The sequence below is a fragment of the Cucumis melo genome, chromosome 1 (genome assembly GCF_025177605.1).
Source record: "Cucumis melo cultivar AY chromosome 1, USDA_Cmelo_AY_1.0, whole genome shotgun sequence".
Classification (NCBI taxonomy): Eukaryota; Viridiplantae; Streptophyta; class Magnoliopsida; order Cucurbitales; family Cucurbitaceae; genus Cucumis; species Cucumis melo.
In genome coordinates this window covers 21,659,967-21,715,052 of record NC_066857.1, presented here as the reverse complement: position 1 = coordinate 21,715,052, position 55,086 = coordinate 21,659,967, and the positions used below count along the sequence as shown (strand labels likewise).

General features: G+C 35.0%; 1 protein-coding gene across 5 annotated transcripts; it reads right to left on the bottom strand.

Annotated features, from left to right (window-relative positions):
• Nucleotides 1–19,172: 19,172 nt before the first annotated feature.
• On the bottom strand, nt 19,173–42,808 carry LOC103489686 (uncharacterized). 5 transcript variants are annotated; one of them, XM_051079234.1, is made up of 3 exons: nt 41,007–42,774; nt 40,642–40,711; nt 19,173–19,437 (listed from the first exon to the last, which is right to left on the bottom strand). In XM_051079234.1, exons 1-3 carry the CDS (start codon nt 42,575–42,577, stop codon nt 19,375–19,377), a joined length of 1,704 nt encoding a protein of 567 aa, XP_050935191.1. In that variant the 5' UTR covers nt 42,578–42,774; the 3' UTR covers nt 19,173–19,374. The 5 variants fall into 5 exon arrangements, with proteins under 5 accessions (XP_050935191.1, XP_050935182.1, XP_050935187.1 ...); XM_051079225.1 differs by lacking the exon at nt 40,642–40,711 and adding an exon at nt 26,601–26,776; XM_051079230.1 differs by lacking the exon at nt 40,642–40,711 and adding an exon at nt 26,622–26,776.
• Between the last annotated feature and the right edge of the window lie 12,278 nt (nt 42,809–55,086).

The window sequence follows — 55,086 nt, the reverse complement described above, 5'->3', positions numbered from 1 at the left end:
GTGTTGATGCAAAAACTTTTATCAGTGGTGCTTAGAGGCTTGCTCCCAAAAGGTATAAGACATGCAATATACAGGTTGTGCTCATATTTCAATAGACTTTGCCAACACACAATTGATAGAGAGGTTATGTTAGATCTTGAAAAAGAAGAGGTGGACATTTTATGTCTTTTTAAAAGGTACTTTCTTCCGTCATTTTTTGATATAATGACTCATTTGGTAATTCATTTGGGTCGTGAAACCTACAGATGTGGACCGATTCAATTTCGTTGGATGTATCCATTTGAAGGTACATGTCTTTGGTACATTGATAATTATTGTTTTTTATGTACTAATAACATTTATTTTGATACATGAAAGTATTGAAAGGTTATGTACGAAACAAAGCGTGGCCACAAGGGTGCATTGCAACATGTTACGTAGCTGATGAATGTATAGACTTTTCAAACAAGTATTTTAAACAATCAGTTGACATAGTGAATAGTCAACAACGTAGTGAAGAATACCAAAACGATGTCATCTTAGAGGGTCATCCTATATCTTCTGAAACTTCAATTGAACTATTCGATGATGTACTTGAAAATGCACATCGATATATCTTATTCAACACATTGAAGGTGGAACCATTTATAGAGTGAGATATAACCCTAAACAATATTACTTAATAATGTAATCTAAGTTTATTATTTAATGATAGTTTATTTAGACCGGATTATATGAATGAACTCATGGTCTTAGATAGGAGACTAGAAAAAGATTCCAATCTACTTTAGAAGATTCATATAGAACAATTTCCATTGTGATTGAAGTTTAAGGTGATACTAACTAATTTGTAAACATCTTATCAAACACTGGATATATAAAACTGTAAGATACTTTAACTAACAGGTAAATATGTTTATTCTTATCAGATTGAATTTGATTCATCCATTGAAGTTTACTCTGACTTGTTAAAATGGCCTGCGAATGGACCAAGAAAGAATGCAATATCCTACGCTGGATACATCATAAATGGGAAAAGATTTCACACAAAGAGTGTTGAAAAATCAACTCAGAACAATGGTGTTGCTGTAGATGCTATAACATTATGTAGATCTAGTGCCAAGATAAATCTCAAGTTATGGATGTAGTTGCTTATTACAGAGTGTTACAAGAAATCATATTGTTAGACTATTATGTCTACCAGCTTCCAATCTTCAAATGTGATTGGGCAAATGTTCGCAATGGAGTAAAAGTTGAGGAAGGATTCACTCTTGTTAACTTACACCAAAACCAAAGCAAGTTTGTACGAGAATCTTTCATACTCGCCTCCCAAGCCAAACAAGTATTCTACAATATAGAAAATGACACTTCAAATTCGTATGTCGTATTAAAAGCACCACCGAGAGGATTTCACGACTTGAAAATGGATGATGAGAATTATGATGATACTTTGGTTAGTAATGAAAACATACGTAATGCAGTTGAAGATGTTGATGAAAGTGATGATCTTAGTTATGCAAGACAATATTGTGAAGGTGTTTTCATTTGAGAAGTAGTTTGATGCACTGTATAAGTGTTTGTCTATATGATTATTTTCTACTAAAAACTTTTATTTTGTAAACGATTGCCCTTCATATCATACATACGAGTCAGCACCTTCATTCTTCCCTTACACACTCATACAACATCTTTTAATTATATGCTATTTTTTAAGTTGTTTCAGCTATGTCAAAGATAAATACTAACCCAAATGCTAACTATTCAACTTCTTCTGAGAAGCAATGGACTCCTTGGTTAGTTCCTATGTTTGTTTTGGCTAATATTGCTATGTTCATTATGGTCATGTACGTCAATAATTGCTCTAATTCTAATATGGGTTTTGGAGATAAGTGTGTGGCTAGTTTTCTTGGACGATTTTTGTTTCATCCTATCAAGGAGAACCCCCTCTTGGAGCCTTCTTCCAATATGTATGTCTCTTCTTTTGCTCTATTTTTCTCTTTATTTCAATTACTGTTTTGTATTTTGTGTTTTATGTTTCGTTGCTTTGAGTGTGCTTCTCTATGGGTTTTATTTTGTATGCTCCAAAATTTTTAATACGTAAATTTTTTATGGAGAGTGTTTCTTCAATCTCCATGGGATTGATCTTGCTCTGTTTCTTCTTTGTTTCATCTCAGTTTTTTGTTTGAATTCGAGAGTGATTCTTGGTGGTTTGATTCTTGGTGGTTTGTCTTGCCCTTTTAAGAAGAGGTCTAGAATTTGTGAAACCATATTCCTCTTTTCTATTTTCAAGTTTCAACACGAGGCTTCTAAGTTTGTTATTATCAGTTTAAGAAATTTTGTCAAGTTTAAATTTAAGTGTTACAATTATGAAAAACTTCAAATCGAACCACAAATGGAATAAGAACTTTCACTAGAACAAATATAGGCTTTAATGTCGCTTGGGAAAAATGAAAAAAGACCATTGGTGTCGGTTTTGAAAAAGCGGATCTTTAATGTCGGTTTTCCACCGACATTAAAGACAAAGCTTTAATGTCGGTTTTAAAACGACATTAAAGGTCCGCCATTTTGAGAACCGACATTAAAGGTCCATTTAAATTTTAATTTTTAATATTTTTATTTTGTGAAAAAATAGACACTTTAATGTCGGTTTTCCACCGACATTAAAGGTCCATTTAATTTTTTTTTAATAATTTTTTTCGTGAATTCTCTCTCTTACTTTACCTTTTCGACCTAGCTATTCGATTCCAAATCTCGACCCTCGTCTTCTCCGAACTTCCTTCATTTCTTCTCCATTTCTTCTCCGATCGACGCCAGAATTTTAATCGACGCCGCCATTTTATCTCCGCCACCATTTCTATCGCCTCCACCATTTCTATCGCCGCCACCATTCCGATCGATTGTTGTTCTGTTCGCCCACCCTTGGAATCAAATTCGGCCGCATTTCTCTCCTTCTAAAGAAATTCGTCCGGTCGTCCCCGTTCACAGCAATCGTGTTCACAGCAACCGCGTTCACAGCAACCAGGTTTTTTGAAACTCATCCGCTCGTCCACGTTCACATCAACCAGCAACCAGGTTCGCCCACCCTTGGAATCAAATTCGTCCGCGTTCACAAAATACATCTTCTCACGGTAAAATTTCCATCTTCTTTCATTTGGGGTTTTTAGCATGTTTTTTGATTTTGATTTAGATTATGGATTCTTAGACAAGGGAAAGTTGTCAAGGCATATAGAATACGGTTTTCTGTTCATGCATATATTTTACTATTTTGGCATATGATGCGGTCACACATCAATTCTGCTGCAAAACCCAAAAAATTGGAACATAATTGTATTGATGCTTTGATTAAAATTCAACCTCAAAATCACTTATTATTCTGCTGCAAAACCCAAAAAATTGCACATTATTATTGGATGCAGTCGGTGCAGCGAATTTTTCTTCAAACAGTTACGAGGGGAAGTAAAAGGTATTCTTGTGATCCTGATGTTAGTTGTTTGTGTCGAATTCTGATTAGTCAGTGATGCTTGAAACGCGTTCACAAAAATTCTGTTTGTGTATGAGTGTGTGTGGGGTAAGTAGATTTGAAAGGCGCGAGACAGAAATTAATTTAATTAATTTCACTGTCTTCTAGTTTTATTAACTTAACACATCAGGTATATACAACATAGAGTTGAAGTCGGTCGCTATATACAAATCCTAGGAATGATGGATTGTTATGAAAAGAAAGGGAAAAAAATAATAGAATCTGTTGGAATGGCTAGATTAGAAACTAGGAAGAGAGTCTAAATTTTGTCTGGTTGCATTGGAAGATTTGTGTTGCGGGCTTTATTGGCGTCGACGAATCTTGAAAAGCATAAATTACAATAATGCTGTAAATAAGGATGAAATGGCTGGAGTTGCGTTTAGTATAAGCTTCTTGTATTTGGTAGATGAGGTGTATTGAAAGGTACAGGTTAGAGATGTTGTGCTATGTTGAAATGTTGGTCAAACTGGAAGTTTGTATTTGGTAGATGAGGTGTAGTGACAGGTACAGGTTAGAGATGTTGTGCTATGTTAAAATGTTGGTCAAACTGGAAGTTCTTACTTTCTACTGGGTTCTACTGGGCAGCTTTTGTTAGCAGATTTGTGTAAGTAGTTGCTTTTTGTAGTTAGGTTAGTAGTTGATTTTTGTAGTTAGGTTAGTAGTTGATTTTTGTAGTTAGGTTAGTAGTTGGTCGAGTTAAGTTTTTGTAGGGGACGACAGTCCTATAGTTTTTTGAAGGGCAGGTGGTCCCGTACTAATTGTTGTTTGTTAGATAGTTTGTACCTATACTTTAGTTAGTGAAGGAACCTTCTATTGTGTTTATAAATCACGATCTTATATATTATCTTTAATGGCGTTAGTGTGCTTGTATTTTAGTGTTGGATCTTATGCATTGTAGGTGTTTACTATTGGTTTGCCATGGATGGTAGGATGTGTTGTTTGATATGTGTGATTATGTATATATTGGAGGATTTGGAGTAGTTGGACTTATAGTGTTGAATATAGTTGTGTTTATAATATGTAAGTGTTGGATGATGTGTATTTGTTGTAGTTCTATATGGAAGTGTGGAAAAGTGTGCTTGTATTTTAGTGTTGGATCTTATGCATTTTAGGTGTTTACTATTGGTTTGCCATGGATGGTAGGATGTGTTGTTTGATATGTGTGATTATATATAAGTGTATATATTGGAGGATTTGGAGTAGTTGGACTTATAGTGTTGAATATAGTTGTGTTTATTGATATGTGATTATATGTAAGTGTTGGATGATGTGTATTTGTTGTAGTTCTATATGGAAGTGTGGAAAAGTGTGCTTGTATTTTAGTGTTGGATCTTATGCATTTTAGGTGTTTACTATTGGTTTGCCATGGATGGTAGGATGTGTTGTTTGATATGTGTGATTATATATAAGTGTATATATTGGAGGATTTGGAGTAGTTGGACTTATAGTGTTGAATATAGTTGTGTTTATTGATATGTGATTATATGTAAGTGTTGGATGATGTGTATTTGTTGTAGTTCTATATGGAAGTGTGGAAAAGTGTGCTTGTATTTTAGTGTTGGATCTTATGCATTGTAGGTGTTTACTATTGGTTTCCCATGGATGGTAGGATGTGTTGTTTGATATGTGTGATTATATATAAGTGTATATATTGGAGGATTTGGAGTAGTTGGACTTATAGTATTGAATATAGTTGTGTTTATTGATATGTGACTATATGTAAGTGTTGGAAGTGTGCTGGAATTTTAGGTATTATTGTGTGCATTGCAGGTGAATTAGGTATTATTGTGTGCATTGAGTAGTAGGCATTATAGCTAGTGTGCAAGCAATTTTTTTATTTTTTACAATATACGATGACGAACATTTCCGGACGTAGTTCGACTCAAATAATATCGGTTTTGCCGTCATAAAAACTATTATAAATACGACATGAAATGAATCTTTAATGTCGGTTTAAAAAACGACATAAAATGTGTCTTTAATGTCGGTGGAAAAACGACATTAAATGTGTCTTTAATGTCGGTGGAAAAACGACATTAAAGATGTGCACTAAGCAACATTAATGTCGGTTTAAAAACGACATTAAAGACATCTTTAATGTCGGTTATAAACCGACATTAAAGACAGCTTTAATGTCGGTTAGAAACCGACATTAAAGATGAACCGACATTAAAGACCTTCAATAACACCTTCAAAGATGTCGGTTTATAACCGACATCAAAGGTCTTTAATGTCGGTTTATAACCGACATTAAAGACACCTTTAATGTCGGTTATAAACCGACATTAAAGCCCAACCGACATTAAAGGCCTTTAATAACGCTTACAAAGATGTCGGTCGCCAAGTGACATTAAAGGCCTTTAATGTCGGTTTTAAACCGACATTAAAGGCCAAATTTCTTGTAGTGTTTCTTCAAGGGGTCATAGTTTATTTCAGAACTTGCCTTGTTTCCATATGGTTTTTTAGATGACGATATTGTTCTGCTTTATCTACTTGCTCATCAAGATTGTAATTCTTATGTTTTTTTTATCGCTAATCACTTCAGGTGAAGATGCTAGATCCAATCAGTAAAAAGGTAACTACTATAGCAGGAATAGGGAAGGATAGTTTCAAGGACGGGATAGCCTTAGAAGCTCAAGTTAATTAGGAACTATCCTTCACCTATATACTTATAATTGTGCATAGAATTATAAACCTTATAATTGTATAGAAGTAAGAATGTATCCACTAGGAGAATTTGAAACTCAAGATATTGTTTATACCTTAGTTTTTTATGCTGCTAATATATATACTTGTTTTGTTTTTATGACTAGTTGTTACATGTATGTCTATTGATATCAAGGGGCAAAGCTCGCAATTTTTGTCTGGAGTGTATATTATAAAATTTTTCTTATTGATTATTTTTTTAATATTGATGCTTTTAGGTTTAAACGGAGAGAGGTTTACAAGATACCATGAAACTAAAAGTAAAATGAAAGATAAGGTCTACACGAACGAAGCTTATTACCGATAGTTTGCTTCTTCCAAATGAGCAGAACATGGAAAGTTCTCCCATTGGTGCCCACCCCAAATGTTTATCACTCAATCCTAATGAGAAGACAATTGAAGGTAATCCTACACTAGACTCACCGACTGCTTGAACAAGATTAGCAATTCGTAGGCAAACAATAACTTCTAATGTGAATGGATTTGAAGAGCCTCCATTTGAAACGACGACTTTACCTAATGAGAAGACAGTTGAAGATCATGTTGTCAATGAAGACCTCCCATTTGAAACAATGATTTTGCCAAAAATACCCAAGAGGACCTACAAAAATGAAGACAATAGCCGTTGAAAAACATGCAAGAGCGAATGTTTTTTTCAATGAATACGGACAACTCATTGATGATGAATCGGTAGGATTGACTTCTTTTCTTGGACTATTAGTGAGAGAGGTTGTACTAGTGAATCTTGAGAATTCGCTAAAACTACCAACAAGATTGAAACTAGTGTTATAGAAATCTATCCAAATATTAAGTTACTCTATTTCACTTACATAGCTTAGATAGAAGACACATTTCTTTTTCTCTAATAAGTTCATTACTTTTGATATCTAACTATTTTATACTTTAGTCAAGGTACAATGTGGAAGATTGCCAAAAAAAAAAGAAAATTCTTCCAAAAGATGGGTAGATTATAGAGGGCTGAAAAATCTTGTTTAGTAAAATAGATTCGAGATGCCCCAACAAAGGATGCAATTTTGAAGCTGATGCCTGATAATTTGCAATCTGTAAATGATTGGATGGACTTTATGAGTGAGAACACTAGTGCAAACTCCAAAGTACGTAAATGTCTACTTCAAAACGTATACACTTACATTTTCTTATTATTAGTTTCTGTGAATATTGACTATCTTTTATTTGAGTAGTTGAAAAATGAGAAGTACAAAGCCATGAAGAAAAAATAACTCTCACATACATGTAGTAGAAAAGGGTATGCTCGTTCGGCTAAAGAGATGGTAAAGTTCGTTACTGCATTTCAATTTTGCTTCCATAACGTATATGTGGTTTCATTGTATAAATCTCATTTTGTAGAGAAAAAGTATTTCAGATCCAACTTCGGTCACAAGGGTTGCATTATGGACTAAAGGACACAAAAGGAAGGATGGACAACTAGTGAATGCACAAATTGTCGAGACACTTATATGTTTTCTTTACTAATAGCATAATAATTAGAGGACACTCATATGTTCAGCTTTGATATCAATAATATTTCAAGATGTCGAATGATAATTGAAGTTGCCGAATGATTTGAAGTTAATGTCTGACCTTTCAAATTGTTTAATTGCTTTGATATCAATAATATTTGTTGCTCTTCTACCACGATTCTTTTAATCTGGTTTCTAATTACCGAATCCCTGGAACAAATTTGTTATGTTGTTTGAATATCTGATTACCTCTTCAAAATTTCTATCTTACTTAGAACCAGTAGTACATACTTCTATATAATTATCCACATAACAAAAAAAATCTCGAGGAATATGTTCTATAGTAATATATCGTTTTCTTTCTTGACATAGTCCAAAAGGTTATAGTTGAGCATTATGGGTTAGGAACACTTTGAAGAAGTGAAATTTGATTCTGTATTTCTCATCACTCTTTTATCTCTAGAAGATTGCAGGAATTGGTTTGTCTGCACAGTGGAAGGATAAACTTGGAAGTATTAGAATTTGTTTGTCTGCAAAGTGACTTTTCTGTTGTTATTTTCATTGTTATACACAAAGTTTTTATTAATGTAGTTAAAAGGTGAACTTATTGATTGCCCATCAGTTTATGGTTACTTTTTAGGTACTACAATTGTTTTTACTCACAGATTATGTGTTGAAACAATTTCAAGTCTTATCTCTACTCTACATCAATATAGGATAAGTTTGCCCAAAACATAAAACAAGAAGAAAATTAATTTTTTGAAATTGTGAATGGTACCCCTTCAAACTTGAACATCACTCACTATAAACTAAAAATCAATTATCCTTACTAAGTTGGTGTAAATCTCACTTCCCCCTATGCCAAAATTCAAACGCTAGATTATGAAAATCTTGATAAGTTACTCTTTATCTTTCTTCTTATTTTTTCTGCAATTGTACAATGAGAACTCGCCCTAGTGTATGGTGCCAAGCCAAACATACTCTGTGATGCATGCCTAAATTAACGAAGTGTTAAGATTGCCTAAGCACACATAAATATTCTTTACGTCTTGAGGGATGGTGATGCAAGACAATTTGTAGAAACCATTATCTGGGACACAAACTTACAGACATGTACAATAATGATGATTTTAGTGGAGGTGTGATTGTCAAGGTTGTAGGACGTTGATAGATGAGTTTGGCCTAGCGGGCTAGGCTAGATCAACCTTACTATTCTGAGATGCATGGACTCGCATAATATTTCTTTGGGCCTTTGCATTGCAACCCCACAATATAACATAAAAGAAGATGTATGTTACATCGAATGAATGCCACGCACTAGTAGAAGGAAGAGTTTGTGTATGATTTAATTCGTGTGGCTTAGTGGGCCTATTGCCATTTTGTTTCAGTTTTTTTTTTCTTTGGGTTCAAAATTGGCCCGAGAGGGATTTAGTTTTTAGGTTGAACCTAAGACCAACTGTTCAATAGTGGATCAGTGGGACTTAAGAAGCAAGATGTAATATCAGGGGTAAACGGTATTTTGACCCAGTCGAGGTTACGAACAACTTATGAAGGATTAACACTTACTGATCACGGTTATATTAGATGGACACAAATATATCTATAGTGATAGGAGTACAACTATGAGATTTTAGTGGAATAACCCGTTAGTTAACAAATGTTGATTAACTCGGTTTAAATGGATTTAGCCAGTTAATCTCGGATCGTTGGAGCCCATGATCCATTAGGTTCCCCTGGTAGCTCATATGGAATTAACTTAGAACAATATGTTAGAATAATTTAAATTGTTCAAATTAGGTAAAGAGAGAAAAACAAACAAATATATGTGATATAATCGTCGGTTAACAGTTTTTTAGATAGAGCTTTATGCTTAAATATAATTTAAATACTAAAAAATATGAATACAGATTCATATTAGAAAGCTCGAAATTGATGGAATGGTCAAGGTTATAAAAAAAGTCAAAATGTTGACTTTTAACTTTAAAAAGTTAAACTTTGACTGACTTTATATTCAAATGTGATTTGAATTTCAGAAAAATGAATGTGGATTCATGCTCGCAGATCGAAATTAATCAAGACGGACAAAATGGTAAAAGTAAAAATGTGGATTTTTTACTTGAAAAAGTCAAAGTTTGACTTTGATTTGAATGGTCAAATGACCATATTACCCTTGGACTAAGTTAATGAAAAAAATCTAATATTTTATTCGATCATCTCAATAACACTTAGTGGAATAAGTGGCTACATGAGATGTAGACACCTAGCCCACTAAGTTTCACTAATACTTAGTGGAATGTTAGGTGTTGACATTTGGTGTACTAGTTACATGCAAAAATGCATGTAATTAGTTTATTTAAAGGCCCTTTTTTCAAACTAGAAAAAACTTTTGGCCAAATTTATATTTTTTGTTTTTACAAAAATTTTAGCGAATTTTTTCTCTTCTAAATATCTCAACCCTAATTAATCTCTCATCCAATTTCATCTTTCTTTTCCATTTTTCTTCACTTAGCAGGTCCCACAATCTGGTTCTATGTTCGAAGAATAGTGAGTCAACTCTAGTGGTGGTCCCAACTTCAAGTTCGTGAGGAGATTACAAGGATTGAAAAGCTACAAAGGTAAGTTTTTCATTAACCATAATTTCATTTAATTAAGGTAGTCAAAGCATGTTAATCTATAAATAGTTTAGATGTCATTAGGGTAAAGTTGATTTGTTATTTCCACTGCGCATGTTCCGTTTTCTATCAAAATAATCGTATAGTGCAGCCTCAACTAAAATTCATTAAGATATGATAAAGACATATACAACCAAAGTATAACAATTTACAAAACTAACACCCACTATCCACACTTTACCTAGTATTTACAAAAGTCAAACTTAGGTGACTATACAAACTCTTAAGCACAACTCCACCCCCGTACTGGAAATAGAATTGGACTTCAAGCAGACTGTGGCAGTGTGTACCAGGCACTCCATTCTTACATAGAAAGTGGGAAACCATTTTGAAATAGTGACCTATAAAGACCAATGAGTGGCTAGGATTCTAAAACAAAACACGTTATAAACATTTAAGTAACAAACTGATCAATGCATTTCCAAACACAATTTAACTCAGGAAATCATGCTAAATAATTTATGCTTTGAAAAGCCTTTTGAATAGATATTCAAACTAGATTTCCTCTCTATACCATAAACAAATCCTCCGGAAACGATAGAGCTAAATCAATGTCAAATCTATCACTTACCTGATAGTAGAGTAATCTAAATACAAACACATGCAAACCTATAAGATAGGCGTCTCCGCCTTAATTTATCCTCTAAAATAGATGTCCTTGTCTATAATATATATATATATATATATATCCTCTGCAATAATCTCGTCCATTCGAGCTATAGTATGTCTCAATGTAGAATAAAACATGATTTAAAACTAAAACTTTCTTGCTTTCAAAACCGTAAACATTACATACTTAAGAATTCTATGCTATTGACAAACTATACAATCATAACTCATACTTTTCTAAAACTTTGACAAACTCATTTACTCATAATTCAATTCTAAATTTCTCCTGCTAGCCAAAAATCATTCTCAGCAATTTATGCTTACTTAAACTTCATAAACTAACTACATACTTTTAAAATAGCTTACTAAATAGCGATACATCTTAAACAGATAAATTAAAAGTATGTTAAAACAATTTGCCTATAGACGAGTTTAGAAATCTCTATTAAAATTCATATTATCACTCATAGTTTTGGCTAAATCCTCGATCTGTAGACTTAGGCCATTTTTTTTTTTAACCTGTCAAACAAACCATAATTGAGTATCAGAATCCTAAATATTCTTACCCATCTATGATGTACTAAAGACTTCATACAAAGATTCTTGATAACTTGTAGAAATACAAGTTATTGTAGCCTTTTATGTAAAATAATGAGGCCTTATCGCATAAGATTGAAACAAAATGCAGGAAAATGTAGAAGATTTGACTAACTTATGTATCGCATAATGCAAAAGAATTTTATCCCTGTTTAATTGTGTTTTAACTGTCTTATCGTAGGATATTAGGCGAAAAGAAGTAGCGCTTGGCGATAAACTTCAAGTGAGGAGACGTGTTAAACCAACAAGGCAACTATCACAATAAGCTAGGCGATCTAAAGCACTAGTAGACAAATTTGATTAGAGTAAATGTAAAAAAAGAACAAAAGAACATTTGCGTAATACAACTTTGTCAAAAGTATTAATGAGGCATGGAATGTCATGTCAACATGACTCCCTGTCTATAAATAGATGCATCTACTTCAGATCAAAGCGTACAAATTTGGATCCCGGAGAGCAAGCTCACTCTTGATTTCATCCTTCTGTCTTAAATTTTAGGTGAGAGCTTAGAATGAAAGAGAAAAAGTTCTTCCCCCACCATTTTTTCCACATCACAATAGGCAAAAATCATAGTCAGACAGTATGACAAATCATATTATGAGACTTGACTCATTAATATGTAGTCTATTTTGTGTTTATCTTTTATTAAGTTGTAAAATACTATTGTCGAGAGGCCTAGAGTTATGATTATAATATCAATACATTTGTTCTACCATTCTCCCATTTCTACGTTACTATCCATTTTCAATGAATTTAATTAGTTTTTGAAAAATGTAAAGTGTTATTGATATTAGAGAATTTGGATATATATCTTGTAAGTTTTGTTTAGCTAAACACAGAAATCAAGACTTGTTTATTCAAGAGAAAAGGCAATCACATTGACAATAATCACATAACAAGTCAAAACCTATGTTTAACTAAGCAAGCAGTAAAGAGATTATCGCAATACAATCTCGTTGTTGAATTTATCCTTTACATAAGTTACAGAAACGTTAATGTGCACGACGAAAGCACCGAAAGGATACTCGACTTAAATTAGGATAATATACTTGTGATGCATACCCTCTAATTAGATACAAATTGTAAGGCCCTGATCGCTAAACCCAATGAGATGAAGGCCCCGTGACTTGGGAGGAATTATGCAACAAAAGATCTTTACACGGAAGGTTACATGGTAACAAATAAACAAGCTAAGCTAATAGGGATTATGTGATTTCCTTTTTTGTTATCTCAACTACTACATTAGACGGGCTTACTTTTTCAACAGAGGCTTGGTATCTTTTTAGGGCTTCGGTAAAGGATTGTTCTCCATACATGATTGGTAAGAGATAACAGAGATATAAACAAAGGTTCAAAATGGGAGAAGAAAAAGAGAAATACAACTTAAAACGATGATGACCAGAGAAGAAGGAAGCTTGCAACTCAATGAAGAACACGTTGTGCTAAAAATTTTGAAGTTACGGATTTTAGTGGGTTTAAATAGGCATTCTTAATCGTGGTTAGGGCTTGGGTTATCGCGTAATTAACATCACACGTCAATAAATGTGAAGTGGCAACTTGACACGAATGATTCGTTTCTCAAGGGTAGTGGAATCATTACTTTTAAAATTTGAATTTTCAAAGCGATGAGATGGTTGAAATTCCACAGAAACCCTAATTATTTCAAATGAAACTCTTAGCCCAAACATCTCACAAGAATATTGAAACGTCTAATGCGTTTTGACACGAACCTCCTCACGAGATGGCTTCATCGTGCAAAAATCCAAATCTTATTAGCCTAATGATCTACGAGATGACTTGCACTCCCTAACTTGAAAATAATAGAAAACTAAAAAAAATTAATTTACAAGTATAATATACAAAGGAAAGAATAAAAAATTTTAGGATGCAAATGTCAAGTAAAAAGAGAAAAGGTTACACGTTACAAATGCACCCTTGTGCTTAGGATCTTTTAGCGAGAAAGAGTTGTGTCTCATCGAGTGTTGCTCCTCATAGCTTTCCTTATTGCATTACCTTTTCCTGAGCTTCCCTTGATCATTTGCTACATGACTCTTTGCGTCTTGATTGCTCATTGCAATAAGCCTCTGCTCCCAATCAATAATCGCAATGTTTGAATGATCTTTCTTGGTCCTTATCAAGTTGTTAGTAAAGACACAGATCTTACTAACCTAACCGCGTGGACACTTTCTTTGACGCCTTCCTTTGGGTTCTCCAATTTTAACAAATTATACTTTTAAGATTTCAGGCGTTTGAAGGTTTCAGCAGTACGTAGGAATTTAATTTATTCTGACTTTTTTGTCTGCTGTTTCGCTCACTATCTGAAAGATACACTTAACCTTGGGGTCGGTTCAAGTAACCACAGATTACTCTAATACCTTAAACATCTCCACGCATTCTTTAGCTGAACGCATGATTCACCAAATTTAAGTGTTTTGCTCAAAACCAAAGTAAAACCCTACTCTAGCATTTGAAAGATCAATTCCCCAGCAACAGCACCAAAAACTTGTTTGTTGAATTGTGTTTTTTCGAACTTAGTTGGGTGTAAACTCTATATTTCATTCTTCATAATGTGTCATTGATTCAAGAACATTGCATGTAAAATGCTCTTTATGAATCTCTTCTTTACATATTTATGAGCCCTTGTCATGTGCAGGTTTTCCTATTCCTTACCCAAGTATAAGTGAAACAATAGGCTTATCAGGGTGATCCATAGTCAAATACAGAGAATTGATATCAAAACTTAGTTTTAAAGTTCACAAGGCTTTTAGGCAGTATAAAAGAATAGTTATACAGTGTAATGAGTGTAAGTTTAAACTATATCTACTTATCTACACTAGAAAATTTGTAAAGGGGTATTAGGATGGATGCGATATGGAATAGTGCACTAACTTCCATAAAAGAATAAGGTGAAGGAAATCTATGCATTATCAGGAAATTAAGCAATCAAAGACCCTTGATGCGATATAACCTAATTAACGTGCTTGTGATTAGGACGTGCTCCTCTCGAAGTCGTTAAAACCACACATGGTTAACTTTAGGGATCCAAATGACCAAGCCACATTAAAAAAGCTATATCTAAAATGCTTCTCTTATAAGACTTATATAACTTCAAGTTTAAGAGTGGCAACCTCTCGACGACTAATACCCATACTTGTTCTCCTTTCGAGATACAAATGATGGAATTTAACTCGCTAAGATGGAATTTGTTTCCAAACTCGTCCTTGTGCACGTTAGCAATATCCTAGCTACTTGCCCTCTCGGGTAGTTGGCGATATACACTAGCCAAGTGATGAATATAGCTCAGGTCACGTGATAAGAACTATAAGCTAACTTTCTTATCAAGAACTTATCATAAGACTTAAAATACAAATAATATAAAGATGGGTGAACAATAAAGAAATGAATGGATTTAAGAGGTATAAATATACATTGTATTAAAGAATATAGGTCTTTGGTCACAATACAATATAAATAAATACAATGTAAAGAAGTACAAGGACGGAAAGAATAGAGATGTCATTACAAGTTAAAGGAAATATGGAATCAGCCTTAAGCTCTCACTCGTAAACTAACCGGAAAAGATGAAGACGGTGGAAAGGAGCCTCTCCACCACTCTCTAGGGTTTAGTTAGACTTGGATAAGACACTTTTCTTGATGATAATGGAGTCCTTTATATAGGCAGATTTTTTATATAGGCAGATTTAGGCAGGAAATCTAATTTTCTGAGCATGTCAGCTCCGAAAGCTATTTTTATGTTAACTCACATCAACTTCATCTGCCACTTCTTTCTTCTAATGAACCTCTTCTCATATACCGATATGCGCTTCTCGCCTAATCTTCTCGTGAGTTCCTCTACGATTTGCCAGCTTCTTCTTTTATTCATAATCCTGCATTTAAACACTAAAAACATGGTGAAACAAGCATGAAAGCTTATATAAAGTATATTTCCAATTATTTATGAATTTAAAACATAAGCTAAGCGTTTTGACACATTTCTTATGCATTTTGGTCACATTATCCTACCTAAAAAGCTACAATAGCTTGTATTTTTACAATTTATCAGTTCTCAAGCTTATGAGAACGTCAAGATTTATAAAGAGAAGACGGAGGCATGGCATGATCTCCATATTCTTAAGCGTGAGTTGCATCCGAGACAGAAAGAATTATTATTCAACTCTAATCATTTATGGTTAAGGGGGGTCTTCCCACACGATGCTATTGAGATCGCATCACTGGATGGATCTAACGCATTCAAAGTAAATAGACAAAGAGTTAAGGCGTACTATGAAGACGAAGATCACATAAAAGTCTCTGTAAACTTAACGTAAAAACACCTTCTTCAAAATTAATTTGACAAGTTTGTATTATTATTTTTGTAAATCTTAATTGTGATCAGGTCCTTTTGGTCATCTTTTGTCGCTTTACTTTATTGCTTTCCTTTATCGCTTTCTTTTATCGCTTTCTTTTATTGCTTTTTAGTTTAGCAAATTTTGTGCCTAACAAAAGAAAATTATTCAAAAATCAATGTCCGAGCGATTCACACATTTCAAGGAAGGCTGAGATCATGATAACTTACTCGACACTTAAACACAACTTTTCTCGCCAAGTAAACAGTGTTATGCCTCAAAAACGTTATCAAGAAGGGAAGCACGAAGGGTTTCTATCCATTGGGAATCTGAAAAGGCGCACAATCTCATTTAATAAAGAGAGAGGTGTCATGATTACTTTCACACACGCGATCCACTTGTAAATAACCCTAAATTTACCTCATCTCAACCCATTTGCATTCATTATTCCTAGGTATCCTTGGGCTTTTATTCTAAGTTCTGTCTTTTCCTTCAGGAAACACTCAATCGTCTCTGAAGTTCTAAAACAAAAGCATCCATGGCCAAGCAACAACGGAACACCCTCGCTTTATTATAACCCTCCTCCTTAAGAGTAAGAAAGCGTTTAGCTTCTTCCTTAAACCCAGTACCTATAGGACCCACTACCACTCCTACTGTCAAAACCTCTCTTAACACCTCAGTTCCTTCCAAATAGAGTGTTGGACCCTCTGCCTCCTTAAGGAAGGAAACCCTCAAACCTAAACCCTCTGAGAGTCTCAACAAGGTGTGTTTAGATAGTCTGGAGTCAAAATCTACACAATGCCCTTTAAGGCAACCCAAGAATCCAACCACATCCACAAATGAGCTAAAATCGAAGTGTTTGTTAGGTTGATTGATCTAGACTGCACTAAACAGCCAAAAGTAGAAGGAGTGGTGAATCAACCTACCACCAAGTACACTGCCATGATGCAGAAAAATGTTAGTAGGAGAAAGAGAAATGGAAGGTGGTATGCGCTAGAGCTCCAATGGCATGGAGCACAAAATCGATAGTGAGGGAGATGTTGCCGCCATTATCGCCATATTTCCAAAACGACGAAAGAAGAGAAATAGATCAAGACAATGAAAAGGCCGTCATAGGATAGAGAGTTTGTGCACCTCTCGCATGCATTCTAAGAAAGGTTCTCCAACAGCAAGCAACAGCTTAAGGTGACCCAAGAGAAATTGATGGGGCTGATGGAAGAAAATGAAAAAAATGTGAGGAGAGAAAGAAAGAAATTGAAAAGCTAAGCAAGCAAGTTGAGACACTGTTCTCTAAGTAGAGGGAGATAAGGGGACAAGACGTCGAGCGTGCTAAAGAGCTCAAAGTTAAGTTAGAGACGATGAGCCCTAAGGAAATTAAACAGGCATCGCCAAAGAAGACCACGAAGAAGGATACCGCCAGGCCTATAAAGAAAATGAAGGTTGGTACTTCTAGACCTGAGGGAGGCCAACCTGGCGACGAGGGGGGCGAGGTCCAAAGCGCTAGCATCTCCAGAGAAGTAAAGGTCGAGAAGGGCTAAAAGAATTGATCGTAGAGGTAGGGTCATGAGATATGCAACAATTAATATGCAAGATTGCAAGAATTGAATTGACAAGTAATATGTGTAGCTACATGAATAAATCGATTGCAATTAAAAAATGAGAAGAGGTTGGCCTATCGAAATGACTCTTCCAACAAATTTGTAACCCAAGCTTACCATAGTAGAGGCAAGTCAAGGTCGAACTTGTAGGAACTAGTGGCTACAATTATTAGAATCTAAATCTCAAGAAAAGAATTTACTAGTAACTTCAAGAAAACAAAAAATTATAGGAATACAATCTTTGAGTTTTGTAATGTTCAAGAAACTAAGTTCGGATCTGATTATGAAAGAAGATTTGTTCTTCAAAAAATCATAGTTAACTCAGTATTAAGATTAAGTTACCTAGGTCGTCAATAATTGGAATAGTTAGTTTTATATAGTTGACGTTATAACGTAAAAGTGACTATTTTCATGGTTTCAGTATTATTTAAACTTTTTACATAAGATGCCTCCACTTTCATGTCTCCATATGAACGATTCAGGATCACATTGTTTGTACCAACTACAAAACGGCCGCAACCATAGTGTTCCCAACCTAAGGCGCCCAAATTTATTCATATACTATAAACTGCTTAGGCTATATACTCGAATTTGATTCATGTTTATGTCTCTACATAAAGTTCAAATTTATACTAGATAGCCTCAAAATCTTAATTTATTCGATACAAAATTATAGTATTTCATTTTCACTAATAAGTCTTCAATAACAACTTTATTGAACAAAACTTGATTTTAAATTACAAACTACGAATTTTATGACAAAATTCCAACATGCATTTATATATGTGTATCTGGTTGTTTTAAATGACAACTATTGAAAACGTTTTCAAATATAGCAAAATAACGTTGTCAACCCTGATACACATCCATATTTAGAAGCAATTCTAAAAATATTGTACACTTAACTATGATTTTTTTCAAATATAACAAAATGTAAATTGCAATCCATCACTAATTGATGGTAACATTTTTCAATATTTATAAATAAAATGACTAATTTTTCTATTTTTGAAAAACAAACTTACAAATATCATATAACTAAATTATAACTTTTTTACGGCAATTCAACGACTAAAAATTCTTCAAGAAATGTGCTTATCACTATGATTTTATGTGACGGCAGTTCGAAATCAAACATATAAAAGTAGGATTTTCTATTGAGAATATATTTCAAACAGAATGCTTTGAAAGGTGAATGGCAATTGATCCTTCAGTTTTAGGCCAAGATTTACCCCATAGTGAATCCTTTTATCACGACTTTTAGGTTAAGATTTACCCCGTAGTGAATACTTTGGTCATGAGTTCTATGCCAAGATTTACCCACATCGGTTGTATAATAGAGCCTGATTGATCAATTAGTTAATCCAAATTTAACTGTTGCTAATTATTTAATGTTGATAGTATCAAAGTTCAATGTAAAAAAACTTATTTATTTCTATTAATTGATTAATTAATTAATACAACATTAAGCTAAACATACTAATGTCAGTTATAATCGCATCAAAATTGTTGCCTTACATTTAATTAATTAATTAGAACTCACTGTTAAAAAAAATGTAAACGTATTATATTGAATGTATTATTTCATATTAATTGGAAGTATAAAATTATAAATACTATTTCACGTTCCTAATCCGGACATTATCCTAAATTGCGATTTCAAATAAATTGAAAATTGCTTTTTATTTATTGATTGATTTATTAAAAAAAAAGTGTACAATGAAGAAGTAGAATCATTTTTTTTATTTAGTAAGGAAGGTGTACAAACTAAAGGCTTTCTTGACCAAATACATTTCCTCTCTATCACAATACTTCTCTTGCAATAACAAAAAATACCATGTTTTTCTCTTCAAGCCTTCTTCATATTCAGTCGCATTGTCCCTTTTCTCTTGCACAGATGTTCTTGTGCCAACCCTCCGTTTCCCTTACCTGTTCATTTGAGCAACATATAGAATGTTACATTGAAACAGCACCTATAACTATAAATCAGAGTACACGACAGAATCCAACTGTATGAGCAGCAATACATAACTCTAAATGTCTAAATGTTAAGAAATAACTAGCGTGAAAGATAAGACTTTCTATATCCGTGAGTCTTCAGGCCTGTTTACAACATCTCAACTAATCTTACAGGACAACTTACCTAATTCTACAATATTTGGTCTCAAAGAAGCTCGTAGGAAATTAATTCCTAGGTAGATGACCACTATGTATTGAGCCCAAGACCTCTTCTTAGTTATTGAGATTTTACCTCTAGGCCAATTCAAGATGTGAGTCTTAATAACCACGTTTAAGTTTAAAGGGAATGGATAGTGCTAGGGAATGGATAGTGCTAGGGAATGGATAGTGCAGCAAACGATGAAAGAGCATCCGATCAAGAAAAAGAAAATATTGGAATGCTCGTGAATGCAACACAATTTACTAGTAACAAATTCCCATATCTAAGCCGATCCTTCCTAAAATTTCCCAAGACTTCATATGGAGAGAGATGTACACTGAAGCCTTTCATTACTTACAATTATAGTTTCCACAGGTTTGCTCCACTTAACAAACTCAAAATAGAGATGGATAAGATAACTGAACTTTACTCAGTCACTTAGAATAACAAAAAAATTTATTAGAAATCCATTCAGAAAATCTATGCCTAGAATTGTGGCTATAAAAATTCACCATTACAATATAATGGAAGTAAAGGATCGATTTATACTTCTTTTACGTTGAAGATTATTTTATATAATATGCTGTCAAGAAAATGCAGAACTTCAAAATTATTTTACCCACTTGCAAGAAAACTGTAGATGAGGGAAAATAACAGCAAAGGTAGGATCCAATACACAGCATTCCCTCTAGGAACTTAAAAAATGATTAAAAGGATTCTAATAATAAGACAACATTTCATGTAACACTGCAATCCCCTTTATTTTCTTAGATAAATCAGTATAATGCCTTATCTACGAACACTGAGACTGAAATCATGCTCTTTGGAATCAAGTCAATGAAAAACTGGAAAGGCACAACTTTGCTTTCTAATATTCCTTTGTAAGAGCTTATTACCTACTGACTTGTTCAAAGCATAGCTATATATACCCTCTCTTTGTAAACCTTTCGCATCCAAGTGAGAGTGCATTCAAAGACGAATTCAGAAAGTGAGTCTTAGCTGTCTTTCGTAAATGTCATTGTTTGGAGAAGAAAAACTAGCAAAAAGAGGACCTAAAAGACCAAAATCAATGCCAAACCGCACTTTTAAAAACTGAACCAACACAATACGAGAGAACCAAAACCTTGGACAAGAAAACAAGAAAAACTCAAAGAACTGAGCCCAAACCAAAAGTAACAAACACCAAGCAGAGAAGCAGAACGGAGCCTCAAAACATCAAGCAGGAACCATTAAGCCCGAACTACAAATACAATAGAGCAACTAAACATCAAAACAAATGCCTTAGTGATTGAAGGGAAGAATTTTACATATCTTGAGACCACCAGTTTCGATTAAGAGAAGCATATTTTCTAAGCACTCATGAGGGAAGAGAATGAGAAATCTCTGTCACTTAAAATAACGAGACTAAATCATCTCCAAAAGAATCTCCTGCAGTAGTATCATTCATAATAGTTTCCATAAACTTAAAAGTACATTGCACACTACTCAAACTAACTTCACCGCAGTCATTAACATAATGTGAGAGAGAAGGCGAATGAGTTGTATCCTTAACGAATGAATTAATCCTTGAGGTTGTTTGAAAGCTAGAATGTAATCAAGATTATTGAGAGTCAAATGGGTGCTGAAATGCGAATTTGGCTTTACACCCAGCTTCGGGTATTCACCCAGTGTTTAATGTCCCCTTATCGAAGAAAGTTGCTAGTAACAATCTTCCCATTCTGCCTCTTCCTCTGTGGCACCTGATTTGACATTTGTGTTACAACCAGTTGAGGTATTGGGATTGCATAACTCCCCCAAAGAAGAAAGGCATCTAAGAAGTTTTAATTCATTGGGAACATACTTGCCAATCGATGCAACATGAGAAATGTTGTTTTCGATGATCAATAATCAATTTCTTGAATTCCACCTTGAGGACAAGGTGACTCTTTAAAGGGTGGATAATGATAGACCCCGATCACTAAGGTTTATACGAGGAGACACGCGAAAAAGAGTAGAGATAATATGTAACGATAAATAGGGTAATTTGAAGTAGTTATATGTGGGCCCATAGGAATATTGTTTGTTAGGAGTCCTTAAGTGAGACGTTATATAGGGAGACCTATGTTTACCGACGGATTTAGTTGAGGGGGCCGTGAATTTAGTATAGTTCTTAGTCCCCTCAACTTTATGCTCTTTAAATATATATATAAACTGAAATAATACCTATATTATAAGATAACCTAGTAGTAAAATTATCTTCCAACCCCCTCTAGACTCAGGTTCAAGCCCCACTTTTTATAAAATTTTTGGATCCACCACTATCTATGTGTGGGATGTGGTATCGAAAATTACCATTGCAGTTCTCATTTGAGCCAATCGAAGAGAAAGGGCGCTCTCGAATCTTCCCTTGTGTGTTGATAAATTAATTGACAAGACCCTTCATTTTCTTTCTTGGATAAGAATCCATCTAATTGACCAAATCTCGACAATATTTCCATTGTGGGAAAGTTCGACATCCATCAAATGGTCGCCTTTCCATAAAAACTCTAGGAAGAACCGAAGATGGGAAGAATTGGGAGAAGGAAACAAGTGAGGGCTCTGAAGTAGAAGATATAACTTACATAAGGGGTGTTTGGTTTGAGTTTTTTTTCTTTTAGAGTTGAGTTAAGTTGGTAATTATTACATGAGGGAGGAATTAGAGGAGTTGACACAAATAACGAGGTAAGAAATGTGAGTTAATAAGGTGAAAAATGTGAGTTAACACGAATAACAAAGTAATAAACCTCTTCAATTATTGGTACATCCAAACGGTGAGTGCATTTTTTTACCCACTCAAATGTAACTTACTTAGGGGGTGTTTGGTTTGAGTTTTTCTTTTTTTGGAGTTGACTTAAGTTGGTAATTATTACATGAGGGAGTAATTAGAGGAGTTGATACAGATAACGAGGTAAGAAATGTGAGTTAATAAGGTGAGAAATGTGAGTTAACACAAATAACGAAGTAATTGTCTTATAGGTACACCCAAATTGTAAGTGCATTTTTTTACCCATGCAACTTAACTCAACTTGGGTGTCAAGTGCCCCCTTAGAGCCAAAAGGAACGACTACATCTACCTATGATTCAGAGGCTACTCTTAACTCCAAATACCGATATGCGCACTTATGCCACCATTGAGAATCCCACCTTGGAAAAACCAAGGGAACTCACGCTCCATATAAGATAGATGGATAATTCCTCTCATTGCCAATTGGTTTCAAGATGAAATTTCATACTATCAAATATGGCATCAAAGCTTATTAAACCCAAACCTGCTTTCGGTCTGTACCGTTGGTAAACCCAAAGAGACACCATCTTGAGGGGGCATGTTAAACAATTGAAAATCACATATTGGAAAAACCAAGGGCACTCACACTCCTTATAAGATAGATGCACTATTCCCCTAATTGCCAATTGGTTTTGAGATGGAACCTCATACTATCAGCCACACTTTGTTGAAAACAAGATGTAAAATTAATAGAAAAATTTGCAATGTGACAATGCCAAAGTTGATCGTGAGAGCTGTGAAAATATTATATCCAAGAACCTTGTCAACACTTTAAATTTAGTAATAGAATCTCTTCAATCATTAATTGACCCAAAGATGTCTGAGTCTGTGTGAGTCCAAATTTAAATATTAGATCATCCAACAGAGCCGCTTTATGGAAATCCAAAAGTAGTAGAAGAGTTAATATTTTGGTTTGGATTATGAGTTCTAGCTCCCTCAACTGTCCGGCCCTTCTCCAACACAAACTTTTAAGCCCATTATTCATCCCCAACAATCTATCCTCTTTGTTTTGCTGGCAGTGAAGACCTACAGTATCTTTCTTTTTTATTGTTCCTTTTCCAGCAAGTGTTGGTGGAAGCTCTTTTCGTATTTTAATGTGTTGTGGGTCTTTGGGCATTCGTACTGTGAATCTTGCAAGTGTTGAGAGGTCCCTCACTATCGTCTAAAGCATAAGTACTATGCCATCAGAATTTTGGTTTGAGCAGGTTTGAGCATAATCAAGGAATCTTTCACAACAAAGTCATTGATTGGTCAGATCGCGTTAGTTTAGCAGGCTACTTTCATCTTCATGGTGCTCACAATCCAAGACTTTCACGATTACTCCATCCTAAGATGTATCCCTAAATTGGAATGGTTATATCTCTTCAGTTTAATTGTCTTTTTATTTATATTTATGAAGTCTTATGATGAATTGCTTTAAGATCTATGAAATTTGATCAAGGATGTTTTTTGGATTTGGGATATGATGAATTGCTTTAAGATCTATGAAATTTGCAGCCTAAGTATTCTTGAGGAGAATCCTTCAAGGATCAGGATCACGAATCTTTTACTCGAATAAATAACATTCTTCATAAATGAGGGAGACTCCAATTTATAGAGTTTTATGATAGTGAATACTGTGAATAGTAGTGAGTTGTTCACTATTGGCTGTTTTGCTAGGAAAAGAAGCAGATATGTCAAGCTTTATCAGTTCAATAAAGTTTGATGCAAAGAAATTTGATGAAAGGATGAACTTCGACTTGAAGTAACAGCAATTCCAGGATGTGTTGATACAAGCCGAGTTACACAAGTGCAAGTTAAGCAGTGAGAGTGTTCTAGTGAAGTCCAAGAGAGATTCTAGTAGAAGTTCAAAGATGGCCTTTAAGATAAAGATAAGTTGTTATGGATGTGGACAGTCTTAGCACATGAAAAACAAAGCAGGTTCGTCAAATGGCTCTAGATCGGATGCTGATGGTGTCTTTCTCGTCAGAGGAGACAATGACTTCCTCTGAAGAAGACGAAATTCATTCTCATGGTATGCCATGATAGAGCTTGCAATGTTAGCAGTTCCACAAGTTTCCACATAGCATTGACTTGGCTATTATGCAAGGTGTATGGTGGAAGTTACGTCGATGATTGAAGAACTTCTAGGTGAGCTAAGTAGGTGGAAGTTTCACCATAAATACCAGCAAGGTTTATCGGCATGTGACAAAACAGGAAATTCTTGAAAGGTGGTATTCCAAGTGGTTTACTCTCTATAGTGGACTGATTTATAATTCTCTAAGTTGGGAATTGTGATTGTCGGTGGATTCTTCAAACATCTTGCCAAGGAGGTAATTTGTTGAGTTTTTCAACATGTAGGTTGTCCCACCCACATCAATTATTTTATAAGAAGGTGGGTGACTCCAAGCCTATAAAAGGAGTCCAACTCCTTTGTTTACAATATCTCCATTAGAAACACTTTAAGCTTTAGTGTGTTAACTCTAATTAAATTCCTTTTGTATTCTCTATTTGGAGAGTGGGTAAAAGGTGTGACCAAAAGCTTTGAGAGAGTATTCTTGTAACTAGGGTTAAGAGAGAAAATTATTCTTCGTGATTGTAGCAATTTTTCATGTAGTGGACCATGGTTTTTCTCCAAATTGGGAGTTTCCACATAAATTCTAGTATTTTTAGCTTTTATTGCTTTCTTCAATTTCTGTCATTTTTCTTGCTTATTACTACTATAAAATTGGAAGGTTTTGTCTAAACAGAGTCTCCTCCTCAAATTGTGACATATCATGAACTCCAAGGTCACAATTTCCTCCAACGGAATCAATCAGTTTTCATGTTTATTTGTGGTCGAGGTAAAGATAATCATTTAACTGGGAATACTCCAACACCGGATATTAAGGATCCAAAATCTGGATCATTGAAAACAAATGATCATTTGGTAATGTCTCGGCTAATAAATTCTATGGCTACAGATGTTGGTAAAAACATCCTATTGTGCCAAACAAAAAAAGAAATATGGGATGCTGCCCGTGATATTTATTCTAGCACGGCCAACAGGATCTTGATGTCACTCAGTATTTTAATCTTCTTGTACGAAACTAGCAACAACTAGATATATATGAGACATGAATGAAAATCTTCTGATGACTTGGCTTTGTTCAGAAAGATAATTGAAAAGAAGAGGATGGTAACTTGGTAGGGTTCCTTTTGGGTCTTAACAAGAAGCTAGATGATGTTAGGGGAAGAATAATGAGTGCAAAAAATTTACCATCATTTAGAGAAGCATATGCAGAAGTTCAGCGTTATGAAAGTAGAAAACACTTAATGATGCCTGAGAATGGGTCTTCTGCTTTTGTTAATAATCATTCTCCTCATCAATCTAAACTTGATCCTAAATATAGCAAGTGCATTTTTCTAGGTTATGCATCTCACCAAGGGGTACAGATGTTATTCACCAATTACTAAAAAAATGTATACCTCCATGGATATCACATTCTATAAAAATCAATCTTTCTTCCCCAAGTTTAAATTCAGGGGGAGAATATGAGAAAACTTGAGGCATTGGATGTGAAGTCTTTCTCCGTAACTCATACTAGTACTATCACCGCTGAAATCTCATCTGCTACCATAAATGAGCCAGTTTTTACTGAGTCTGACCATCGTTCCCTGAAGCTTCACGAAACCAAACATCTATTGTTTATAAGAGAAGAAGAGAGGCTACCTCACACGACTAACAATGCCAATCACCAGAACCAGATTCATTATCTCAGAATTCTACTGAAGAGATGTTACTTATATAGCACGTTTGATTGATGATTCAACCCTACCAATTGCTCAGAGAAAAGGTGTTAGAAGTTGCACCACTCACTCTATTGAAAAATATGTTGCCTAGGGGAAATTGCATCTTTCTTATCGAGTATTTGTGACTCAGTTGGATAGAATTCAAATCACACAAACCATTCATGATGCACTTAAAAGATCCAAAATGGAAAAAAGAACTGGATGAAGATATTAGAGCTCGCGAGACTACTAGAACATGGACTCTTACAAGTCTACCACATGGAAAAAAATCTTGTTGGCTGCAAATGGATTTTTACAGTTGTACAAATCGAACCAAAGTGTGGAATGATTTAAAGCCAGACTTGCTGCCAAAGGCTTTACCAATCATATGGTATAGATTACCCAGAAACATTTACTCCAATGGCGAAGTTGAATAATGTTTGTGTTCTGTTGTCCCTAGCTGTAAATTTGGCCTCTTCACCAACTTGATATCAAAAATGTCTTCTTGAATGGTGATCTCGAAGAAGTTATATATGCAAATGTTAAGGCTCTTCAACCTGAAACTCAAAAAGAACCCAACAATATAAAACAGAGACAGCACTCTGCTATAATATATTGCAATAACAAAAAAGAGTTCTACAAGTCACAATATAATCAAAAGACGAACATAAATGCCAAACATTTACAAACAAAGATGGAAATAAATCCAACTCCTTCAAGAAGGTTGGAAACTTCTCCCCCAACAGCTTTTACCAAAATAAAACCTACTTTTGCAATCCCCAAAACATTTTCCTTTTATACCAACATTTTCCTTTTATACCAACATCACTATGGGTCCCTCAGGTGATTTCCTCCTTTCCAATAGCCTTCCCGATTGTATTCTTTGGTGAATTTACCTTCTTGCCCTTCCTTTTGTACATATGAAGGATCAAAGGCCTAACATTACCACTCAGCTCAAAACGCACCTTGACCTCAAGGTGGAATGTAGAGAATTATTGGTTCATAAGGTAGACTAATTCCCATGTTGCTTCGCTGTCCAATAACACTTTCCATTTCACTAGCTACTCATTTGCCCCTAACTCTCCATTCCACCCCATGCCACTTCTCCTATTCTTTCCACAATTCGATAACGTCCATAAAACTTGGAGGATAATTTTTCACAATTCTTCCTAGCCAAAGAAGGTTGACGATAGGGTCTCAACTTCAAGAAAACTTCATCCTCCACTTGAAAATTCAGCTCTTTCCGACACAAATCTGCTTGTTTCCTCATTCTATTATGTGCTAGCAACAAGTTCTCCTTGAAAGCATTGATTGTTGAATCCCTATCTTCGAGAAGCTGTTCCGCACAATTATTTGTTGATTTTTTTTCCCATGAGAAATCGGCAGGGGTGATGGTCTTCCATAAACAATTTGGTAGGGAGTGGTTTTTGTGGAAGCATAGAAAATTGCATTGTACCATAGTTCTGCCCATGGAATGCATTTGTTCCGTTTAGATGGTTATTTGTTGCAAAAACATCTTAGAAATGTCTCTAAGCATCGATTGACCCTCTCTATTTGCCCATCAGTTTGGAGATGGAATGTAGTACTCCTTTTCAACACAGTCCCCATAGCAAAAAGGCGTTCCTTCCAAAAATTACTAAGAAAAATCTTATTGCAATCTGTAATAATAGACTTTGGAATTCCATGTTTACTTACCACCCTTTCAAAGAAAACCTTAGTAACTTGTTTTACAGTGAAGGGATGTTAGGCAATAAAAGGGTCGAACTTTCTTAAGCAGTCCACCACAACCATTATGGAATCATACCCTCCTTTTGGTAATCTCTCAATTAAATCCATTGTCCAGTCTTCAAGGATTAACTCAGAGAATGGTAAGGGTTGGAGAAGCACTATGTGAGAAAGCAATAGACTCTCAAAATCATATCCCAATAATTTAACGAGCCATTTTTAAAACTGAGGTTGGACCTCCCTCTGCTCAATCAAGAACTTCAATGTCTTTTGATCTAATATAACAGTAAATTTCCTTCCCAACAAATAATGTCTCCGTTTCTAAATAGCCATCACAACTGCCATCAACTCTCTCATAAATGGACTTCGTTTGAGCTTGTGGCGCAAGTTTTTTACTGAAATAAGCAACCAGTCTAGAGTTTTAGGATAACACTGCTACCAATCCAAACCCTGAAGCATCCATCGATGACAAAAGGTAGTAAAAATTCGAGCTAATACAGGAACTGAAACCATTGCCTTTTTCAATGCTTCAAAATCCCAAGTGGCTACCTCATTCCAGTGAGAAGCATTTTTCTAAAGTAATTTAGTGAGAGGAGCTGCAATATCACCAGTAATATCATGTTAAACCCAAAAAACCCCAGAGCTCTGACACATCTTTAGGTCTTGGCAAATTAACCATACCTATTACTTTCTCCCCCATTTGTTTCAACCCCCTTGCTTGATATCCAATGTCCCAGATATTGTTATCCACGAGTGACCGAATACAAACTTCTTCCGATTGGCAAATAGCTTATTATCTCTCAGAATATTGAATACCACTCCCAAATGCTTTTCCTGTGTTGTTATGAATATTGAATACTACTTCCAAATGTTTTTCCGTGTTGTTATGTCAGTACTGTACACCTAGATATCATCAAAGAACACTAGTATTGGTAAGGCCGTCTTGTGAGCGAAACACCATTTTTTCTGTCTTCCTCTCTCATTCTAATCTAATGATACCTCGAGCGGAGATCCAACTTTGAGAAAATTGTTGTACCATGAAGCACATGAAGCAATTCCTCTATCACCGGAATGAGAAATTTATCAGCCGTGGTCACTCGGTTCAGTTTATGGTAATCCACACAAAAACGCCATCTCCCATCTTCTTTTTTACTAACACAGCTCGAATATGGGCTTCTACTCAATTGAATTATCCCCACTTGCAACATCTCGATAACTAACTTCTTGTTCACTTCTTTTTGGACATAACCATATTTGTGTGGCCTTACGTTGATGGGTTTCTGCCCTTCCAATGAAAGAAATCAATGATCAATGACCCCCTTCGATGGCATTTCCTTGGGTGTCGCAAAGATATCTTCATAATATTTTAGTAATGATTGTATCATTGGAATGTCTTCGTCGTGCCCTTTTCCTAATTTCTCTTTCACTACCAACACCCTCTTCAACTTCCATATTTTGGAACTCAATCAGAACCCTTGATCCTTTTCATCCCAAGTTTTTGTAATCATTTTAAGAGAACATTCAGTTGTGGTTAGCAACGGATCTCTCTCGAGTATAATCATCTTATTCCCAACCATAAACGCTACGAACTTCCATACCCACGATTCCCAGTTCACCCCTATAAATATCGGCATCTCTAACTTCTTGTACTTGCTTTTATCATTCGATCCTCCTCCTAGATTGTTCATCGTTTCCAACTCATCAACTTTTCATTCATCTTGAATTCTAACCCATCTGATGTACTAGACTCCGTTTGTGGAGCTATTCTCCTTCATCTCTTTGGCAAGCCTCTCAACACTTATCTTTAGTGCGAGGGTCATTTCCTTAATTCCCATCATCTCCTTCTCATTGTTCTCCATTCTCTCTTCTAACTATTTTTGAGCCACGGCTCATGTTCTCCCCAAGATGTTAAGGCTCTTCAACCTGAAACTTAGAAAGAACCCAACAATGGCAAAACAATGGCAGCACTCTGCTATAATTTATTGCAGTAACCAATAGTTCTACAATTCACAATATAATCAAAAGATTAACACAAATGGAAAGCAATTACAAAGATGGAAATAAACCCAGCTTCTTCGAGAAGGCTGGAAACTTCTCCTCTAAAAGCTTACAGCAGCTTTTACCAAAATAAAACCTACTTTTGCAATCCATGAAACATTCTTCTTTTATACCAACATCACTATGGGTCCCTCGGGCGATTTCCTCCTTCTAATAGCCTTCTTGATTGTATTTTTTGGTGAACTTCCTTTCTTGCCTTTTCTTGTGTACGTATGAAGGATCAAAGGCCTAATAGCAAATTCCTCTCAAAATGGAAGACATCTCTAATGGTAATCTGGTATGCAAGTTGAGAAAGCCTTTGTGTGGTTTAAAGTAATCTCTGCGTGCATGGTTTGACAAGTTCACCAAAGCACTTATTAGAGGTGCTTGCTATCAATGTCAAGCCGGTCATACCTTGTTTGTGAAATCCTCAAATGTCAAAATAGCAATTTTAGCTCTATATGTAGATGTTATCATTACTAGGAATGACCACGAAGAGATTCTCAACCTTAAAACGCCACTTGCAACTGAGTTTGAAATCGAAGACTTGGAAAGTTTGAGATACATTTTAGGCATGGAGGTGGCTCAATCCAAGATGGTATTGTAATTTCACAGAGAAATACATTCTTAACCTACTAAAGGAGACAGGAAATCTTGGGTGTAGATCTGCAGAAACACTTGATTCTTTTTCTTTTTTTTTGAAACGGAGACAAGCTTCTTTATTAATGTAAAATTCGAAGTACAAGAGAAATATACAATGAGAATAATAGAGAAGCGTAAAAGAGAGGAGGGAGGGGATCAAGAGGCGCACCCAAACATCTCAACTAGATTGACACGCCTATAGCGCCAACATCATATCCCAAAAAAATCCAAAGACCATAAAAAGTCCAAGTCCAGTAATTACAGCAAAGCAAAACAGCCAAAACGGTCAAAAATAAAGCTGAAGAAAAAAAAACAATATGAGAAATGAACTAAAAACAAAAAAGACTGGTTTTCCAAAACAGCAAACCGGCATATCTTGGTAATGTGGAAGGTATAGGAGGATCAGTAGCAGATTAATCATAAAGCTCGGGGAAAATAGCCAAGTTTAAACTTGAATGGAATAATCATGGATTTAAATTTAGTTTAAACCAAAGTATCAAAAACATCTATGGATTTAAATTTAGTTGTAAACCAAAGTGAAGAGACTACTCCAATTGACGGGAATGCATCAAAGACTGGTGGGTAAGTTAATTTACCTCTCATATCAAAACAGACATTGTGTACTCTATGAGCATTGTGAACCAATATATGAACAACCCTAATGAGCAACATCTTTAAGTAGTGAAGAGAACTTCGAGATACTTGAAAAGCACTCCAGGTCATGGACTGTGATTCAAAAAGTTATTGAATAGATTGGTTGAACTTGATACCAATGCTAGTTGGGCAGGAGAATTAACTTATCGCAAGCTACAGCTGACCATTGCTCCTATGTTTGGGGAAACTTAGTCAATTGGAGAAGTAAAAAACAAACAGTTGTGACAATAAGTAGTGCGGAGGCCGAACATAGAGCTCTTGTTATCGGTCTTTGCAAAGGAATGGGGGATTTAGAAATTGTTGACAGAACTAAAAATTGATACTCAAAACTCGATTAAAATGTTCTGTGCCAGCCAATCAACCATTAGTATTACAAAAAATCTTGTGCATCATGACTGAACAAAACATATAGGACTTAATCATCACTTCATATTTGAGAATGTTAACAGTAACAAAGTGGAATTGTCTTATATGTTCTCTCGTCGTCAAATTGCCGATATTCTCACGAACATTACCAAGGAAAACTTTTGAAGATTTCAAGTCCAAGCTTGGCTTGTACTCCATATACAACCCAACTTGAGGGGGACTGCGGATTTATTCCTTATTTATGAAATATTTGCTTTTTCCTTTCTCTCAGATGTTTATAGTTGAAACAGATGGATCTGGTTTGGAGTAGGTGTGGTTTTAATGCAACATCAACGACCCTTAGTCTATTACAGTCAAGCTCTACTATTGGCTCCTCGGCTCAAGACAGTGTATGAAAGGGAACTCATTCTGTCGTATTGGCACGACATAAATGATAACCATACTTGTTGGGAAAAAGGTTTGTTGTGTGTACAGATCAAAAAAACTTGAAATTTCTGCTTGAACAAGTCATTGGAGGGGAATATCAAAAATGGATCGTCAAGCTCATAGGGTATGATTTTGTGATTGAATATAGGAAGGGATTGGAAAATAAACCGCTAATGCGCTTCCAAGGTTGTTGCCTGTAGCATTGGAATTAAGTCTTTAGAGTGTTGTTGGGGAAACAAATACTACTACTTTTATAGACCCAGTGGCTGAAAAAGAAACTTTCGATACTGTATCGACCCTGTTGCTTAATGTCCCACACTGCCCAACACCTCATGTTTCTAATTTAAGCAAGGAAGTGGGATCTAATATGCCTATATTTCCTATCCCCAAAGAATTGGCTGATGATTTATCTATACAAATTTCACCATATGAGGTGTAGGGTTTGCAAAAGGCTCCTAGTGGGGTACAAGACTTAGAAGTATTAATTCAATGGGACAACAACCCACCGAACGATGCAATGTGGGAGAAAGCGAACCTCGTGAAAGAGCAATTTCCGAAATTCCATCTTAAGAACAAGGAGACTCTTTAGGAGGCAAGTAATGATAGGCCCCCGATAGTAACTGTGTATTCACCTAAGAATAAGAAGAAGGGGTGACGGGGGAGTTGGTGAAAATGAGAAGGATGGGCTCTTCAGAAATATTGTTAGTTTTGGGCCAGTTAGTTTTTTATCACTTTTTTTCCTTTCCTTTTTGTTTGTAAGGGATGGAGGCATCTTTTAGCTAGAAATTGTAATTGGTTCTCTTGAAAGAATTATGGAGAGATTGGGAAGCTCTTGAACCCTTTCCCGGTTGTTGATAAATAAAACTGTGGCTAAGCCCTAAAATTTTATTACATGTAGGCAGAAAGGGAACAAACATAGAATATTAACTAATGGCCCAATTAACCCCTATTCTTCTTACATCAGAAACTCAAACTTTTGAAGTGACAATGGCAGCAACGACATAGTTTCAGATGTACAATGATGATTGATGACACAGACACGGGGAAATCAATCGGGATTAGAGCAATCACAAAGGAAGGTGAAGAGAATAAAGGAAGGAGAAAGAACTGGGACAGGGGAGAAGGCTTTGTTGTGATCTACTATAAAAAATTACAACTTACGGTTTTAAACGTTGGGACTTTGCCCTTATTAAGTTTCCTTAAGTGGCCTTGTATGTTTTAACGTACTGGCCAATTAGTCATTTAGTTTCTATGCACTATTTAAATTTAACTTCAATTGAATGGTATCTTTTCTTCATTCACGTTTTTCTTTCCTTTTTTTTCCTGAATTTAGGTTAGTAAAAAAATTTATAGTATTTTGGGTTTAATTTTTAAATATTATCTAAAAGAAATAACGTCTGTGTTCTACATTTTTAGAGATGTTAGGATCGTCTTGTTTGGGTATCATGTTCGTGCTTTATAGTGAATAAGTTGCACCAGCTTAGGGGAGATGGTCCTATATGGCACATATTCGTAGACCAAATTTGTGAGATTTTCCGTAGGAGAAATTTGACCTTTCGGTAAGAATCTAAATAGCTTGGGTCAATGAGAAGTCACCCATGTCGGATAGAAGTGATCTTACAAAAGAAAAGGAACCATTTAGGCTATGGAGCCAAACCCAAGTATCTTCCGCTAGGGAGAGAACAATCAGTTCAAGACTGTAAGAAAGGTCTAAAGCTTCCATATCCGTCAAATGCCTCCCAAAAATGATTTCCTAAAAGAGGTTTGTGGTGTTCCAAACCTCTTGTACAATGGAATTCTTGCAGTGAAATAGTCTGTACAGTAAGGGGAAACCTGAACCAAAGGGAGAATTTGTAAGCCATGGGTCAGCCCAAAAGTATGTAGATGCACCATTCCCAACCACTTAACAAATTCTATTAGTCACTGATTGTTGATGCTTAACAACCGATTTCCAGGGCCTTTCGCACGAGATAAAGAAGGCCAATCAAATAGGTAGGTGTCATATTTCCCTTTGATGAGCCTACTCCACAGGGCATATTTTTCAAATGATTATAACCCACGCCCATTTTTCTAGGAGAGCATTGTTTTTTGTCTTTTAAGGAGTCTATGACCAGTCCACCTTTAACTAAAGGGAAGATGAAAAGCATTGTCATAGAGACTACGTAATTTCACTCTTCTCTCTCTTTTTCCTTCTCTCCCGGACTTTTCCCCACCAACATTTTCATATATTTGTTTCTCTGGCGAAAAAGCAAGGAATGGAAGTAGAAAGCATCAGGGTTTTCAGTCTTCCTACTGCATATGTCGAGCATGATTTATTCCAAGATGAAGATTTTGAGGCAAATAAAATGCTGCCATTATCAAGCTCTCAACTCTGCTGATTTCAAGAGGCCATCAAGGATCTTTGTCAGAGTGCTAAAAGACAATGGCATAAATATTTCTACAAGAAAGGAAGAATAGACAATGGCATAACAGAAATCTCAAGATTCAGATCAGAGAAAGGTTGGGTGCTAAGATTCAAATTTTGGCCCCGAACAGGAGGAAGATCATTCGTAAACATCCTTTTGGGTAAGGACAAACAGGGGTGGAAAATATTTCTCAATATGTCCAAGAGTTTCAAATCAAAGCATGATTACAAATACGGTATTCAGAACAAAGCAAGCTGAAAATGTGTCTTTCTGAAGATGCAAACAGGCCGCAAGAAAAAAAAGATGGATAGCTTTGTGGACAAGGTCCAACCAAAAAAGGAATACTTTGTTTTGGACCCGACAAAACAGAGCAATCATCATCAGTGAATAATCCAGAATTCAAAGGTCATCAGAACAGATTTTAATACTTTATGGGTTTTCACTCGTCCTTTTAAGTTCAATAGTTGGGTAGAGATTAAAGAAACGTTGCACACATACTTTCAATCGAGGGTTATCATCAATCCATTGTTTGCAGAGAATGCTCTAGTTGATATAGATCAAGAATCATTAGAAGAACTTGTGGAACAACCTGGGAAATGGCAGAAATTTGGCACCTTTCATCTAAGGCTCGAAAAGTGGGATATGGTAGCATACAGCAGACCTCTGTATGCAAAGGGATATGGTGGGTGGATTTCAATTAAGAACCTCCCTTTAAACTACTGGAGTAATGTGACATTTGAATTTGTTATGGCTTATTTCAGGGGTTTAGCAGACATCTCCATGGAAACTTCAAATTTTTTAAATATATCAGAAGCAGAACGCAAGTCAAAAAAAACCTTTGTGGGTTCACTCCAGCAACAATAGAAATCAATAAGAAAAGAGAGGAAACATTTTCTTAAATTTTGGTGATATCTCATCAGCCACTCCACCAAGCAAAGTCAAAGGGAATTATTTGTTTGTGATTTTTCAAACCCAGTTGATGGTGTTAGATTAAAGCAAGTTTTGAAGGATGAAGAGGTTGAAAGTAATCCATTGAGTGTTAAGTTTGAATTCCTTTTGCCAGAAAAGTTGCATCCACAGTTTGCCAGAAGCCCTTTTGTCAAATCAGTAAATTTCAGCAAGTTGAAGCTTTAGAATCAATCGGAGAACACTCAGAAGCAGAAGTTGCTTGCCGGAGCAGTCCTTGATTCCGCCAGTAAATCCTTAGTTCCTACAGACCGGAAAATTGAGACCTTGCTCGAAGAGAAGCCTCAAGTCCTTGAGCACTCATTTTCTGTTCAGTCATCCAAGAGTCGGTTGGGTTCCCCACGTTTTTTTAAAATTGCAGCAATGAATTAAATTCAAAAGAAATACAAAGGTCATCTGATTCAGCTTCCCCATGTTTTGTACTGCCAGGTTCTTTTGATCAAGAGAGAGAATTTAAATTTGGCTTTAATGAAAAAGGTAACTCTTTACAATTGGCTTGCCCCATCTCTAGAAATTCAATAGACAAATTAGCTGAAGAGTCACTTTTAAATAAGAGCAAAATTTTGAAGCATGGAAGGAGTAAAGCCGTAGAAGTTGAAGAGGAGCAATTGAGGAAAAAGAAAGATCCGACTGAGCCTCCTTTATTGCTCATGGAAAATCCAAGGGCCAATCATGATTCATTCTATTCTTCTTCCTTCTCTTCTTCGGCCAGATTAGGTAAAAGAGAAAATGCTAAAAGCCATTCAAAATGAAAGCTCCTTTCATGAACCTCAAACCATTCCCAAAACATTTTGTTAGAAGAAATAGGTTGAAGGAGGATAAAAAGAGATTCACAAAGGCAAAGTTCATTTCAGATCAAAATCCCGATCTTTTAGAATCAAATTGTGCCCATCTTCAAGCCCATTCTTTTTCAAACAGGTTAGTTTGACAGAGTACGATCCATCCACATTTTAAATACTCTATTTTTTCTTTACCTCATTCAAAGGTAAATTTCTTGAGAGTTTCTCCTAGCCAAACTCCGGTCCTCTTATCGAAAAAGAAGCAGTGAGAGAGGTGATCATTTGATTAGATTACATGAGAAGGAAGATCAATTGTTGAAAGACCCTTTAGAAACTGATCTAAATTCTTTATTTCAGACTGAGGAAGATTTAACCTTTGAGAAAAAAGCCTCTGGAACTCCCTCACAAGCTCATCAATGTTGTATTCCATATCTGAAGTCCTTTGTTAAGAAATATGGGTTAGTTTTGGCTTGAGCACTGAAAGTAGATATGTTTTCTGGTTCCTCAGACATTTAATCTTAAAAATTGAATGAGATTCCCATGATTATCAGGGCTTATGGGAAGGATTGTTGAAGCAAGATATTGGTTTTATGTAAAGTGAAAGATTTCATGTTTGGCCTTTTCCTTTGTACTTTATTTCTTCCTTCCTTTCAGAATTTTGTTCGAAGAATTGGAGCTTTGATGGGATTTTCCAAATAGTACGCGTGCAGTTTTTTTGATGGAAGATTTCAGCAAGACTTCCAGAGCACAGGATTCTATTTCTAAATCAAGCTTGAAGCATCTCGGCTGTTACCTTTTCTTGGCGTTTTCCTGTCCATTCATTCTTGAAGCTATTTGTGATTAAGATTTTAGCTGATTTGGAGCTCCTTGTTGAAAGTTTTTTCACTTGCTTTGTATTTTCTTCTTCTTGTTTTGCTCGGGTTCTAGAGGGTATTGTCTAGCTCGTTGAAATTTTATTATGTTCTCTCTTGTCTCGGTTTATGTTGTATCGGTTCTTTTTGTCCTATTTGCTCTTTGTATATCTCTTGTACTTTGAGCTTTAGTTTCTTTTATTTATATTAATAAAGAGACTCATTTCCATTTCAAAAAGAAATAAAGGAAAGATGATGTCGCTCCATTTGATAAGGTTGCAATGTTTGCACCCAACTTAATCTTTTCTTTTTCTTTTCTTTTTTTTTTTTTTTTTTGAAAAAGGAAATGAGCCTCTTAATTAAGATGATGAATAAACAATACAAAGAGATGAAGTGTCGTGACTGTCTAGCTGAACTCATAAAGCTTCTCCACAGTTCGTCCAACCTTGCTAAGCATGCAGAAAAGTGGGAGATAAAAAATGGTCAGGCAGAGTGACCTATTAGAGCGTGCCACTCCACTCTCTTTAGATTATATAATTAGAGCCCCACCTTTGGAATCACTTCTACAGTGCATTTGGCCCTCAAACCGTTGCCACAAATCTTGCTACAATCGAGGAGTTCCTCATCAATTCATCGTTGTAAAGTAAAGGGCACTTTTCATGGAAAGTTGGGGTGTGCTCCATTAGAGAGTGTTTGGGGAAGAAATGATAAATTTTTAGTATGCCCTTGTTTGTTTGAAAAAGAAACAGGGGCGTATGGAGAGGCTTCAATCACAACAGAATCAACATAAATGCCAAAGAATTCGTTGGAGATTTATGTTTCGAGTCCAGAAAGATTCTCAAAGAGGAAACCACCTTTAGGAGGTTTTGAAGAGGTTGCTCGGTTTAAAAAAGTAGTGAGAAGAATGGTGTCGTCGGCAAATTGTAAGTGGTTGATAGAGACATCACCTTTACCAACTGAAAAACCTTTAATGTCGCCATCTGATAATTTTATATAATATATTGAATGTTCAAAATAATTGACATACATAATGACCTTTTACACGAGGGAATAAATAGTTTTCAAAGAAACCACAAAGAAAAATATATAAATGGGAAATACCAAAAGAGGAAAACAATGATGGACAATAATAATAATAATCCATAAACCCTAATTTCCTTTTAACACCCTCCACCCTCAAACTCAAGTGGGTAGAATGATGAACAACTTGAATTTGCAAAGAAAATCCTCAAAACAAACCAGTGAATCTAGTATAGAATCAGAAACCTACAAGGAACCAAACACGCAAAGAAATTCTAGGCTGAAAACAGAAACCCACAAAGAATGGAACCAAAAACACATGGGCTAGAAACATAGATCCTCATTTAGAGATCTCTAACAAAACCCATGAAAGACTAATTTTAAGACGAAACAAAAACCCATAATTTTGTTCTTTTCCCTTCTTTTTCGATTTTCCATAGCTAAAAATAGACTAAATAGGACCAACTAGAACAAACTAATTAAATCAAACCAAACAAACTAATTGAACCAAGATTCTTTTAATTACAAAAAGCACTAGGTCCCCAAATCGTGCAACATATGTGATTCACCCAAACAGCAGCAATGCACGACTAGATCAGAGCACGACAGCCACACAAATGAAGAAGGGCGAAGCAGTCAGGAGGTGGCGAATTTAGGAGCAAAACGACGTGGATGCAAACAGACTGATCTGCAAACTCATAGATCTGGACAGCGTGAATGTGGGCGGCTGTATCGGTGTTAGGCATGCGTGTGCAACAACGTTGAGTAGCAGCAAAAGGCAGCAGATGGCAGCTGAATCTGGTAGCGACTAGGTTGGTGGTATATGAGAATGGATGGAGAAGGCACACAACAATGGATTTGAATGAAAGGACAAGGCGCATGGGTCTGCCTCTATCAGTGACTAGTTAAATTGATGGGGCAGAGGTTAAACAAGGTTGTGGTGGCTAGCATTCAATGAAACAAAACTTGATGCTCCAATACCATGATAATTTTATATAATATATTGAATATTCACAATATTGAGAGTACACAATGACCTTTTAGATAGAGGAATAAATAGACCTCAAAGAAACAACAAAAGAAAAATACATGAATGGTAAATACCAAAAAGGAAATTAATAATAAAAAATAATAACAATCCATAAACCCTAATTTCCTTTTAACATTCTCCATCATTAAGAAGCAGACAACCAAGGCTGTCCATTATCATAATGAAAAAGGAAAGGGAACAAACAGTGTGCCAAGATATTTTCAAGACAAGAATAATAAATGCAAGCCTAAAAGAAATATACATTTGCCTCATTCCTAAGAGTTAGATACCTATTTCGTGGGAGATTATAGACCAATGAACCTCATCACTTGTCTCTAGATCATTGCAGTTTTTTAAGAAATAGAAACAACTTTCATAGAGATAAAAAAATTAAAGAATACACAAAAGAAGGTGCCCTAGTAAAGAAATGGGCTCCAACTATACAATATAGATCTAGAATAGTTACAAAAGGTCTACAAGATTGATGCCCAAAGGAAAATATATTCTCTGACAAGGGACGGTACATCACTGGATCCCTCCCCATCCCTTGGAAGTCTAAACATTCTATATTCTAATTGCCCCAAAGAACCAAAAAAATATTCCACATCCTGACAAGCCACAGATAACGATCCTTCCCAAGAAACAGTGGATGGAGGATAAACTCCCCTATCATAATACTAGTGTCCATTAGAAAGTGGATTCTCCAAAACCTCGATGTCTTCAAATATATTTATTGAACTTTCTCATTCCTTATGTTTGTCTTCCCAACAACGATCATTCATGAGCCCATCTGGTGTTGTTCAAATTGCCACCAACACCAATACACCAAATAATACAGAAAACAGTTTTGGTCAAAAATGTTTCCCCTCCCTGTATTCAGTAGGACCATAAACATTAGTTATCCAACAGGTTTTCTCTCTCTCTCTCTCTCTCTCTCTCTCTTCTTTTGGAAATGAGTAAAAATTAAGCTAACAAAGTATACCTCCTTTTATGATTTCAATAGTTGAAACCTTTCTTTCACCCCACATTAATAAAAGGCCACCTAATTTGCTAAGGGATTCAACATGAACCCAACCAATCTCCCTAGAGCTCCATAAAAATTTGATAAACATGGAAGGTCAAAATATAATCTTTTTCATTCTTGTCGGGCATTGATTCTGGAGGAATCTTCTTGGTGCTACACATTTAGATTTATCTACAAGACCATGAGTACTCCAAGATATAAATATCATTGCTCATTCAAACAAGGAGGCCTCTATTAGGAGAATACCCAATGAGTTTCATGAGGAATCTGCCCCAATTGCAATCCAAAAATTTTGACAATAGAAGCAACTTGGTATTTGAGAAGGAGATGATGAAAATTTGGTTTCCTATGACTGTTTTAATTCCTCAACAGCGCCTACTACTCAAATTGATTTTACATGATTTCCATGATTGTTTTAAAGAATTATCATCAAGTAACAAGGAAACTGTATCTGTCAGGCATGCAATATATGAACAGTTTCTGGGAGAGTGTACAACCTTCCAACAAAGTAAACAGTTAGCTACATGACCTGTGGGCCGTGGAGCTTTTTGCAGCCCAAAAAAACTCCTGTACTGAGTAGAGGAGGATATATCAATAAATATTATGGAGAACCCCAACTGGCTGGGAGGTTGTAAATAATTTTGATGGCACTGGACACATTTAATATACATGCATTGCACCATTTACAATACAGATAATACTCATCACAGATCATATATTGAATTTGAAGCAAAATGGAATTGAAAGAGGAGAAAAATTAATATACTGCAACCAAGTTTAGCGCACTAACTCTCCATGTTGTCAGTTTAATATATAAAGGGAACCATAAATATTCAGCTGCAGAAAAAAGCACGATGATTACCTGCCTCCTTTGTTGCTGATTTCTTGAACTGCATTCACGCCCAGGCCAGAAGCTTGCAAAGGAACAGCACAGCAACCAAATGAGGCATTTGAAATCACTGGAAAATTTTCAGTACTACTAATTACAATTGCTGCAGAGGAAGATGGAACACCCACGCACATTCCATCAACACGAATTTTAGGATTGCAATCAGGCATTCTCTTCAATTTTGAATTCCTCTTACTATACTTCAACAGGTAACGTTTGGTTGTATCTCTCCTCCTATATTTGAAGAAATAGTGATAGGGCTTTGCAATGCACCTCTCATCCCTAGGTAGATCATACTTATCTTGTGTGGGTGACAATTGAGACTCGGAGCATAAACTGTCATAATTGCAACCGGCATTGGTTAATTTAATTGAGCTGCTCTTCATTTCTTTTTCTGGTGTCAGTTCCACATTCACAGACTCAGAATCACACTTTACGGGGCAACCATTGCCCTTTACACGCATCAGATCTTTACCCAGGAATTCTAAATGGTTATTTTCTAATGGTGAGACATGATCTTTAGCCGTGACTGAAGGCTCAGAAGCAGTATTATCAGGAGAGTTGCATATATTGTTATTTACCAAAACTGGAGGTGCTTTAAAGAAATCAAACTCCCCGCTAAATAGTGCTCCTGCGGATGTCTCACCATCATCCACCCTCGTATTATCAAAATCCATGTAGTTTGAGTTCGTTGAACACAAATTCTTGGAAAATCTTGGAGAACTATTCATAGCTCGGTGCAACTGAATTGCCAACTCTGCATCCTCAGCAGAGTCCCCAGATTCTTTTGCAGCACTTTCATCCCTTTGCGCGACCAAATTTAAGGCATCACTGGCCAAGGCAGAAGCCCTCCTAGCAACAGCAGCCTTTTTCAGCGCATGTTCCCTAGCTCTAACCGCAGCGTCAACTTTCTTCTCCACCAAACAATTTGCATCCTTGACTAATGCACTTAAAGATTTGCAGTTTCCACTAGTTGAGACCTTAGAACTCCGCAAATCCGAAACATTAACATTCTTTCTCCTAATTTTCCTACTTCTCAATACCGCCCTCGCTGTTACAATTGGTTTAGGAACCCAACAATCAATACAAACAGAAAACACAGAACCCGAAGAGGAATAGGACCAAGGAGCAACTCTACTATACTGAGAAAAACATTCTCTATGAACCCGACGGTTACACTCACAGCAAATAAAAGAATCGCCTGTCGAGTCAGCAAAACAGTAAGAACAAACCTGGGAAGATTCGACAAGAGAGAAGCACTTCTTACAAAGAAGAACAATACGCCACTCGCTGTAGAGGGAATTAAGCCTGGAACGACCGTCAACGGTATCAATACGAAATCCACAAGAATGGCATTCCGAAAAATTAGGCAAATCTCGAGTTTTCTTTTGAGGACAAGGGAGTGAGGGGTTTGGGATTAGAGTTGGGTTGAGAGGAGCGGAAGAGGAAGAAGAAAGAGAAGGTGGGGGTGGTGGCGTTGGCGGTAATCGTCGTCTAACGAAGGTTTTGTGCTCTTTCTTTACAATTTTAACAGCGGATTCCATGGAAGAATTGGGTATAGATTGAATTGGGCGGAATTCATGGACGTCGGAGGAGAGAATTAGGGTTTATAGTAAGAAAGAACGGGAGTAAATGGGTTTTGCCATAGGGTGGCTGAAGGATCGTCGATTGGAGAATGGAAGAAGGTTTGGTACCTTAAAATTTTCATAAAATAAGAAAAACAAAAAAAAAACTCTTTTATTTCATTGCAGTATTTTTACATGAAGCTTTCCTAAATATAACGAAATATTTGGAGTACGTAACAATCCCATAAATTTAATCGATTTCTTCTACTTCTTTTGTTTTTTTGATTCGGGTAACCATATATATTTCTTTTTATCGTTTTTTTCTCTGTTTTAAATAGTATATTTCTTGTCATATATATTTCTTTATATCGTCTTTTAATTCCGAAAAAATTAGTTAGACATTCAAATTATAGTAATCAAAACTAAAAGATTATGTATAAAAATATTTTAAAAAATCGTTTATACCAAATTTTTGAAAAAAAAGTTATTTAGATTTGGGATACTAAATCTAAACGATTGCATAACCAAATTTAAACAATCGTGTAGCTAAATCTAAACGATCGTATACCAAATTTTGAAAAAAAAATAGTTTAGATTTAGGATAGTCAAATCTAAACGTCGTCTAGCCAAATCTAAATAATCATGCAACCCAATTAATTAAATGAGTAACAAATTAGTTAAATCTAAACAATCGTCTAGCAAATCGCGTTACCAAATATATTACCAGCATTGTTGACCGGCATTTTTGGTATTTTACACGTTGGGCCTCTTGGCTTTTTTTATTTTCGGAATTGTTCTTGTATAGTGTAAATACTTTGCCTTTTTTTATATTTTTTAAAAGACCCATTTCTGTAACTTATTTACGAGTGACCTTTTTCTCACAATGATTACCCCTTAAAATCATTTATTCAATAAACATTTTTTAAAATTTTGAAAATTTTGTTCTCTTCCTCCAACCATTCCATATGCGATCATCTTCAATGCAACATCAACATTCCATTATTTCCAACGTATACCCTACTAGCATCGTCGAATGTTATTAGACCTTACCAATAATGGAACAAAGAAAATCACTCTCAGTTATTCAATTTTATTCTCATTCTTTACTCGTCATTTTCTTCTCCAATTCTTGTCTCTAAGTTTCAAGTTAAACTTATCTTTGTCCATTACTTTCATCCTTGTTCAATTTCGAAAGAAGGGACTAACGAACCAAACGAAGAGAATCTAAATTTTGTTTCTTTTACGAAGTTTGTTTCTTTTAACATCGTTTCGTGAAGAAAAAATGGAGGTCGTTTACATATACTTAAATAATATTGTAAATAATACTAAATGACCAGTTGGGTTTATTTAAGCATTCATCAACATAAGTAAACATTATCGTTGGGAAATTTGTACGTATGGCCTCATTTCCTAGCCCAAAGTGCAAATTGTCACTCTTTTTAGAAAAATGCCAATTGATCCTCTTATGACATTATAAGTATTTAAGATTATTGAATTGCCCTTCCTTGAGGTTCTTGTTCTTGCAATTTTCGTTGCCCTTTCTCAATTCCACAAATCGAAAATTTAGTTTTAGCAAGAAAGTTCAAACGTAACGACTCACTCTTAGTTGGACATGCCATATTCCACCATCGTATTTGTTCCACCGCCAAATTGCTTCCACTATTGAATTTGACTTGCTTTTTTCGAATTCCCCTTGCTAATACTCTAACACTTCGATAAGTGCATTTTCTACTTCATGGTGCATGCGATTTTTTGTTAGGATTGGAGTTTGTTGAACTAAATAGGGCAGCCATTTTTAGGTTTTAGTGTGTTCTGTGTGGTTTAGGGGTTAGAGATGTTATAAGAGTGATAATTACTGAGCGATACCATAGGGATCGATACAAGCAACATAGAGAAAAATCAGCAAAACTAAAAGAGTGTCACCCGTGTAAGCGACACCATTCAAAACGATACCAAAGAGAGCGACCCCTTGTTTGTGAGAAATACCTTTTGCAAGCGACACTTTGTTTTGTTTTGTGATAACGTGATTTCTACAAGTTATTATAACCTTTTATATAGAATAATGAATTAATATTGCCATAAAAGTAAGATAACGCATAGGAAATCTTGTGAAATTAAGAACTATACGAATTATGAACTGCAAAAGACAAAACGTTTGTTTATTACGTTTTTTCTTGTCTTAATACAAGATTTTGATAAAAGAAGACAAGTAAAATGAAGAAGTTTCTCTAGGTGATTCGTTATGCTCGCGTCAACCAACAAGGTGATGAGCTATACTGATTATGATTTGCAAGCATGTTTATGAAAAGTAATTGAGTATGCTTAATTTGAAATGTTTTAATAAAGCATGTATTTATTGATTAGATTTGAAAGTAACGATTTATGAGAAAACTTGAGCTTCTAAGATAAGATTGTTTACTATTTTAGAAAGATGTTTGAAAAGCATATGTTTGATGAAAATGGTTTTATGTAAGAAAACCATGGTATTCTATATACCGAGTTCTTGATGGTCAATGTGCGTAGTTTAGGGAATGGGACTTTGATGACCACTTTGTTAGCTATTACCGAGATTTGGCAGGATAGTAAGACTGAAGGTGCTCTGCTATCTTGACCGATATTATTAAAAGAATAGTAAGACCAAAGGTGCTCAACTATCTTGACCGAGTTTCATGGGTATAGAATATACAGAGATAAAACAATATATGAAAGGCAAAAAGAGTTTAGCATAAAAAAGTTTCAAAATTATACCTTATGATATGCTTTATAAAGAATTTATATAAAAGACTAAAGTTATTTATTTTAAAGTATGTTTTATAAAATCGTCACTCGCTTTTTAGCTCACCCTTTCAAAATGTTTTCCCTCTTTTCAGGTACATATTATGAGTCTCCATGTGCTGTACATACGGTTGCCAAACCAATTTAGTTTTAAATCTTGAAAAGAATAGATTTGTTAAAAGTATTACTGTGTTTATTTAATGGTGTATATATATTTCCATATTTTATACATTTTGCTTTATATTTAAAAAATACATTTCAAATGGGCTACATTACGGTTTTAAAAAGTATTCTCGATTATTTCTAAGTTTAAAGACTTCTACTGGCAAATGTTTCACGTTTTCATCTCAAGGGTCAACTAGAATCGTCTCAGAGGTGGATAGCTACTTCCACGTTCCATTGTTTTAAAACTCTTTTTTTGAACTATTCGTTTGGTCTTACTGGAGCCTATTCTTATAGGTCGTCTCCTTCTTGTGAGCTTCTTTCGACCATGTGTTGTTGCATTATTGACACTTTATTTATGTCATAGATACTTGATTTGAATTAGTAATTGGTTTTCTATCATTATTTTTCAAGGCCAAAACAATGAGTTTTCTATCATCTTTAACCTAAAAAACTACAAAGGTATGTTTTGTTTAGATTGTAGATTTCATTTATGTGGCCTTGGTTTATTCTTGTGTCCTTAACCTTCAATAAGTGATACATATCAACTTACAACCACGATTGCTTGAAGGTAGAAGTAAACGATCTTGTAAAAGGGTTTGAAGGTAGAAAGCTAAACGACCCCTTAGGGAACTTAGATTATCTTTGTAAATTCCATGCTTCATTCACCCTTAATGTTGGTTAACAAATATTTTAAACCTCTTATCTTTCTTTTGTGGATTATTTAATGAGCATACACATTTCTTATTAGCAATGGTTATGTATTTTATTTCACATGTACATTGTTATAGACTAAGTGTTTGGAAACAACTGAAGTTGTAGCAATAAACAAGGTGCTGCAAGGTAAGCGATACCTTCAATTTAATAATTGAAGGTATTTTGCTTTTAATTAGAGGATCTCCCGATGCACAATATGATGCGTCGGGAGTTCTCCATGATCTCTTGACACAATTTTTGACCCCGATCTCGACGAGTCTTTATGCATCTGGAAATCCTTTTCCGATGAATTTTCATTTATCTTCTGACCCGTTTGTGCATTGAAAGATCACCCTTTTCTTGTAGTGACATACACATAAGTCCATTAAGGACAATGACAACCTAAATCTACTAGTCAAACTAGACGACTGACAGCGGTAAGCTCAGCTCTAAAATCACGATAATTAGCTAGGAAATGAAAACATTTTGAAAACATGAGTTGAAAGGCTCAATGAGTGATTGATTGTTCCATAATGAGATATGCATTAAAAAATTTATTCGTGGATGTATCGTGAAAGGTTCTAATTGCAACTAAGCAAGCGTATAGGTTAAGGTCATATGATAGAAGGTGCATGTACTACCACACATTGCTAAATGCATAATGAGTAACATTTAGAACAAGATTTCCTCTTTCTCATCCAAAGTGCAACGGAGAAAGAGGTTTCCTAGTAAGTCCAGGGTCGAACTCAGGGAATTAGTGTCCTAAGTGAAACTATATCACGTTCTAATCCTACACAGCAACTATATAGTATAATGTTATGCACAATATGAAACAAAGTGGACATGGTGATGAAATGTAATGAAACATGAATTCAGTGATTAGTCGTGAATGTGTAGGAATATTTAATTAATCAAGTGTAAAATAAGGGAGTTTAACATTTCGAGATGATACAAAGCATCTATTAACTTTAGAATTAAAGCGAGTAACCTCTCGATTTCATCATACTTGCTTGCCTTTCTGGACCCAAATACTTAAAGTTAAGCTATGATTTGTATCTCATCAGTTTGTTTGAACTATAAGCAATTTGTTCTTATTATGGCAAGCAACCTCTCGGTGCACATATTGTGCATTTCTGTGATATATGCAAGGAAGAAATTTGACGACAAGGTTGTATTGCTACAATCTCCTTGTCGCATGGTTAGCAAAATGCGAGTCATCATGCGTTAAGTAATGATAGTCAAAACTTTATCTTTTCTCTCGAATGAGATAAGGTATTGATCATTGTATTTAGCTAAACAAAACTCGTAATGCATTCAACTAGATTCTCTAGTGTTAAAACACTCTAAATTATGCAAACAAAATTATATGTACATGGAATGGATAAAGAAAAAAATGTGGGAGGATGATAGAAGGAAAACATCAATATCATAAATAAAGTTTTAGGCCTCTTGGGAAAAAGTCAATATTACAAATCGATCTTGATAAAATATAGGATGGAATACAAGAAAATGAGACAAGTCGTGGAGTATGAGTTAGCATAACGTAAGCCGAGTTATCATAACGTAAGCCCTCGTTCTGCTCTCCTTTGTTTTAATTATTTATTTAATATCTCCTAAATGGCGAAAAACAAGTTGGAATATTTTTTATACTCATAAAAAGTTGATTCATTCGAAATGAAAACTTAGAACCATTTTTAGTTAGGAAACTTGAATTATTTTATTAGGTGTTGAAAAGAATGAAGATAAAAGTAAAAGGAAAGCTAATTATAGAGTGAGGGGTATAATGGTCGTTTCTTTAGATTTTTTTATTATTATTAAGGTTAAAAAAAGAGGGAGAAGAAGAATTCGGAAGCTTCACGAGTGCGTGACCCTCATCTTCTCTTCTAGCGGTTCACCTCTCTCTTTATTCTCTTTTGATCGTCAGTCATCACTCATCGTAGCTCAACCATGTCTCCCTCGAGCTACAGATCAACCGCGAGTTGTGCACTCCGCTTTGCCATCCATCAAGCTGACACCACCTACCACCATGCGAATGCTAGCGTTGCCCAACTCATCTTCACCGTTGCTCCAGCCAGCTGTCAAATGCAGGCTTTGTCGCGCCGTTGCAGACCGCAAACATGTGTTGCTTGCTTCCTGTAATTGATTTGAGTCGTACCTTTTCATCACTATACCGTTAACGACTATCATTCCCACTGATAGTTGAATCTTGGAGTTGGGTATGGTTTTGGTTATTTTAATGTATTTTAGTTGGGTTTGTGGAAGATTTTCGAATACCCTTAAGCTTCTGCTCAATTTTCACAATACCCATTACATTTTGATGGTAGATTCGAGTTTTAGAAGAGTTTGAGTCGCTGTCCAGCAATTCCAATGCTTGAAATTTGTCATTTTGGCACAACTTAGGTAAGATTTTAAGGTTTTTGGAGTTGATCTTGAGTATCCATCTATTCTTAGTGATAGAATTGGGTAAACCATGGTAGTGGATGCTTGATTTCAAACTGAGAAGGAGGTTAGGATGTTGTCTTTTTGAAGCTAAGAGTACTTTGATAAGTTTGGGGTAGTTTCGTTGAGTTTTCCTATAGTTCTTGAATGCCCATTAAGTTAAAGTGTTAAGGTTGGATTTTCCATGATACTCGGGTCCAAAAGTTGAATGTTAGAGGTCAAGAAGGGACATTCTTCTAGCTTTGGAGATCGCTGGGTGTTATTTTTACATCTGGAACGTAAATGGTTTAGGAGATCTTTTAAAGTATTCAAAGTTAATTAACTCATGTTGATATAACGAATCTAAATCTAAAAAATCATCAATAGTTGAAATTAAAGTGTATGAGATCAAAAGATTTGCTAAGATTGGCTTAAGTGGATATTTAAGGTGCTAAGAGTTAAGTTTGAAGTTACGAGTCCAAAAGTGGATTTTTAACCTAAAATTAAAGCATGTGGTGAATGATACAAATTTAATAAGAAAAGTGAGAATTCGACCCATTGAACCTTAAATAGCTTGAGTTGTCATGATGAAGAGTTTTAGAGATAGTTATGATATCTTGATATGTGAAGATAGCTGAGGGACATTAATTGTTGTTTTAGGCCTAATGGAAGTGGGGAAAGCGTATAACCCCGAGAGATCGAGTTATTGATTGTGAGTGGCTCATTTCCAAACTTTCTTTGCACACATACATGTTATTTTATGATATCACTTGAAAGTTACCATGGCTTAAACTTGTCATGACTACATTTTCATTTATGTTTAAACAATGTGGTTACGTATCATGATTTTAAAAATGCTTATGACTTGAATTTTATAAAAGCGGGTTTTAAGTTTCTGTTTTCATTTATACTTAAACGAAGTGTTTATTCATCATGATTTTAAGAATGTGTATGCCTTGAACTTTATAAAATTGTGTTTCAAGTTTTTGATTATGCTTGGTTTTGAAATATGTTTAACCAAGGTTTATGGCGAACGAGAAGATGATTTCCCTAAGGCTATGTGAATGTGTTTCCGTAGCGCTACCTATGGTTGTCAGGGGGTTCCGGAGCTGAAAGAGTCCATGACCGAAGATTCAAGAACCTAGGTCTAGGTGAGAATGTGGATGGAGGATTGTGATGTGGCTTCGGGCCTAGCTTAACCCATGGTAGGTGGCTCTATGTGCACATAGGAGCGATATGGATGTTGTTACTGTGGTAGGTGCTAAGTATGTGTTAGCTTCCTTTGGCTGCGTGTTTCCTTGTGGATATGGATCATGTGTGAGCTATTCTGGGTCGTGTATTTAGTATGCTATCATGGTTGGATTGAATGGAGGTTACTATCGCGACGGGTACTAAATATGTGTGAGCTAATTTTGGTCGCATGATTCTTTGATCATGTGCGAGCTATCTTTAGCCGTATATTTAGACGTCTTGCCATGGTTGGATTGAGTACAGGTTTGTTGGTTTGACTAGTGGCTATAAGTTAATGACGTTTTTAACTATTATTTCATTATTGGTGCATTTTTACAGATTTTCTTTTCAGCATGTTGTATAAGTTTTTACTTCTAAGAAACTTGTCACTAACCGAGTTTTCAACTTACATTTTCAATGTTTTCTTTCCCCCTTCAGGTAGCGAACAAGGAACAAGCATTGGTTGAATCCTCGTCATCTTTTGTAAATCTTCATTTTGTATATATAGTTAACTTTGTATTGCATCAGGGAATCTTAACCCTGCTTGAAGCTCTGAAATTGTCTGGTTGAGTGTGTGGTAAGACACACTTGTTCTAATGTGGATTATGAAATTTGTATATATAGTTATAGAAGTGAAAATCTCTCCCTTTACAGGTTTTGGCTAACCCATATTTTAGAGGAGATGCTACCGAAATTTTTATAGAATTTCTTGAAAAGTATTTTACTAATCTTACTTTGGAAAAGGAATGTTTTTAAAGAGTAGAATCATACCACATTCTAGGTTAGAGGAGAAAAACCTAGAACGGGGTGTGACACATACACTTTGCCTCTGATTTTTCCTTTTTACATTGAGGAGGAAGTGGTTAGGGACCTCTCTCTCTTTTTATGACTCTCATCTAAAATAGAGAAATGAGTGAAAAAATGCTCTTGCTCTCCGTATTTTTGCCAAAGTTCGCACATTACCAATGAAGAAGTAGTCTCTATTTATAGACAAATTGTGATGTGACACAATAACATGAGCGAGCTCTGATAAAGTTGTGTCAACGCCACAAGAGTCCTTTTTCAGCTTTACAGGTATTTGCGCCAACCACTTTTTGTTTGCTAGTGCTTCATCTCGCCAAGCTTTACTATAGTTGTCACCTGCTTGGTCGTGCATATCGTCCTCGTCTGACATTTTATCATCGAGCTCTTCTTCTCACTAAAAATTCTGCAATAAGATAACTAAAATGCAATAAATAGACATAAAGCTCTTTTATGATTCACAATGTGCAACTTGACCAATTTCTTTACTTTCCTACATGTTTTCTTCCAAATTTATGCATTAAGGTTTCACTATTTTACCAAAAAAGACTATAATAACTTGTATTTCTTCTAGTTATCTTTGACTAATTTTAATAAAACAAGAATAATTTTAGCTTAACTTTATTTTCCAGTTTTATAAATCATGCTTATTCATTTCCCATGAAATAAAGCTCTTATTTACTTCCATTGTTCTTTATGCAATATTATCTATGCTACTACTTAACTTAGTAACTTATTGAAAGGGAGTTTTTGAGTTGGGGTCGTTATTGATTTAAAGATGCAAAAATTGATTATATTGCACAATAGTTAGTACAAAAATTAAGCAAACATGCAAGAAAAGAGTGTAAATCAAAGAATTAATATGGATTGGGTAGAAAAATTGTCACAACATCGAAACCCTTCAAAGATAATACCCAATCACACTATTTAAAAGATTTATTGGAAAAGCATAGTCGAATAGTGAAAGAAAGGGGTTGAACCCGACAACCCGAATAACCCGGACTACCCAACCCATATTATGTGAGTTGGGTTGGGTTGGTTTAAAATATGGGTTGGGTTGGGTTGGGTCTCGGGTTGGAGGATTGATAATTTGGTTCAACCTAACCCAACCCGAATTAATATATATATATATATTATATTAATATTATATTTTTTTAATAAAATTTAAAGTTAAAAAAAAGTTAGAAACCCTAGACTAAAAAAGAAACACGCGACGCGCCTCTCTTCCTCGTCTCTCGGCCTCTCTGTTCGTCTCTCACCCTACAAATTTAAATGCTTGGGATGCTTATTGGATCTTTAGAAATTTATATTTAGCTTCTCAACTAATGTTTAAGAACTTTCTGATTATTATTAAAGTTGTATTTCATGAATATTTATGGGTATGTTTGGATTTATGTATGTTTAAGAACTTTGAATTTAGGACAAATGTTTAGATTTATGTATGTTTAAGAATTTTGAATTTATGTATGTTTGAAACTCTTAAAACTTTGAATTTATGTATGTATGGAACTTTGAATGTATGTATGTTTTATATTTGAATATATAATGATTTTGAATTTTTTTTAAAAAAATAATATTAAAACCTTACAAAAATTAAAATTTAGAAATGAAAAAAAAAACAACTCGACAACCCAACCCAACCCATATTTTATGGGTTGGGTTGGAAACTAAATTCGGGTTATTTGGGTTGCCAACCCAACCAACCCGAAAATATGAGTTGGGTTGAGAATGTCTCCCAACCCAACCCAACCCAACCCGATTACACCCCTACCCAATTGTCCTAAACTAATATACTAAGATATGCATCAAAATTCATCCTAACTTTAATGAACATGTTTTCATCTTAACATTTTCCACATGCTTGATTAAAATCACATAAATATCAAAGGAATCAAGTTGAAACTTCCTACAACGAATAATGTCTCTATCTAAAGGAAGTCTGTTTTTGGAAATTTTAAAATCACAATTAAAGATAATTTGATAAGATGATTATGCTAAAGAATTATTCCTAAATCATCAAATATCATACTTTAATTTTGTGCTTAGAGCCTCTAATGTTAAGGTTTAATACTTTATTAAAAGCAAGATAGAAAACAATTCAAAGATTAATCAAGAAAAGCAATTTAGACATACATTTTTAAAGAATTCTAATAAAAACAACTAATTTCCAAGAAGATTACCTTTAGTTACCCATGATCTTCAAAGTAGCCTCAAATATTGGAGTAAAAGAAGATAGTCATTATTGTAAAAATCTTAAGAGAATTTTATTGAATTGCAGTGAGAGTTTACATTGTTTTGGGAGCATTTTTGATGTAAATGTAAAAAAAGTGAGTGCTTAGTTAAGTTTACAAGGCAAATTTGGGCTTAAATAAGTCAATAGGTCAGTTTGAGGGAAAAAGCGCGAGTTTGACAGACTTTTAAAGTTCGAAGCACTGCGGTGCCTATTTTCTGCAAATTTACGAATTTGTCATTGATCTTATTTTGGTCTATTTTCACTTGTTTAAGTTTCGATTTTAGCGATTTTCGTTGCATTGGATTCGTTGTGATGTCTAGATTTATTTTCTATAAATGGTGAATTTAATGAATAAGGAATGAAATAGGGGGAGAGTTAAGCTACAAAAAGTTAGTCAAATATAATCATAACACTCATCTAACCACTTTGTGGTAGAATTTAATCTATACAAATAATGATAATCTCAATAATTGTAGTTTATAGATGACTTCGTTGTGGAAGAATATTATCGATATAGACAACGGTCGTCCTACTGGAAACAAGGTAGAATCTAACTAGTTGATAGACAGTAACTTTTTTGGTCTATAATAGTAAACCGTTTTCTCTATGCACATATAATTAATACTACTTTAGGATATTAAAACTCATCCACGCTGTCAAATCATACTATCTCGATATACATATCTCTACTATCAGTACCTCCCATGAAAGGCTAAATCTAACCTCTATATGTCTAGGATTTTAGTGATATCAAACATATTTTTAATCAATTTAATTTTGTAATACTACCAGTAGACATACGTTAATTCTACTTAAAACATGCTTTAACTCTTTACTTACTCGTGCTTCAAGTAATTTCCTGCTTATGGTTACTCTTATTCTTGTTCTACTCTAAGCTTTGCTTAGTTATTTGCTTAGACTTTAACTTGGAAACATTTAAGAAATCTCTCTTTGAAAAGTAACATGCTTTATTTTTCTATAATGAAAATATGCATGCTGAAAACATACTCTTTGCTTTTTCTTTCATTTAGACTTACTCTTAGCTTATACTTTTACAGAACTCTAGTCTTCTTAGCAATCTTACTAATACTTATCTTAATATTTCCTCTTTAGCTCTTATACTAGATTAAATATCTTTACTTAAAACCTGCTTTAAATTGAAGCTTTAAAACTTAGATATTTTAAATCTCAAACTCATACTTTTTAAGCTTAAAAATGATATGCGTGCACCAATCTCTTCCTTATTGCAACTTATGCTTAAAACATGGTTTGCTAAAAGATGCTTTTATGCTTAAAAATCATGCTTTACATTTGCTTAGTAAGTCTCATGCTTTCAAATCAAGAACAAATAAATGTCATGTTTTGTAAATACTAAGTAAAATAATCAAGAGAATCATAGTTAAATAACTCAAAGCATGCTCAAATAGTCTAGTTTGAAATTCATAATTTAAACTCATTTTGTCATTCATAGTTTGAAGCTATATCTTTGGGGCCTCGTGGACTTGTTTTAATCATCTTGACCTATAATTAGAGAAATAAATCCTTAAATAATCAACTTGATCTTTAAAAGTTTCAAACTTTTACCAAATATTCCAAAAGCACAAAAAATGACCCATTTTATCATCAAAGTGTGGCTGCGTAGATGGTATATTGCACGTATAACTGGCTCTATAGCTGTGCCAAACCGCATGCTAATCTAGCATACCCAGCTGTGCGATCCCCATGGTCACTCCATGTTCAATTTCAAGCCAATCACATGCTCAAGCCCTTATCGTGCGCATGCCTAGCCGCATAGTTATGCGCTAGACTTGCTCTAAACACTCGACTAATGCCCCTTGCGGTTGCCCACATACCTAAACTTCTTAAACAGTTCCAAAATCCACTTTTAACTTAAAATATATAACTAGAAATTTACTCATTAAATTAAGAAACTTCCTTCTACAACATTACTTGAAATCCTCTCTTAATTATCTTATCTCCAAAACGCAACTCAAACTTCCAAGTATTGAATTGTGTAATCTCAAATCTTTGAAGATTTATTTGAATTCTCTTTAAAATTGACCTTCCATGAATCTCTTCAATTGTTAAGGTTCTTCCTTGAAGCCTTTCTCTCCAACAACCTTTACCAGAAAACTACACACATTAAAGGTTCTTTTGAGACTGAAACCACTAA

Coding starts and splice junctions, on each gene's coding strand:
- LOC103489686 (XM_051079225.1), bottom strand. CDS start 42,577: ATGGAATCCGCTGTTAAAATTGTAAAGAAAGAGCACAAAACCTTCGTT. Junction 26,777..41,006: donor ATCAGCAACAAAGGAGGCAG/GTAATCATCGTG, acceptor TTTGAGTTTCAG/GTTGAAGAGCCTTAACATTT.